Genomic DNA, 72,089 nt, shown 5'->3' with positions numbered 1-72,089 from the left:
TTCCAAAATGTTCATGGAACAAGCTGTACGCGTTGGATTTTTCCAGTAACAAATTGGGTGGGAACCTTCCAAATTGGTTACAGCCTCTAAAGAATCTGAGTTACTTAAATTTGAATGGTAACGATATCACGGGCCCTTTACCATTCTGGATAGGAGGGCTTAACAATTTGACTATATTAAATCTTGGTTCTAACCGGCTGGTTGGTGAAATAAATGAACAGCACTTGGAAGCATTGACAAATTTACAAGTACTAGAAATGTCTGATAACTCTCTTTCCATGGGGGTACACTCGAATTGGATTCCTTCATTCAAATTAAAGGTGGCCAGTTTTAGGTCATGCCAGCTTGGACCTGTGTTCCCATCATGGATTAGATGGCAAAGGAGTATCGATGTTCTTGACATTTCAAATGCAACCATATATGACAATGTACCTGATTGGTTGTGGGTCGTAGTTTCAACGGCTTTCATTTTGGACATGTCAAAAAATTTATTAAATGGCACATTACCAGCAAGTCTTGAAATGTTTGCGGCAGAAATAATTGACCTTAGCAGTAACAGATTTGCAGGTCCAGTTCCACTTTTTCCAAGAAACGTACTGTATCTTGACCTCTCCAGAAACAATTTATCAGGAACACTGCCAGACTTTGGAGCCATGAAGTATTTACATACTTTTGCTCTTTACAACAATTCAATTTCTGGCAGTATACCATTTTCGCTGTGCCTCGTGCAATCCTTGCAGAATCTAGACCTATCAGGAAACATGTTATCAGGAGAGTTGCCCACTTGCAAAGGAGATTCTGGTCCGTACAAATATTTGGTTGCACTTAACTTAAATAGCAATAATCTTTCAGGAGTTTTCCCGTCAGCTCTTCAGATGTCCCAAGATTTAGTTTTCCTTGATCTTGCATATAACCAATTCTCTGGGAATTTGCCAGCATGGTTAGGAGATAAGTTGCCATCCCTAGCATGGCTACGACTGCGGTCCAATAACTTTTCTGGCAATATTCCCATTCAACTTGCAACGATTCAAGGGCTTCAATATATTGACCTTGCATGTAACCGCATTTCTGGTCAAATACCTGAGCCCATAGTGAACTTGAGTGCAATGGCTCGCTCCAACGGAGATAGTCTCCTTAATGAAGTAGAAGGACCTGGAATTGGCATCAGCCTTATTAATGAAGTAGAAGGATTTGGAATTGGCATCGAAACTTATAGTTCTATGATTTCCTTTACAGAGACCACGTCAGTTCTAACCAAAGGGCAACAGCTTGAATTTACTAAAGGATTTCAGTACATGGTAAATATTGATTTATCATGTAACAATTTGACTGGACAAATTCCTCAAGGCATTAGTGCTCTGGTTGCTTTGAAAAGCTTGAATGTTTCTTGGAATCATTTAAGCGGGAGAATTCCCAATAACATTGGTGACCTCAAGGCATTGGAGTCCCTCGACTTGTCACATAATGAGCTATCTGGAGAGATCCCTTCAAGCATATCAGCTCTAACTTCTTTGGCCAGCTTCAACCTCTCATATAACAATCTAAGCGGAAGAATACCAACAGGGAATCAACTTCAGACGCTAGCAACTGATGACCCGCAATCAATGTATGTTGGAAATATTGGTTTATGTGGTCCTCCGCTCCCAAAGGGTTGCCCTGGAAATGCAGCAAGTAATTCTCCAGTTGATGAGCCTGAGCAGAAGGACAATGGGATGGTGAAGTCCATCTACCTGAGCATGATTATTGGGTTCATCTTTGGCCTTTGGGTGGTGTTCTGCATTATGTTGTTATATAAGGGACTGCGGTATTCGTATTTCGCCTCCATTGATTACTTGTATCACACGATGTGCGTTCATGTTGTTGTCACTCGGAACTTCTTGATGAGAAGGTAATTCTTAATGTTTTACATCGTGTGACATGTATAATTAAGCTATGTATTTGTAGTTTGTGTATGAAGCACAAGAGGATGGTTATTACTGTATTTGTTATAGTGTGCACGGCACCACCAGTGTATCATTGTATGATGGTTCCTTCTATGTATCCAAGCGCAGTGTGCGATGACCCAAAAAAGATTTAAAGTATCCCTTCATAAGCACAAAGTTAGATATATATTTTTATTCATGCAGGACTTAAAATTCTGCCGTGGACATTTTTTTATTCATGATTAACTTTTGTTTGCATTTTTATTTTTAATAATTGCATATGGATTCATGAATAAAAACGGCACCCTACATACACATAAACAAATGTTATTCTCTTGTCCGGAATCAACATCCTAGCCACATTTCAGATTCTTGCAAGGTACTTCACGGACACACTGTGAGAATTTGGTGGAACGTGGACATGAGAGTTTGCTTGGATTACTACTTGATCTTCAAGTAAACAATCTATTCTATCTCTATCTCATGCACAACAACCTACACATTGAGATCTACATGAGTAGGACTTGGTTTCAAGAAGATCTTAACTAATTCTAACATCCTCCCTCAATCTAAAATCTCCTTGGCCTTGAGATTTAGATTGTTCCTGAAGTCTTCGAGCTTCCCAACTAGTAAAGCCTTTGTAAAGCCATCAGCAATCTGTTCTTTGGTAGAAATAAGCCGAACCTTAGCTACACGCTCTCTGACAAAATGGAAATCAATTTCAATGTGTTTGGCTCTAGCATAAAAGACTGGGTTAGCTGACAAGTATGTTGCTCCCAAGTTATCATACCAGAGACACGGTGGTTTATCAAGTTTAACACCAAGCTCTTTGAGTAGTGACTCCATCCATATTGCTTCTGCAACTGCATTAGTCATAGACTTGTATTCCGCTTCTGTACTTGAACGAGAGACAGTAGCTTGCTTTCTAGCACTCCAAGAAATAAGGTTAGGTCCCAAAAATACTGCAAACCCACCTATAGATTTTTTGTCATCAATACTTCCTACCCAATCAGCATCTGAGAAAACACTTAGCAACAATGAGTTGGATCTTTGAATGTGTAACCCGAGACTAGCAGTAAGTTTGACATATCTGAGAATTCTTTTAACAGCTATCCAATGATCTGTGGTGGGTGCATGTAAAAGTTGACATAAGAATGCTATATTAGGTCTAGTGAGAGTAAGATACTGAAGAACCCCAACTATACTCCTGTAGCGGATACTATCTTCTGCACTCAGCGGCTTGCCTTCATATCTTGAGAGCTTTTCTGATGTTGATCGAGGAGTCAGTGAAGGCTTGCTTTTGGTCATACCTGCTCTCTCTAGTATTTCATTTGCATATTTTTCTTGTGACAGAAGCAAGCTTTCCTTATCTCTTTGCACTTTGATGCCCAAGAAATAATGCAAGTCTCCTAAGTCTTTCAAGGAAAAATCCTTCTTTAGACCAGTCATCAAAGCTGATACGGCTTTACTAGAAGAACTTTTAACAATTATATCATCCACATATATGAGCATATAAATTGTTATTCCAGCCTTATGATAAATAAAAAGAGAGGTGTCTGATTTCGAAGTATTAAATCCAAGATCAAGTAACTTAGAACTCAATCTAGCATACCACACCCTAGGTGCTTGTTTTAGACCATAAATAGCTTTGTCAAGTCTACATACCATATGTGGTCCTTTAGCACTTTCAAAACCAAGTGGTTGTTTCATATATACCTCTTCTTCCAGAACACCATGAAGAAACGTATTCTGAACATCTAGTTGCCTTAAGCACCATCCTCTAGAAACTGCAATTGACACAACAAGCCTAACAATTCACAACTGGGCTGAGAGTATACTCATAATCAATACCATATCGATGCTTGAATCCTATAGCTACTAACCGAGCTTTGTATTTGTGTCACACCCGATTTTAAGGACAAAACCGAGTGCTTTCAATACATGTGCGCCAGGATGAAGTTACACACATGTATGACATAAGTGAATAACAAAGACAATGCTAAAGCGAATAGAGGGAGTATTAAACATTATTACATGACCGAAAGTCTCAATAAAACACAAGCCTAAATTATTACGCAGCGAACTCTGAAGATGACGACGACACCACAGGCAGCTGACTGAAGAACCGTACGCCTAGAACTCCTCAAAGTCGTCAAAGTACTCCACCGGATTATCTTGGTCTGAACAGCAGTTTTGCAAGGGTGAGTACACTTATGGTTGGTACTCAACAAGTCGTGGGGAATAGTGTAGTGTAAGGCAAATCAAGGTATGGCTAAGGCTTAATTAGCATCAGCTTTTAATGAGGTTGGTCAAATTTTATTAGCAATTAACTAAGTATAAGTTCATACCACCCGAAATTAAACAAGAGCATAAATAAAGTAAACAACATATGCATGAAATGACAACCATTTAAGTCCATCTTTCGATAGTATTATCATGTGAGGGTCCAAGCCGCTCTTAACCGTGAGCACGGCTGATCGATCAGTTTTACACTCTGCAGAGGTGGCACATCTTTACCCACAAGTCACATAAAAGTTCAAAAGAACTTTGGACCCAACCATGCGGTGTTTGCAAGGCACCATACTACACTTCCGAGGTGTGATTGCATAGGGATGCTACGAGGCCTTTACAAAGATTCGCTAGTAAGTGGTAACCCGCTAAGGTTTCAGGCCGAAGCAGAGCATAACAATCCCCTAGTGGGTATAGTGTCTTAGCCAAGCCCACTTCCCAAGAGAGCGAGTGTTATACCCCGTCAACGCACTCCCCTCTTGCCCTTTTGGTAAGATTACCCCAGACTAGAGTTTCTAATTATTTAGCTAAGACCAGAGCCATTTAGTCTTGTGGTAGTACTATTTTCCTGGGTGGTCGCTCCATGTTCCGATTATACATTCATGATCTTGTATTAATGCAAGGTATAACAGAACTAAAGAAAGATTAATCATTGAGTTCAGTTAAACCACCATATACCAAGTAGGCACTAAGCATGAACTACCCACATAAAAGTAAACCCAGTTGATCAAGGCAAAGGTAAATTCAATCTAGGCAAACCTTAATTGGGACCCATCAATTTAATCTTAACATGTGCATAGCATAATTAGCGTAAAGGTGTATAGGACTAAAAAGTAGTGATCAAGAACACGACTTGCCTTCTTGGCCTTGCTCCTGCTGTTCGTACTCCTCGAAGGCTTGATCTTCAAATCCCTCAAACTGCTGAACGTCTACACACGTCACACGAGCACATACAAGCAAATATGGGCATAAAGTAAGAAAACAGTACACCAATCACAATTAAACAGAGAAAACAAGCTTGTAAAATTGATCTACGCTTTAAAACGAACACGTGGATATAAAGAACGCGAAAAACGGAGTTAAGATGTAAAAGATATGATTAAAACAAGATCCAGGGGCTTTTCTCCGAGAAAAACAAAACTTCTAGGGTCAAACTGCGAAAAACCAAGGACCTATACATAATTACGCGTATAAACCGAAGGTTTAACTGCAAAAATGCAACTTAGGACGGCCAGTTGATTTTAGAGAAACTCAGGGTCTAAACCGAAAGAAAACAGGACCAAAACACAAATACTTTTGAACTAGATTGGACCACGGGTTGATTTGCGGAAAAGACGAGGGCTTAAGGGCAAAAGTGACACAGCGTGGCGCGGTTGACTGGTACGCGATCTGGTTGACTTGCTGCGGGCCGTCGGATCTGGATCCGACGGTCGTGGTCATCGGCGACACCGCGGCGGCGGCGGAACAGACGGCCAGCGGCGACGAGCGGCGGCGACGGAGTTGGCCGAAACGGCGCTCCGGGGCTCGGTTTCGCGCGCGGATTGCACGGGAAGGGTGCGGGGAACACGGCGAACTCATTTGAGCCCTCGGGGAGAGGCAAGAGGCGGCAGGGCTCACCTTACGGCGGTGGCTTGCGGGGGAGAGAGAGCGGCGGCGCTGGAGCTTGCGAAGCTATGGTTTTGGGGGCGCTGCTACGGGATGTTTGAGGCCGGGGAGGGCGGCTTTTATAGGGGCGGCACGCTTGGAGATAGGGGTGGCCTCGAATTTGAACGCCCGAGGGAACCGGAGTGTAATAGCTGCGAATTTAGTCATCTAAATGACTTTGAAGAATTAAAAGCAAATTGAGAAGAAAAGAAAAAGAAATTGGCCAAAAATCAAATTCGGATCAAATTTGACCGAAATTTGAATTTTGAAATTGAAATTCAGAAAAATTCGGCAAAAATGTGGAATGCAAGTGTGAGAGTGATTAGAACTTAGAGATCAAGAATTTGGAACAAAATGGTGCAAATTATCTCAAAGGAATCAAAGAAAAGAAAAAGGAAAATGGTGTTTACTGTTCCTCGTCCGAAAATAAGAACTCAGAAAAACAGCAGCAGAGTCTGTTTTCAAAATTGAATTCTGAAGAAATTTGCAAATAAGTGCATCAGGACAACTATACTATATTGAAGTATGAACTTTGGACTACAAGATTTGGGTGTTGTTGGCCAGGAACAGGGAAGGGAACAGTTTCGAATTGTAGCTCAAAGTCAGCACATTGTCACAGTTTGACTATCACTGAAAACGCCTAAGTCTGAAAAACAGCAGTATCTGATCAACTTTGGATTTAAATTCAGAGAGATGGGGATCAAAAGGAGTAGGTGTTCTTGGGCAAAATGGAAACTTTGGAGATTGTAGAACACGTTTGAGAAGAAGTTGGACTGGAAGACGATAACACATCTTTTTCTAAGATGCAATTTTGCAAAAGCCTGCTGGAATTCGATTGGGATTTCCTATGTATCCACAAGATCGTCTGTGCATATCTTCAATCAGATCAGAAGGCAGATGAACTCCGCCTTCTTCATGGAAGTCATCATTTCATGTCTTGGAGTATTTGGACCACAAGGAATGACTGGACTTTTAATAATGTGGATCCTTCGACTTCAGGAACTCGATCTAAGTTTTTGTCTGAGCTCTCGTTAGTGGCTTCGCATAGGATGAACTCTGTTTTAAGTCAGGATTGTTTAGATTGGATCCTCTCCCTCTGAAGCTCCTCTTTGTCCCTTATTTTTTTCTTTTCTCTTGTTTGTTGTTTTGGTGTTTTTTGCTCTGTAATATTTTCAGACTTTTCTTTAATATATTTCAGTAGGGCTGGCCCCTCCTGTTTCTTTCAAAAAAAAGGATTGGGTCACTGAATTGGTTCACCAAGTGAGATCGACACCACTGTCAACTGACGAACTGAAACTCAAAATTCAGTGGAAATTCAGTTGGAGCCGGTAAAAGAATTCAAATTGCACTGTGTTGGATGTTTATCTCGGGGTAGAACCAAAATAAAAGTTGGAGGACTCGAGATTATCTGCAACTTCGGTTAAGTCACCTGTGCGTCGTCGGATTGGGAATCGGCCGCGGTGAAGCTCTGAAGATCACGGGCGTTAGAAGAAGAAAAGAGGAGCGGTGACAGAGCAGCGGGACGTGTCGCCGCCGCCGTCGTCGGTCGCTCGCCAGCGCGTCTAGCTAGGCCACCTCCTCACCACATAAGCCTACGGGTAGGCCACGGTGTCGCCCATGCGCACGGTGAACGCTTGAATATCTACCGCTCCCGCGCCGCCGTTTTCACCGTCGTTCTTTTTACCGCCGCCAACGTCTCCTCTGTCAAGCCCCGCCGCCGAGCAAAATTCCGCCGCCACACCGCAGCTCCTGTCGATTCCTTCCGTCTACACCTCCGCCTACACCCCACCAACAATCTTAGCAACTCGTTGCCCAGCTTCTTCGCCGTCACGCCTTGAGCCGCCGCCGCTTCTGTCCGCCGTCGCCGCGCCGCCCGCTCACGGTGAGCACCACCTCGCGCTGCTTCTCTTCCTTCTTGAGTAGTCTTAGGCGAGTCCTTAGGGTCCTAGAATGGTATAAAGGTAGTTGTTTGAGTCGGTTGTGCCGTCGTCGTGAGTAGCCACGACCGGCCGAGGGAGTCGCCGCCCGTCGCCGTGGAGGGGATGGCTCCGGCCATCTTTCGAGGAGCTGTTGCCGCGCACGGGTGCGTGAAGGTGTAGGGGTGCCATCCTTGTCTAGCTTCGCCGCCGGTGGGGCGCCGGCCGGCGAGTCGCGCCACCCCCTGTTGCGCGCGTGTTTTGGCGGGAGGAAGACGAAGCCTGGAGCAGCAGGCCCACGCGGCAGAGAGGCGGAGAGGTGAAGGAGGCCGGGGCGCGGGCGGTGGTTGGGCCGGCACGTCGGAGGCCCAGGGAGTTAGCGCGGTCGGCCGGAAAAAGAAAAAGGCCCAAGGCCCAGTGGGAGCCGGCCAGCCTCACGGAGAAAAAGAAAAAGGGAAGAGGGCCGTTGGGCCGGTGTCGGGCCGAAAAAGAAAAAGGAAAAAGAAAAACGGCCCACGGGGCCCGTCTGAAGGAAAAAGGGCCGGCAGGTAGGAGGAATAGGAAAAAGGTGGGTCCGCGTCGTGGGGTCCAGTGCGCGTGAGAGAGGGTAGAGTGGGGCTGGGTGAGAAAAGTTTATCCGGGTGTTTTTCGGGAAAATTAGATTTCCTTTAGTAAAATAATTAGTTTAAATCCGTTTTACACCATTTAAATCACAGAAATTTCTAGGAGTGTCCAAAATTAGTGAAACCGATTTTGTTAGGCTTGTTTTATTTTCCTTTACGCATTAAAATTCTTACACCCTAGAAAAATAATAAAAATTCGGGTATTTATTTAATGCCTTCCTTTTAAGGTAATTAAATAAATACTTAATATTTATAAAATGTATAAAACATGAATAACACTTTCTTAATCACAAATTATTCTTAACTCATAGGAAATTAGATTTTCAAGTTAGAAAATAATTATAACTTTTTCTAAAGATAAAAGAAAAAGCTATAAGGAGGGTTAAATAAGAAAAATAAAATTATGGGTTAACCTTTTTGGATTTTTGTGTGTTGGCTTGCAACTTTATCATGATAAGTTGTATAGTCCTTATTGGCTTGCAACTTTATCATGAAGGAAAGTTGTATAGTCTGTTATTCAAAATTTTGCATTTCTAACCCCTGCATGTATTATGCCATAGATCCCGAAGCAACGGAAGGAGAATATTGGGAATTTTCAGAAGGACCTTCGGAGTCCGAAGAAGTTTTTGAGTTAGTTCCCTGTGAAGTCAACCCGTCGGAGAATACTAATCTTTTTAACGAACAAGGCAAGCCCCGGTGCATTTATACCTATCTATTTTGGAGTCGTTATTTCATGTGACTTATTATAGGTTATTTGCTATATGTATGCACTAAGTCTAGGAATTGCTTGAAACCTATTCTTGTGTATGATCATGCCTTGTTTTAAGGACATCTTTGCCACTTGTTCAAACCTTAGAAGATACCCAAGTCTAGAATTGCTTACTTGCTTACATGCTTGGTTTACCAACCTTAAGGAAAACTTTTAAGTCATACATGTTGCTTATGGAAAATAACTTGGAAAGTGAAATCGGACAGAAGCTAGAGATGTAGTTCTATCTGCTAGATTAATTTGGTTAAGGCCCAATTCGTTGTCTTAACCTTTGATCAAGTGATAAGCATCTGATCACTTACTGGGTATGGGACCAGTAAAGCCCAGTAGGTTAGTAAACTCTATGATCAGGAATACTTCGTACCCACGCTTGACGTGCTGGAGATTGGTAGGGGTGTAGCCTGAAACTCACATGGTGATCGGGCCAGACGTGGGGTCCCATGTGGGGGTGCATCCCTGGGTCCGGGTAGTTGTATTCCTAGTCATTGAGTTTGCTAATCGAGAGGTTGTTAGATACGACCTGGACAGTCGTATAACGCTGGTGATCAGGGTACTCTCCTGCAGGATGTAATTAGATCCGGATCGCCGCAATTGTCGGTTATGAATGCACTTGATCACTGTTGAGCATCGTAGTATCAATTCATGCAATATGTATCTTTCTGTTATCAACTGATGTATGATTTAAACAGCTATGGTTGTTTTTACTTCTGTTATCATTTAGAATGGTTAGGTAATAACTTAACCCAAATAAAAGATAAAACTAAGGCATTACTCATAGTAAGCTTTTCGGCAAAAGCTATGTTAGCCAAACACCCCCAAAAGCTAGCATGCATTCCAAAGAAAACTATTATATTGGTTAGTCGGGTAAGACTTGCTGAGTACCCCGTACTCAGGGTTTTCCCCTTGTGGCTATCTTTCAGAAGCTCCACAGGAGTCTACAGAGGAGGAGACCCCGAAGCCCTAGGGTATTGACCTGAGTCTCACAATACCCTAGAGAAAAAGTTCTACTTGCGCATCTTCTCCTGAACTATTTATGTTTAAATCTTAGAACTCTGTCTAACACTGCATCACTAAGTTTGTTTCAACCTATGTCCTGTAATAACTCGTACCTGTCATATGTATGTAAAAATGTAATGTTTGTTGATATTATCCCATCGCGGATATTATCCTGATGTATGGTTATGAGACACGCCGTGGATCCTTCGAGGAGTCCTAGGGACACTCGACGGACTACCGGACTTATGTTGTTTTAGGTGCGTTTCGGATAATTGCTGTTCCGACAGCGATTAGGTGCACTTAAACCAGCTTAAGTTGGGCGGTTCCGCCACACGGAGTGGGGGTGAGGTTGTTGCGGAGGTGGCGGCACGCGAGTTGCAGGAAGAGTCCCGGCCGGAGGTGGGAGACGATGGTGGGGCCCACCTGTCAGTGGCCGCGGAACGGGGATGGGTCGGCACGGCTGTTGGGCCAGCGCGGCTTCACGGGCCGGAGCAAGGGAGACGGGCCGGCGAAGGAAAGGTTGCGGGGCCAGCGCTGGGCTGTGGGAGTTGGGGAAAAGGTGGAGCGGCCGGTGGAGCTGATGGTGTTGGGCCGCGAGGGAAAGTGGCGCTTGGGCCGAAAGAAAGAAGGAGGAGGGGAAGGATGCAGCCCAAGAGAAGAAAGAAAAAGAAAAGGAGAAAAGGAAAAGTTTTGAAAATTGAAATTGAATTTGAGATTTGAATTTGATTCAAACACAAGCAATCAAAACAAATGCACCAGCATGCAATGCACAAATAACTCCTATGATGAATTAATTTAATTTAGAGAAAAATGAAATTAAATGCCTAAAAATTTAAATGACATCCTAATTAAGCAACTTTTAGTGAATTTAAATTCTTTAAAAATTTGGGTGTTACAATTTGTCTATTGTACCATCAGATTTTTTTCACTTTATATACCCACTTACAATCAATCACATTTGTACCTTGTTTTCCCTTGACCAGATGCCTAAGTCTAATTTTTCAGGAGCGCATTGTATTTGTCCTCCATTGCTTTTCTCCACTAGGGATCATCAAGCGCCTCCTGTACAGACTCAGGTTCACCTGTGACACAGAAATTTCCATATTTGATAATTCCGTCAAAGAAAATTTTAGGTTTTACAATACCACTTTGCAATCTAATGCGCTTTGGAGGAGATGGCCCTGGAATCTGATCAGGTGAAACAGCTGCCTCCACACCGGATCTAGAACTAGGCGTAGAGGATCCACCGGCATCCACCAGAGCTGTCACTGTAGAAGGTGGAGATAGGGAGCCACGCGGCGACTCTGGAGCGAGTACAGGCGGCAACAGAGAGGCACGCGGCGTGCTAGGAGAGGGTGGTAGTGCACGCGACACGCCTCTGCTCCCCCCACGCGCTGAGCCAGAGCTGACGGATCCACCTGGCCAGGCCGTATCCACCTGGGATCGGGCGCCCGGATCATCTGTGGCCACTGGAGGATCTCCGTTTGGCACAGTGGCAGCATCATTTGATGTAGGAATTTCTTTAGCTGGCTCCTAAAAATTTACATGTTCTTCTGTAGTGGGGTTAGTGTTAATATTGGGATCAGTACAGCCTACACCTCCTGAATTCAAGAGATAGTCAGGTAAAAGAAGAATTTCCTTCCTAAGAAGAGCACCAACCTTTCAATGTAAGTGAGCAAAAGGAAAATATGTCTCATCAAACACCACATCCCCAGAGGAGACATCCAGATATTTGAACCCCTTGTGCATGGAGTTGTACCCAAGGAAAGCACAGCGGAGAGAACAAAAAGCAAGTTTGCGTGTGTTATTGTATGGTCGCAAATTGGGCCAACACGCACAACCAAAGGTACGCAACGAGGTATAGTTAGGTGTTTCCTTAAAGAGGCGCTCAACTAGAGTTGCATAGTCAAGAACTTTACTAGGAAGGAGATTAATGAGATATTTGGCTTTTAGAAAGGCTTGATCTGAGAACTTAAGAGGCATGATAGCGTTGGCTAGAAGGGCTAACCCAACCTCAACAATATGACGATGCTTTCTTTATGTTAGACCATTCTATTGATGAGCATAAGGGCATGACACCCTATGAGAAATGCCTGAGTTGGAAGAAGGAATTAAGCTTCTCATATTCACCCCCAATCCGTTTGCACAGATAAAATCTTTTCATTAAATTTCTGCTCAACTAAGCTTTGGAAGTCCCTAAAGACTTGGAAAACATCAGATTTTTTCTTGAGAAGGTAGATCCAAGTGTATCTACTGAAATAATTGATAAAACTTACGTAATATGAGTGATGCCCAATAGAAGTACGTGTTGGTCCCCAAACATCAGAGGCAATAAGGTCAAGCGGAGCACTGGAAATTTTATCAAATTGCAAATAGGGTAATTGATGGCTCTTGGCTATTTGACAAGAATCACAAACTGACTCGAGAGTTTGATCACCAACATAAGGAAGCTTGTTATTGCTAAGGACTCGATTAACGATGGGAAAAGCTGGATGACCCAAACGACTATGTCATCTTGAGGTAGACGGTTTATTGACACCATAAACTTGCTTCCTTGGACTTCCACTTGAGGACGGAGAACCTAAAGGATAAAGGCCACCACGACATCTACCTTGATGGAGAATTGCCTTCGTTGCCTAATCTTTAACAAGGAAGAAATTAGGATGGAATTCAAGAAAGGTGTCATTATCTCGAGCAAGTTTGTGAACAGAAACAAGATTTTTATTGGCAATAGGGACATGAAGAATATTGTTTAGATGCAGATCTTTACTAGGGGTGTGTAAGCTTGTATGACCAATATTACTAATTCTCATACCTGATCCGCTAGCCAATGGTCATACCTGATCCGCTAGCCGTGTGTACTTGATCCTGTCCATTGTACTTGTCACAAATAGTCATCTTCTCAAGCTCACTGGTGATATGGTCTGAGGCACCACTAGTTGCATACCAGTTAGTGTCATAACCATACATAGTTGTTGTGGCTCCTGCAACCTTGGTGTTATCCTATTCATCATCCTCATCATAGCGGTACCAACACCTGGAAGCTTCATGACCTATCTTCTAGCAGACGGGTCCTGAGGTCTGTCCACTTTGCTTGGGGGCGCCTGTGCTAGCATTGCTTGTACGTCCTCCACTCGCACAACCACCTCATCCTTTGCCGTGATTGTTACCGCGACCGCGAGGTGCACTGGTCCACGACCAGCCGAATTTGCAGATGACTGGAAGTGATCACAGTCATCATGGTACGCCTCCAAACGGAAGCCATAAGCCATCATTTGAGTAGAGATCTCCCAAGGAGATTGGATCTGTCCTGCTGAGGATAGCTGATACGAAGGGGTTGTAGTCATAACCAAGACCATTAAGCAAATTTGCCACAACCTCTTCATCATTGACGATGTTGCCGGCAGCAGCGAGCTCATCAGTGATGGCCTACATCGTGTCGAAGTACGTCATGGTGGACATGCCACCCTTCTTCAAATTGGCAAGTTGCATGCGTAGATTTATCACGCATGCACTTGACCGCGCCAAGAACATGCATTCCAGTGCCTTCCATGTTTCAGCCGAGGAGGTCTCTGTCGCCACCTGCCCCAGCACATCTTTGGCGATGGAGTTCATCAGTAGCTGAGTAGAGTTTGGTCTTTGACCATCCACAAGTGGTACTCGGGGTTAGGGACCTTCTGCTTCTTGTCGTATTCAATGGTCTTTGGCGGCTCAGGGTAAGACCCATCCAGGATCTCCATGAGCTGGGCGCCACGGACGACAAATAAAAATTGGGCTTTCCATAGGTGGTAGTTCTCTCTCGTGAGTTTCTCCGAAACACCAAACCCAAGCTGGATCGATTAAGGGGAGGAGGAGGATGCCATGGAAGGAAGGTAGTAGATGTGTTTAGGAAGAAGCGGCTCTGATTACCATGTGAGAAGAACGTGGATTGCTTATCTCAGCATATCCACGGCTTGTGTTATATAGAGGCAAAATGCCTACAAGATGTACATGAGAGTTTGTTTGAATTACAACTTGATCTTCAAGTAAACAATATATTCTATCTCTATCTCTATCTCATGCGCAACAACCAGCACATTGACATCTACACGAGTAGGACTCGGTTACAAGAAGACCTTAACTAATTCTAACACACACCAACTCATACTAGCCAAAAAAGCGCGCGTGTACACACGCATGTGAAATTTGATTGATCCTTGCGAACTGAAGTTAGAAGCCAGTGAGGTGTTTTTTTTAGGGTGAAGCCACTAAGGTGTTGAGCTTACGAGATTCTGGCTGGCAGTGCCTGTTCGCTTCAGCTTATTCAGCTAACTTATCAGCCACCGAACAATGTTTTTCTCTCACAGCAAATCAGCCGTTTTAACTTTTCAGCCGGCTGCCGAACAGGCCCGGTCCAAAGCAAACTGAGCCTGTGACTGGCCCAGGTGCCGTCGCTGCGTCGCATATCGATTTTACGGACTGGAGGCCGGGGAGGGTAATAGCCTGGCCCATCAGTGTGGGACTGGTAGGCCCGAGCACCAGCCCACAAAGCAATTCTGAGTCCATGTTCGTGCCGTGGTTGCTGCTGGGCCACTTAAAAACAACAGAGATTTTAGTTCTTCAATTGTTTTTTGTAAAAAAAAATGAGGTCATTTTGGTTACCATGTGACTTGTGTGTGTAGTTTTAGTGCTTAATGTTCGAGTCGTTAACTTACTAAATTTAGTATGTTAGGACACACACCTATGTCACCTACGTGGGTGTATGTGCTTGAGTGCGTCCGACCTTGCCTTACAAAACCTGATTACAAATCACAAAGCGCGATGAAAAGAAAATGGTACTCCCTCCGTTTCAAATTATAAGTCACTAGTCCATCAACCCGTGCTCCTGCACGGGCTAATATTTTTAGAAGCTATTGTATTTGAAAATTATTTAGAAATTAAACTCCTAGCTAATAATCAAAATTGTTTACCTACCACTCTCTTATTTTTCAATACTTCAACATAATACTTATATAGATATATGTATCTATCTTTGTCTAGTTGTGATTGATTTTTAATTAATAATTACTCTATGCATGTTTTCATCCATATTTGTACTTTTTCCATTTTGTATCACACATCCAATCCTCCATACATTATGTTTAGCATACAAATCAATATTTTTCATCGATTCCTCACATACATGTATAAATAGTCTAAATGGTGGCACTCATCATGTGTATATACTTTAACTTAGTATTTTTATATTAATAATGACATAAATAGGTAATTTAGAATCATATATTAGTTTACTTTTTGATATTTCTGTATGATGCACATGAAGATAATTAGATTAATATTTAGGTGTTTACTTTAGGTTATTTTTAATAACGACACACATGGGTAACATAGATAAAATTTTAGAATGACATTTTAAGTTATGCTTTATAATTATGTGTATTAGTAAATTGGATAAAGATTATAGGGTTACTTTAGATTATTTTTTATAATAGCTAAGCTCGGTAATTTAGATATAGGTTTAGAGCTCATTTTTGAATATTTTCAGGTGGGTAATTTTTTAGAAAATATAATAGATCAATGGCTATGATTATTAGAGTTTACAGGATTGGTGTTTAATGTTTTTAATTTTTATGAGAATTTGTCTCTTTTTTCTAGCTTGTCTCGTGGGAACTATTTTGGAGTCTCCAATGGAAAAAAAATAAGACTACACTGCTACAAAACTACTACCATAAGCTACCTCTCGTTTGTTAAATATTCGACCAAAATATTTATGTAGATATATACTTAATTTCTTCATCCAATTGTGATCGATTTTAGTTAGTAATTACTCTATAATATTTTCAACCACATGTATAATCTTTAACTTTTCACTTTGCATCGCAGGTATGCGCTTGAATTTATTTAATGAACCCTAAGTTTGAGATACAATTTTAGCATAGAAATCTATATTATCATCATTTTATATCCTTATAAATGGTGACACACATCATGCGTATAAACCTTAATTGTTATATCGTGTACCAATAGTGAAAGATATAGACGATTTAGAATCATATATTGATGTATATTTTTAATTAAGGTTATTTGATTCAAATGTAGGGTTACCTCATGTTATTTTTAATAATTGCATATGTGGGTAATATAGATGTAAATTTAAGGGGTTACTTTAAGTTTAAACTTAAGTAATAGTGGTAGGCAATGCAATTGCAAATTAGGGGGTTATTTTAAATATTGTTTATAATGGCATAAGTAGGTAATTTGGATGAAGATTAGGGGGTTACTTTAGTTTATTTTATATAATGGCAGAGGTGGGTAATTTATATATAGATTTAGGGGGTTACTTTAGGCTATTTTTATAATGGCATAGGTGGGTAATTTTTTTAGAAAACATAATAGATCCAATGGCTATGATGATTTGAATCTATCGATTGATGGTTGGATGTTTGCTTTTTTGTGAGAATTTCTAGGATTTCTCTCTTTTTCTAGAGTGTCCACGTAGGAATCCTAGGTGGCTTCACCTGGAAGCTTTAAAAGGAGCCTCCAATTAGTAATAGTAAGATTCTAATTTTTTTAGAGTTAAATAATTTTATGTTTGACTAAAATTATAGAGAAGATCACAAAAGTTTATGATACCGAATAGATATACTATAAAAAATATATATATAAATATATTTAATGAAAAAACTAATAGTACTATGTTAGTACTTTTTTATAAACTTGATCAAACTTGAGATGTTTTGACTCTCCAACTTATAATTTGAAACGGAGAGAGTAATTTGCATTGGTGGGTACACACTGCACAGGGAGTGGAGTGCACTGTAAGCAACACACGGATCCATGCAGTTCGCTTCCCTTGCTAAATTTGGTACTGCGTTGGCAGATACTCCTATATCAAGCAAGAAGCTGCGCCTGCGCTGCACTAGCAATGATGATGGCAGTCCTTGTATATGCACGCGCGTTCACTGAAGATATGCTAGAGAATGGTTCGGCGCGCTCATCACATCACACAAAGAAACAGATGCTTAATTGCCTACTCCAACTGGAACCTAATCATGCCATTACTCATGTAACTCCTTTCCTTAAAGACCGCCTCTTCTTCTCTATAGCATCATACTCTGTCCCTGCATACACTCGATCAGTCACCGAGCTTAACATACGTCCATGCTTGTTATTGGTCCCTTTACAGAAAGTGCTATGCATCATCTTATCTGAAAACTCTTTGTAACGTACGTACTTGATCTGTGAAGTAGTGTTGAAAATTAAAAGAGGAGTGCAACTGATGTGGATGGGCAGTCCATCATTCTTAGATTCTTTGCAAACCGACAGTGTTAGGCGATCACAACAGGTGATTGGGCACAGGATCTCATTTGCTACCTGCCGGAGCAGCTAGCAGGACCCTGCTTAGGCTTACTAGATGATCCTGTGCCAACCATATGGATATGCTTCCCTGACAGAGCTTCCCACATGCATGCTGAACCTTTTCCTAATCCAAACTTTCCCAGAGCTTATTAACACACTGTTTGTCGCTTTTCTATCTGTTGTCTTCACTGGATGTGACCGTTCCATCGTAAAGCCTTCTGAGGCTCCGGATCTAAACTCTAAAGTAGTGGCTGGACCAATAATGTGCTTGCATTATTGTGCTTGTGCATGCCAGAGTGCGATTTCACTATTTCAATGAGTTGCAGCAGAGAGCCTCCTCATCTGCCTGCTAGACTACAGTGTTTGTGTTCGCTTGCGTGGTTGCTAATCCGGGCAACACACAACTAATGCAAAATCCCAACGGGAAGCCGGATGCTACAGTGCAATCCCAACGGATTTGGCTGATGTACACCCAGCACTTGCGTGTACCGCCATTCCAGCCCACTGTAGGTGGTGAAGGGTGAGTGCACGGAGTTTGGAGTGCACGGTAAGCCTTGAGAGTGGGTGGGACTATTACTACTAATATGAGGACCTGCACTTGACAAAATACTCTCTTTACTGCAACAGCAAGAGTATTACAACAGAGCACTCTTACACTTAGGTGGCTAGCCTAACGCACACACTCTCACTCTTTCTTCTACCTAGCACTACTACCTTGCTCTCTTCTACCATACCCTCTCATTCACCATGCTTATGGATGGATGGCATGGTAAGGAAGGAGCCTCTATTTATAGGTCAAGGGATTCATAGGGTGATGACATGTGTCCCCTTCTAGAATTTTCAATAAACAAATATCTATGCTCTACATTATTCTAATTTCTTCATGCGAACAACATCTAGTGCCTTTATGAAAAATATTATGGATCATGAGTTGTGGGGAAGATTCTAGAAATTTGTACTGCTTTGCTTCAACAGTGAGCAATTTTTTGGCTACATTCCCTGCTAAACATTGTCCTGCATGCTCATCTCGGCAGATAAACTGTTGGAAGGTGCACGCTTTCGCTCTTGCAATGATGGCATGGCTGGGTTCAGATGATCCCATCACAGAGAAAGAGGGATGCAGCTAGTTTATTTGGAGAGAACAGAGTAGATGGCTGCTCTTTGTTTAATTCGGTCCTCAATCATGCAGGCAGGCATAATCATGCATGCTGCCCCTTCGTCTGTGCTGCAAGTTACACTGCATACTACATTTGTACTCCTTGATTTGCTGCCGACACTTTGTAGACTAAACCAACAGTTGATTGAGGATTTAATTTGCCACCAGCAGATTAGGAGCACCCAGCATGCAAATATCAGAACCTGATCATATCTTCTTCCAGCTAGCGTTGAGCCAGCTTGTTGACTAGACGTGTGTCACCGATCGACGATCAGGTGAGCAAAAAAGAAAAGGTGCTCTGCATTATCGTGTCACCATCTAAAAAATCATCTATGCGCGACTGATGAGCTGCTGATCGAACCGGCTGCAGGCACACGTAACGCAACAGTGGGTCGACAAGGACACCTGTGTGGTACAAGCATATCTCGTCGAGCACCAAAGCTCCGATTTTACGAGGCGAATAACTGAGAGCTGTACCGGTGGTGGTGTAGTAGGATCCATATCGTATAGCCGGCCAGGCGGCCAGCCCATGAGCCCATGCATGAATGACATACCAGCTATGTAATCTCAACCGATCCTCTCAACAGTCGATCGATCCTCTCATCAATCTGCTCGATCTGCTGACTGCATCTCTCAGATCTGAATAGTGGCAGCGCATAGTATATCCACCCACTCGCCTCACCTACCTGCACTGTTGGCACCTTGATTCCTGCAGGCCCCATGCATCTTCTGTAGCCTCTACCCTCCTGCATGCTCACTTACCAGACCAGGGTACGTCGTCGTCAGATGGGGATCTCAGATGGGGATTATTGCTAAAGATTGTAGGCTTGTCGATCGATCTGCCCGCTCTTCTTTCGCCAGCGTAGCCTTACAAACAATATGAATTCAATATCCCACAACTAGTACTCTCGACAGGCACACCTACGCCTAAGTCCCCACCAATTACAATTAACAAACCCGCTCGTCGCCCGGATCCATCCATCCATCGGCTGCAGGCAGTGCGCGACCGGTATGGATTTTTTTTAAATTCAAACCGTACGCATTTTGAAAAAGCGCCAATTGGATGGTGCAAATTGGCCGTGTTTGAAAAGCTAGTGGCTCTCGTACACACTAGGCTTTACACATTGCTTCTTCATTTCTTTTCCTTCTTTTGTGAAATATATTGCTTCTTTTTTTTGAAAGTTTCAAAAAGGAAGAAGCAATATATTTCACAAAAGAAGGAAAAGAACTCCTTTTTACTTAACTTGGTGCTTCTGTGTATACGAATATATCTAGTCATTGACCCATGGCTGGACCGGTAGACTCATGATCCCATCTCACTCTTTTTTTTTCAGTTTTTTGTAGCTGAGCAAGTGCATTATATGACGACTATGCAATTGTACCATTAAGTTGCATATTAGGAGGGATGGCAACAAGCATAGTTCACTCCTGTACATTCCTGCGGGTAAAAATCCTAATGGCTGCGGGTTTGTGTGTCGTTTTCTACCCACCCACAGGTAAAGTATGCACATATCATCTCCTAATCATCTACAAATAAAGAGAACCATGTGCATTTGCAAATCAACCTATTATTTCCTAATAGTCTACTAGTAAGAAAAGTATATGGGTTTTCAATTAAACTAGTGCATCAATCCATTATGAGTAGATGCCAATATACCGCATTATTTACTTTGTGGTTACAATATTTGCCACCAGCAGTACTTAACAATCTACATCACGACATCGTTTAGTGGATGGTCATGCCAAACATTCATATATTGGTATCAATCACATCCACTACGAAGCTCCACTCAAAAAACATAAACAAGAAAAAGAAGAGAAAAAAAAGAGAAAAAGATTCAACCTCATTTTCGATCCCAACATTTTTGCACATGGATCGATTTGATTATTTTTATGTACCTAACTGAGCCCGCCATGCCGTCCATCACCATGATGCGACCCACCGTGATGGCCCTCATCGCCGCCCGGCCCGGCCCAGGCCCGCTCGGCCAGGCCCCGGACGGACCACCGCCACCGGCCGGCGCACCACGAACGCGCCCTCCGCGACGCCCATGGCGCTCTTGCACCCGTACATGTCGAGGAGCCCGGCGACCCCGCCGGCGGACGCGATGGACCACCGCCGGCTGACGGGCCCGCACGACGCCGACGCCTGCGTTGCCGCCGCCGGGGACGGGAAGAGGCTGTCCATGAGGCGGCGATCGCTGTCGGCGCCCGCCGCCGCGGCGCGCTCCCTGGTGCACTCGGCGAGCGCGGCGGCGAAGGGGTCCGTGTAGGCGGCCGTCGGGTGGCTGCTGGCGCGGCGCCGGCGGGTCTGATGGTGGTGGTGGTTCCGGGGCCGGGACGGCGGCGCGCGGAGGGGCGGCGGGAGTGGGAGCGGCGGAGCAGAGGAGGCCACCTTGGCGCCGGCGACGGCGATGGCGGGGAGGCGCGTCTTGGGGATTCCCGGGTGGTGCTCCCAGGAGAAGGGCACGGAGGTGGTGCCTCGGCCGCGCGGGGACGGCGACGGCGAGGAGGCGGCGGAGGAGACCGTGGAGAGCGACGAGGAGGAGGACGACGACGACGACGAAGAGAAGGTCCGGTGGCGGCGGTGGGTCGGCGCCGGGGAGGCTGGATATTTTGCCGGCGCTGGCGGCAGCGGTGGTTGCGGCGTCCGAGCTTGGCCGGTCGGCATGGGTGGGGAAGCGGCGCGCGCGTGATGATGGCCGGGCGGATGCCGCTGGCGAGTTTGGTTGAGGTGTGGGGAAGGCGGGGACAGAGGAGGGGAGATAAATACGGTGGACGGATTTGCGTTTGGGTCCCTGTATTTTGTTAAAATGTGGTGGCTTAGCTGAATTTCCCTTTGTTTTCCCCTTGATATTTTCTTATGTTTTTGGAGGACAATGCAAGTTACAATTTTTTTCTTTTGGAATTGTTAGTTTTTCAGCATAGTAGAGATTGTTCTAATGTGCTAAGAATAAGTTAGTTGTTGTTCTTCTATGATATTCTCATTTTCCACTCCAACTTCAAATTTAGTAACTACGTACTACATAAAGTCGTTTGGAATGTAGGGTGCTCAAGATTTTGTAGAACCCCACCCTCGTCCTGGTTTGTTTATTTCGTACAAAGCTTAATTCAAATTCTTGTGTTCCAACTTGACCATAAGGTCTATAAACCCAAGGATATTAGCATAGATGGCAAATTGCCAGTGTACGAGGGATGAACCCCCCTTGCACTTCCAAGAAAAAATGTTTTCAAAACTGCAAAAGGTTTTGAAGTCATAAAGGTTATTCTATTGTTGTGTGGAGTCTTCTATGAAACTTTTGTGTTTTAACTGAGTATTTTGCGTTAAGGTTTTTTTTGTCAGGAAGCTGCGTAACCATTTATTAATCGGTATGAAAATCAGAAATTTAAACTTATCAATGGCCTATATGAATTCGTGTGAGCAAAGGCATTACTTTATATTCCTTTTATATACAATTTACTCTTTCTTGGAAAAATGTGCATCAATCTACCCAGTTCCCCACTCTACATGAAATTGATTTTGATGCAGCACGACACCCATTCAGTTGAGAGATCTTGTTACGAATCCGAAACCATACAGAGAAACATATTGTACACAACTAGCTAGGACTTATTAGTTACTGGCATATTCAACTAGCGTTTGGTTTGGTGATAACTGCCTGAAATTGATGCTGATTTTGTGTTACAATAGTCGTCGACAATCAGATAGGGACAAGCGTCATCATTTAACATTCGGGGATGATCCACCAGTTGCAGTCACCTAGATACGCATTGTCACTTGTCAGGCTGCGGTGGTTGTTCATTTTAACTGGTAAAAGCAAACAACGGTTAGACGCCAATCCATAGACTGATGCCGCCGTCCTTGATGTTTATTTTGCAAATTCTGTTGTGCAGATCGATCGGTTGCGTGGCTTTGGTCATTCAATTATTATTCTCCTGTATATTGCTGCAGATCGATCAGCTGGTAGCTGCTACAGGTGTTTTCTGTTGCTCTCACTGGAGCAAATGATCTGTAATACCTGTACAGTGTATGTATAGCTGCTACTGGTAGGTACCAAAGGTGACTTGGCTTTTGTTTCCAGCAGGTACAAGGATGGATGAGGATGAGCAGTGTTAATGTACAGTGTGGCACGATGCTACTTCAGTTGCAATGCCCTGGACCGGATTGTTTCTTTTCTGAAAAATCACTGCACTGGATGGGCTCGACCACCATCACTAATTGTAGTAACGCACAGGTATACGGTTTCTGGCAGTGGTACAAGGTACATGCACATATAAGTATATAACTGACTGAAATTGATGCATTGTTCTGCTTTTTATTTTTTGTAACATATGGTGCAGATAATGAGATAAGGACAGTTTGGCGTGCTCATTAAAAATTTGTGATTGAGTTGCACGTAGATTAGAGGGGTTATTGTAAATTGGCTTGGCTTTGGTTTCCAGCTACAGGGATGATTAGAGTTAGAGGGGTGTTAACAATCTAAGCATGCCACACGTAACCTCGTTGCTATTGTAAGGTCTCACTTTAATTGCACTGCACTGCAGTGTTTGGCACTGATTGTATTGTACAGAGATAAGAGATGAACCATTCGACCTACGTACGGTTTCTGGCGACGGTACATAGTACGCAACGGTACGTGTATTTTTGTCCGTAGAAGGCAGGACGAGTGGGACGCTAGGCCAGCTTAGCTTGCTTCTTCCTGCATTCCCGTGCTCTCCGTCATGGGCATGGCTCGTGGTGGTGTGCATGTGTACTAGGTATAGCTTACTTGCAGCCATGGCGTAGAAGTAGTAGAAGCGACTTTTTTTCATTCTTCTGGAGAACAAAGAGTAGAAGCAAGTTTTTTTAGATAATGGATATAACTCCGGGTTCAGAGTCTTGAAAAATCCGCTTTCGAGCAGCAGCCGAGCAGCGTCGTCGTCGTTTGCCGGCTGCTGCGGCCGCGTCGGGGCCGTGCATGCGAGCATGTGGTGGTAGCCTGGTAGGTGTAGTGGTGGGGGCCGGAAGAACGAAGGACTACGACCCTCCATGCGAAGTTGCTTCATTGCTTGCTTTGCGGACGGACGGACGGACGGACGCTTCCTTCTTCTCTTCCTTTTTTCTCTCCCGGCCTTTTCATTCGCTTCCTAGGTTGCAGCTGCAGCCCAACTTTTCATCCCATTATTTGCGCGTGTTTGCTGCTTGGTCTCGCTTTTAAGCTTCTTCTTTTCTTATCCGCGCTCTTTTTTTACTCTCCTCGTGTTCCTCAATCATCTGCTCGTGCAGTCGTGTTCCAGCCTTCCAGGTGCAGAGGTGCTGCTGCATCTGCCATCGCATCCCGTGGATCGGAGGCCACGGTAGAATGCAGCGCCATCAACCATCTCGCCGATCGCTCCACCGTCGCAGTTTTCCGGTCAGCAGAATAGAAAGAGGAGGGGTCGCCGTCGTCAGGCGTCAGCCGATCGAGTTGGAGGAGCAGGTGCTCGGGTTCAGGACTCTTTGCACTGTCCTGGCCTCCTGGCCCAGCTCCTGCAGACAACGGAAGCATTGACAAATCTTCAGCCTTCAGGGCACGACGACAAGCGGTTTCCTGATCTGGCACTGTTAGTGTTAGTGTTAGGCGAACAACCCTGCTTCATTGCACGGCCAAACAGGGACACGAAGTGTTATTCGTAGCATCATCACCTAAGCTGAACACAGCAACTCCTGACCAACTGCTGCAGCTGCTACGGGTACTCTTGATTTCGAAGCATGCACGCTGACTTGGCACCTTGATTGATGCTACAACCTACAGTACGGTGTCTGATTGGCCCGATACTCACCTCATCAGTTGACTTTTACTGTTGCCTCGCCTCCAACCATTGTTTCGATCAGCTCGATCGTCAGCTCCGAGTAGAGTTTGGTGACCGATCCTTTTCAGACACACAGCGCCGCGGCCGAGCATGACTGAATCATATCGGCCGCAGACAGTGCGAGACCGATCAGTCCACTTCACCCCTGTCCTCGTCTGCCGCGGCGCCTTCTCTCTGGGCGACGTGGTGATCCAGGTCGATGTCGGGTTTTGACTGTATTTCCATTGCTAGCTATACTGCTGATGATCTCGACCCCTAACCTGAACTTCACTAGCATCCGGTCATTGGATACTCTCTGCTTTGGACAAATGCTGCTGCCTTTAGTTAGGCGAACTGGATCCCTTGGGCCGCCTGAAATTCAACTACGCAAAGCTTCTCGCCACTTTTAAATAACTCGCAAAAGAAATAAACAAATTGAAAGGATTCCTGTCACCACGAAACGATGGTCCTACTGGTTCTGCTAGCTCTTGCGTCGGGCTGAAGAGACCGTCGTTTCCACGAGCATCACACTAGCGCACAAGGGGAACGGAAATTGACGCGGTAGATCCTGTGTTGCTGTCAGGGGAACAAGCTAGTGCTGGGATTAGTGACCGCCATTGCTGCTATACTGCTTTCATGCAGAACTATGCATGTAAAGCCCAATCACTCAACTCTACGAATTCGAAAGCCCAATCCACCCTAGACTCAGCGTCGCATGGATCGCCATCTCACTGCCCAGAGGAAATCTTTTTTTTTCATGTATTGGGATCAGTGAATTGAGGAGGGTTAGTATTTTTCAAAGTAACAGATGTGGGTGATTTAGACGAAATTCGATCCAATGGTTACTATGATCTCTACTAAATCGAGATGGACGAATGTTTCTGATTTTGGTATCAGTTAGTATAACATTAACAGTTCTATGATGCATGATACTCCTCTCCGTACAGGCTGAAATGGGCAATGCGGTTGTACATGTAAGGTATTTAAGTGACTTGACTTTGTTTGTCTCCCGTTAGGAGCAGTTCATACAATTGCACACTGATTACACTGTACAGACTGACAAGTGAGCAATACGCCCATTTAGAAATTGAGGGGCATCAACTACGCCACACTGTTGCACACTGATTATACTGTACAGAGATACGGTTCCTGGCAGCAGAACAGACGCAATGGGTACAGTTGGTTTGCATACTGACATGCTGTCCGACCTGCCTATCCTCTCCTCATCGAGAGAGCAGAGTGTCTCAGGCGTCAGGCCTCAGTTCTATCTGCATCGTGTACTTGGCACAAGCACGAGAGCTTTGAAGCCACGCTTGTCTCCAGCCGCTAGCTGCTACGGTCAGGAGCTACAAGATTGCACTTACAAACAGGAACGGAAATGTTCTGACTGGAGCTGCGCTGTGTTGGCAAGGCATACTCTTCAGCTATTGCCTATTCGTGTTGCAGCCCTGCCGTGTCATCTTTGACAGATCTGCCACGGTGGCCACGAGGTTAATCTCAAACGACTGTTTCACCTCTAGGCTCTAGCTAGTTTGGTAATTAAGTTGTCGTTTCATGAGGCAACAGCCACACGATCCAAGCAACTCTTTACATGTGATTGTTTAGTTTTTTTTTTCCCGAGAACACGTATTAGAGTTAGAGCTGCGTATTTTTGCATTATGAAGAAGAAGATGATGTGCGAAGTTAATTTCAACAGCGTGTGATTCAGATGGCTGATGAGAGTAATTCTGAGATCTCGACGCAAAGCCTGAAATTGACCGACCACGTACCCTCTCTAGCTGCTACAATGGTTCGTTTCAGTCTAGGTGAATCGCTATGGCCACAACTCAATCTATTCAGATCCAGAAACAGAAAAAAACAGGTTCTTAGTGTGGTTTGATAGCATTCAGGACAACTAACCGTTGTACAAAATAATCTTCTCGCCACTTACACGCAAAAAAAAAACATATTTTTCTCATCTCACCAGTCGCCACTTAACCAGTTTTAGGTTTTTCTAGTTCACCACCAAAATTACCGAAATTCACGAAATTCCGCCGAAAATTTTAGAGTCTTCACCAAATTATATGAATTTCTAAAATTTTAAGATCTAAACAAATGATTAATATGATTTATGGCTGTACAACTATTGAGTTGAAGAATATGCAACACAAACAATAGAAAAATATGGGTAGAGTACTGGATCTACAATAAAGTATATGCACAAGTGTAATAGTAAATTTCGGAATTTTTTGTTTCTGTCACCATCGAAATTACCGAGATTTGCAACCACCGGACACAAGAACCAAAGCCCGCTCACGTAGGGCCGGGTGGACTCCAAAATGACGTCAGCAGCGAGGGCGAGAGAGACATCGAGGACGATGTCGCCGTCTTCCGTTCCACCTGGATAGTCCCACAGACAGGAGTGTTAGAGCCTAGCCTAGGATCACTAGACCACATCTAGTCGGGTTCGAGAGAGACATGAGGGGGCAAGGAGTTCCTGGTGAGTGCTTAGTGTGAGAGTGAGAGAATTGGGGTACCTTCACCCCTAGAGGTGGGAGCAGCAGAGCTGCTGGCCATCGCGGGTTCTGTTGACGGAGTCTGCGCGAGGCAGCGACGCGCAGTGCCGACTCCGGTCGGCGGTGAGGTAGCGGTGGTGCTTCCCGCCGCTACTGCGCAACCTAGATCGGTAGGTGTGTGTCGGTGGGGCGGCAGGCTACGGCGAACCTCGTGAGCCGAGCCGGGTCCCCCACCCTGTTTATATAGCGCAGCGCGACAGGGGCCCACCACCCATTGATAGGGTGAGCGCCCCCGATCAGGGCGCAGATCAAGGTCCTGATTGGCCTTTGGGCCAATCGGGAAAGAGATCAATCTAACATTCTCCCCCTTGATCTCATCATTTACTTTTAGCTTTACACTTTTCACTTTTATTCGTTTCATCGTAGATTAATATGTAGAGCATGTTTCATCGTCACAGCTTGATTGCCGATAGAATCAACAGCTACAACACACCTCTCTATTTTGAAACAATTCTGTTTCTTTTGGGCCTTATCCAATCCAGGAATCATAGGCTTTCCCTTAAACCCATGCCGGCTAAGTGTTCTCTGAACACATTGGGAGGTAAGCCTTTCGTTAGCGGATCCGCAAGCATATCTTTTGTTCTTATATGCTCGAGACTTATAGTGTGATCCTGGATTCTGTCTTTCACAACATAAAACTTTATCTCAATGGCTTTGGAAGCATTGCTTGATTTGTTGTTGTGAGCATAGAATACTGCTGGTTCATTGTCGCAGTACATCTTTAGTGGTTATGTGAATACAGTCAACCACTCTCAATCCGGGTATAAATTTCTTTAGCCACATTGCCTGCCCCGTGGCCTCATGACATGCTATGAATTCTGCATGCATCGTTGATGACGCAGTTACTTTCTGTTTCGAGCTTCTCCATGAGATAGCTCCTCCTGCGAGAGTGAATACGTATCCAGACGTGGATTTTCTATCATCTTTGTCTCCCGCAAAGTCTGCATCTGAATACCCTTTTATCTCTAGGGAATCAGATCTCTTATATGTAAGCATGAGTTCTTTTGTGCCTTGCGCGTAGCGCAACGCCTTCTTTACCATTTTCCAGTGTTCTATACCTGGATTACTTTGATATCTACCGAGAACCCCGGTGACAAAAGCTTAGTCAGGGCGAGTGCACACTTGGGCATACTGTAAGCTTCCGACAGCTGAAGCATATGGAACCGCTTTCATTTGATCGATCTCGTACTGGTTCCTGGGACATTGAAAATTCCCAAAACTGTCGCCCTTGACTATAGGAGCAGGTGTGGCCTTACTTGCATGCATATTGTACTTCTTTAGAACCTTTTCTAAATATGCCTTTTGCGATAACCCTAGAACCCCATTCAATCTATCTCGGTGAATTTCTATGCCCAAAACATATGTTGCTTCACCAAGATCCTTCATATCGAAGTTTGAGGACAAGAACTTCTTTGTCTCTTGCAGTAGACTGATATCACTGCTTGCAAGCAAAATATCATCCACATACAGGATTAGGAAAATGTATTTCCCATTCTTGAACTTTGCATAGACACAATTGTCCTCTATATTCTCTTGAAACCCAAATTTCTTTATTATATCATTAAACTTTAGATACCACTGTCTAGAGGCTTGCTTTAATCCGTAAATGGATTTCTTTAGACGACATCCCATATTCTCTTTGTCTTCCATGACAAAACCCTTTGGTTGTTTCATGTAAACATTTTCTTCCAAATCCCCATTTAGAAAAGCCGTCTTTACATCCATCTGATGTAACTCTAAATCAAAATGTGCAACTAGTGCCATTATGATTCTGAAGGAATCTTTACATGAGACAGGAGAAAAAGTCTCATTATAATCTATTCCTTCTCTTTGTGTAAAACCTTTTGCCACAAGTCTCGTCTTATACCTTTCTATATTCCCTTTGGAGTCATGTTTAGTCTTGTAGACCCATTTACAGCCTACTGTTTTGGCTCCTTTAGTAATTTCCTCAAGTTCCCAAACATTGTTGGAACTCATCGATTTCATCTCATCTTCCATGGCCTCTAGCCACTTCGATGAGTGAACACTTTTCATGGCTTCTTCATATGAAGTGGGATCACCTTCTATATGAACTTCTTCTGTATTATAAACTTTATAACAATCAGGGATGGCTGATTTTCTGACCCTTTGAGACCTTCTAGGCCCCTCACTTTCAGGCACATTCTGTGCCTCTGCTTGTGGCACACTGTTCAGAGGTGGCTGCTGCAACTCTTCCTCGTGTGTAATGATGGGTTCAGCTGGCTCCTGAAGGACAGGTTCCAAAACTTCACTCATCGTTTCCACGGGTGGAATCACAGCAGGTGCCTGCACCACAATATCAGGGACTGTAGTGGGTGCTTGCACCACGACCTCAGGAACTATTGGTGCGGGAATAATAGGTAGTGAGAAGTATGGTTCCTGAATCATCGGATTAGGTGCACACACCCGCTTCTCCTCAAGATCAATTTCTCGAGCTACCATGCTCCCCCTCACCATCTCATCCTCTAAGAAAATCGCATGTCTCGTTTCTACAAACTTTGTGAATCTGTCTGGACAGTAGAAACGAAAACCCTTTGATTTTTCCGGATAGCCAATGAAGTGGCAACTTACTGTTTTGGGATCTAGTTTCCCGATGTTTGGGTTAAACACTTTGGCCTCAGCTGGGCTCCCCCACACACGTAAATGGTTTAGTGAGGGTACTCTTCCTGTCCATAGTTCGTACGGTGTTTTGGGCACCGACTTACTTGGTACTCTATTAAGAATGTGAATGGCGGTCTTCAGCGCCTCCATCCACAGTCCCAATGGTAAGGTGGAATAGCTCATCATGCTGCGCACCATATCCATCAGTGTACGGTTACGCCTTTCAGCTACTCCATTTTGCTGAGGTTCGCCCGGCATTGAATACTGGGCTACTATGCCATTTTTCTGCAAAAACCTAGCAAAAGGTCCAGGAACTTGGCCGAATGGGGTATGTCGACCATAGTACTCCCCCCCACGGTCGGATCTTACTATTTTGATTCTTTTGTTATGCTGATTTTCAACTTCAGCTTTAAATATCTTAAATTTATCCAACGCTTCTGATCTTTCTTTGATTGGATAAATATAACCGTAACGGGAGTAATCATCTGTGAATGTTATGAACAAGTCATAGCCATCCACACTTTTCACAGGAAAAGGTCCACAAATATCAGTGTGGATTATCTCTAAAATTCCTGTGCTACGTTTAGCGCCTTTTTTAATTTGCTTTACAAATTTTCCTTTAATGCAATCAACGCATTGTTCTAAGTCTGAGAACTCTAATTAAGGAAGAATTTCATTCTTAACTAGTCTTTCTATTCTCCCCCTCGAAATATGGCCTAAACGACAGTGCCATAATTTCGACGATATTTCATGAGTTCTCTTTCTTTTCTTTGTTTCTTTCTCTGACGAGGATACATTCATATTCACATCACACACAGAATTAACTTTTTCACGCAATGATAATAAATACAACTCATTGTGAAGGATGGCAACACCAACACATGCATTATCGAACCAAATGGCACACTTTCCATTACCAAAATGACATTCATAACCATCATGGTCCAAACGTGAAATACTTATTAAGTTTCTGTGTAATGAGGGAACATAAAGCACATCTTTAAGTACAAGCATGAAACCATCAACTAGCTCTAAAGAGATATCGCCAACAGCTTCAACTTCTGCTTGGACTCCATTTGCGACTTCAACGCATCTTTCGCTTCTTTGCGTAGTCCTCGTCGAACGGAATCCCTGTAAAGAATTTGCAACATGAACAGTTGCACCTGAGTCAATCCACCAAGTAGATTTCGAATACTGTGTATACAAGGATTCATTTACAAAAGAAATAATATTCTCACCTCTTTTTGCCATTATTGACTTTAACCAGTCGGGGCAGTCTTTCTTGAAGTGCCCCTTTTTCTTGCAGTGTAGACATTGATCTTTGTCTACTGTGAGAGGCTTTTGGTGATTCTGTTGCATAGGAGCTTTTCCACGTGCCTTGAAAGAGGGGTTAGCAATCTTTTTTCTGTTATCCTTCACATAGTGTAATGAGCCACCATGTGAGGATCTAAGTCTGTCCTCTTCCTGCACGCACATGGCTATCATTTTCTCCATGTCCCACTGTTCTGGCTGCATGTTATAATTGACAACAAAAGTGTCAAACTCTTTAGGCAGAGAAGCAAAAACCAAATGCATAATGTGCCCAGGCTTGAGCTCAAGATCCATAGGATTCAGCTGTGCTACCAAGTTCTACATCCTCATGATGTGGTCTCTTATGCCAGTCCCTCCGCCATTGTACCTCTCTGTGGCCAGCTGCTTGAACAGCTGGGTAGCATATATCTTTGAGGAACCAGTGAACTGATTCCTTATCTTGTCGAGGTACTCTGAAACGGAGTCACACTCTGCGATCGAGCCCAAAATGGCAGGCTCAATCGTATTCTTTACCAAAGCCATACATTTCTTGTTGGCAGTGGTCCACTGTTTGTTTTCAAGGGTGTATGCCAACTCCAGTGGAGCATAGACCCTTTCCTTTTGCTGCCATGCAGCATCATCATCACCATCAGCCCTCACTGGCTTCTGCGGAGCTTGTGGCTGCGGTGTGGTCAGCACCCAGTCAACTTCTCCACAAACGAAGGAGAACTCAATCTTCTTCCTCCATTCTGTATAGTTGTTGCCTTTGAGAATGGGTATCTCTTTGAGACACGTCATTAAGTTGAATGATCCTGAAATTTACAATCCATAAGTGAGATCATAACGACAATTGCATGATTTATTTCCAACGTTGGTCAAAAAATAAAACATACAACTGTTGATGCAATTTAAAACTATATCATCTTTGGGCAGAAATAGAAATAAAAGCATCAACATAACTTTTTAAATCATGATACAGTTATTAACAACGTTGGTCAGAAAATAACAGCACCATGATCTAATTAACTTTATCATGCTCTCACAAAATTTAATTATCTCGTTGGTTCAAATTAAATTTAAATAGAGCAATAAATATGACTTTTGCAGCGGAAACTGTGAAATAAATCTATTTTCAGAAGCAAAACACTGTACAAACTTTATTAATCTCTAATACAAATTATCCCGTTGGTTCAAATTAGATTAGAGACTAAAACTATGCAAAAAACATCAATTAAATGCTTCTGGAAATAGAAAAAACAAAATATCAGAAGTTACTGTGCAAAACGCGAAATACGGCCCACGCGCGAAAACGGCCCACAGCCCGTTCCCGCGCTCGGCCCACTCGCCCGACGCCGGCGGCCTGCCAAACGCAGCCCACGAAGGCGGCCCGCTAAACCAGCTCGGCACCGGCCTCTCGCGCGGCACGCGCCCGCAGGCCGCAACCTGGGCCTGGGCCGCGAAAGCGGCCTGCCGCCGCATCCCGCCTGGGCCGAAAGTGGCCCGGACGATCATGACCGTCCGTCCAGATCCGACGGCCAGGCGCCATTTACGGTGGAACAAAAACCGGCCGTCGGCCGGCTCCCTGAAACCCTAGGCCATTTCCTTCTTTCCCCCGCGCGCTCTCGCCGCGGCAGCCGCGGCGGCGGGGCTGTCTCTCCCGCGCCCGGCGATGGCCGGCGGCGGCGGTGGAGGGATGGCCCCGCCGGCGCACGGCCGCGGCAGCCCCCTCCTCCCCCTTTTGCTAGCCTCCCCCCTTTCTCCCTCCAAACCTCCAAGAACTCGAGATCCAGAGGGCCATGGCGACCATGGAGAGGGGCCGGCGCCACCGCGGATCCCCTCGCCGGCGCGCGCGTCCACCCGAGGGTTGGGCGCGCCGCCGTCGAGCGGTCCTGTGGTGGTGCTTTTGCGCCCCCCCCCCCCCCCCCCCCCCGAGCCCCGAGCGGATGCGCTGGTGGTTCGGGTGGAGTTGTTCCCCGGCGAGCCCGAGGCTCGGCCGGCCTTTGCCACTCGCCGGCGATGGCCGGCGGCGGTGAAAGCGACAGCAGGTAAGTGTTCCCGCGTCCCCCTTTCTTTAGATCTAGGGTTAGGGTTAGGGTTTCCAATTTCTAGTTCTTTTCTATCTTCTTCTTTTTCTCGATCTGATTCTTTTCCCGATCTAGAGTAGCTTCTAGGAGGTGTCTGATACCATTGTTAGAGCCTAGCCTAGGATCACTAGAGCACATCTAGTCGGGTTCGAGAGAGACATGAGGGGGCAAGGAGTTCCTGGTGAGTGCCTAGTGTGAGAGTGAGAGAATTGGGGTACCTTCACCCCTAGAGGTGGGAGCAGCAGAGCTGCTGGCCATCGCGGGTTCTGTTGACGGAGTCTGCGCGAGGCAGCGACGCGCAGTGCCGACTCCGGTCGGCGGTGAGGTGGCGGTGGTGCTTCCCGCCGCTACTGCGCAACCTAGATCGGTAGGTGTGTGTCGGTGGGGCGGCAGGCTACGGCGAACCTCGTGAGCCGAGCCGGGTCCCCCACCCTGTTTATATAGCGCAGCGCGACAGGGGCCCACCACCCATTGATAGGGTGAGCGCCCCCGATCAGGGCGCAGATCAAGGTCCTGATTGGCCTTTGGGCCAATCGGGAAAGAGATCAATCTAACAAGGAGGAAGGAAAGCCGAATCTGCATGCTGTACTGATAGGACTGGGGCACGTCGTCAGCTTCTTCAACCCCTGGGAACGAAAGTTGCGCCAGCTGATTGGCTGCCCCTGCTCCGCAGTTGCGCTCGCGTAGTGGGGCGAGGTGAGGCGTTGCCATCGTGTAGCTTTTGCCCCCGCATCGATCAGTCGGTGCGCGTGTGGTGCCGCAGCAGCAGGCCGGCCTAGCAGCGTCGTCGATCGTTCGCCGGCTGCTGCGGCCGCCGGCCGGCCGGCCGGCCGTGCGCGTGCGAGCATGTGGTGGTAGTAGGTGTGGTGGTGGACGCCCCGCCATGCGAGTTGCTTCATTGCTTGCTTTGCGGATTGATTGACTGCCGCGAGCAGCGTGAACGGACGGACGGACGCTTCCTTATTCTACCTTTTTCTCTCTCCCTTTTCATTCGCTTCCTATAATCCTAGGTGGCCGCAGGTCATCTTTTCCTCCCATCATTTGTGCGTGTGTTCGCTGGTTGACCTCGCTTTTATTCTTCTTCTTCTTCTTCTTCTTTTATTTATCCGCGCTAGCTCTTTATTTACTCTCCTCGTGTTGAATCTGCTCGTGCAGTCGTGTTTCAGGTGGTGGTGCTGATCGGAGGTCACGGTAGAACGCGGCTAGAGCCAACACATCCATCAACCACCTCGTCCATCGGCTGCCTCATCGTCGTAGCTTTCTACCAGTCGCCAACACATCCAACAAGAGAAGGGGTCGCCGTCGTCAGGCGTCAGCCGATCGAGCTAGAAGGAGGAGCAGGTGCTCGGGTACAGGACTCTTGCACTGTCCTGGCCCGGCTCCTGCAGACAACGGATCGGAAGCATTGACGTACAAATCTTCAGGCCACGACGAAACGGTTTCCCTGATCTGGCACTGTTAGTGTTAGGCGAACAACCCCTGCTTCAGTGCACATTTGCCGGCCGAATAGAGACACAAAAATGTCGCTCGTAGCATCATCAGCTAAGCTGACCAGTGACCACAGCAACCTCCTGACCAACTGCTGCAGCTGCTACGGGTACCTGAAGATGCGGATTTGAGCTATACTACTCTGGGCCTTGCTGCAATTGGGGTGCCTGCTGCTTGCCATGATCTTCATCCTGCATCAGTTGACTTGCACTCAATGTTTTAAATAGGGAGCTAAGCCCTTTAGCGGGTGGGTTTTTCAGAGGCTAAAAAGGCTATATATAGCAAGCTATAGCCTCAGATAGTCCCATTTAGCGGTTTAACAAAAAATACATGTTAAAACTCAGTGTCTCGGTTCTAAACTATCACACATCACTAACTGCAATACGAACCAAACAAGTAAGAACAATGCAATGGTAGAAGGAAAAACACTAGATACTTCCGGTTATGAAATATTATTCAAACTTGCTCGTCTTCCTCAGGAGTCAGGAGCTGCTATCAGCAGGCTAGAAGCTAATTGAGAGGTCATTTAGCTTTTTTAGCAGGCTAATAGCGGCTATTAGCGAATAATATAGTTAGCGCTAAACGGTGATTATCCTAGCAGCTTCGAAGCTTCTCCTGAGGCTAAATCCGGCTATAGCAGCAGCAATAGCCGGCTACTTAAAACATTGCTTGCACTACTTGCACTGTTGTCTCGCCTCCGATCATTGTTTCAGCTCGTCAGCTCCGAGCAAGTTTGGTGAGTGGTGACCGATCCTTTTCGGATACACAGCGCCGCGCGCATGGCTGAATCGGCCGCGGACGGTGTCGTCGTCGTCTGCCGCGGGCGCCTTTCCATGGGCGACGTGTGACGCGGTGTGATCCAGATCGATGTCGGGCTTGACTTCTAACCTGGACTGATCTCGACTTCTAACCTGAACTTCACCACGATTCGGTCACTGAATACTCTGCACTTTTGGAAATGCTGCACTACTGGTTCTGCTCTTGCGTCGGGCTGAAGAGACCGCCGTTTCCACGAGCATCACACTAGCGCGTAAGGGGAACGGAAGTTGCCCGCGGTAGATCCTCTGTTTCTGTCAGGGGAACAAGATAGTGGTGGGATTAGTGGCCGCCAGCGCTGCTACTGATTTCATGCAGAACTATATAAAGCCCAATCACTGAACTCTTCGAAAGCCCAATCCACCCTAGACTCAGCGTTGCATGGATTGGGATCCTTTTTCAGAGGAATTTTTTTTACATGTATTGGGATCAGTGAATTGAGGGTACACAGAGTTTTTTTTAAAGGACGGCAAGTGAAAATTTATTAAAAGAAAAGCATGGAAACAAAATACAAATAGTGATGGAAATCACCCGATTCGCTCAGGCCGGAGCACAACCATCAAAACCAAAACACTAAGGTGTACGCTCGATAGCATCACCAAAACCCAAAAAGGCTAAGCGAAAACGACTAATAATACAAGATAAAAAAAATAAAAGATAAGAACTAGATCACATTCCCAGCACCGCACGATCCCGGAAGAGCTGGGCACTTCTGTTGTAGTTTTTTTCCTCATGTTGGAAGGTTCTCTGATTACTTTGCTTCCAAATATTCCACCAAGAGTAAGCCATCATACCGTCAAAATCTCTCCTCCGATAGTCCGATCTTTGGGTATTTTCGATCTGCGCTTGCGCCACCATTTGTGGATAGAGAGGATACAGAGGGTATTGAGTTAATATTTTCAAAGTAACAGACGTGGGTAATTTAGATGAAATTTGAAATGGTTACTATGATTTCTACTTAAATCGAGTGGATGAATGTTTCTGATTTTTTTAAAAAAAATATACATTTTTTTTATCAAATAGCTATCATGAGAATTATTGTGTATGGTCTAAAAAAGGACCCTCAGTATCTAGTTAGTATAACATTAAGATTTCTATGACGCATGATACTCCTCTCTGTACAGACTGAAATGGGCACTGCGGGCCTGTTCGCTTCAGCTTATTCAGCCGGCTTATCAGCCACCAAACAGTGTTTTTCTCTCACAATAAATCAGCCGTTTCGACTTTTCAGCCGGCTTATAAGCTGAAGCGAACAGGCCCGCATGCGGTTGTATAGTGTAAGGTACTAAAATGACTTGACTTTTTGTTTCATGTTATGAGGATTAGATATTGTTGTACACTGGTTATACTGTTCAGACTGACAAGTGAGCAATACGCCATTTAGAAATTGGGGATATCAACTACGCTTCACTGTTGCACACTGATGATACTGTACAGAGATACGGTTCCTGGCAGTAGAACAGACGCAATGGGTACGGTTGGTTCTACCTCAGTTCTACCTGCATCATGTACTTGACACAAGCACGAGCGCTTTGAAGCCAACAGCGTGTGATTCAGATCGCTGATGTGAGTGCGTATTTCTGAGATCTCGACGCAAAGCCTGAAATTGACCGACCACATACCCTATCTAGCTGCTAGCCTGCTACAATGTTTTCTTTCTCAGTCTAGGTTGTACGTGTAGTACTGAATCTCTATGGTTACAACTCAATCGATCTATTCGGATCCAGAAACAAACAAAAAAAAAAGAACAGGTTCTTAGTGTGGTTTGATAGCATTCGGGACAACTAACCGTTGTACAAAATAACCTTTCTCGCCACTTTCACGCAAAAAAAAAAGAACGCATTTTTCTCATCTCGCCACTTAAAACTGATACTACTGACCGATTCTGCTCAGCATGCGTAACACTGAAGAAACCGTCATCTCCTCGAGCACCAGGGTAGCTTCTCTGTCGCTGTTAGAAAAAACAAGTTCAGTGTAGTGACGCCCAGGCCATTGCTGCTGGAGCTGACAAGCTAAGGAGCGATGGAGAGCTAGGCAGAGCTCAATCACTTGTACAGTTGACATGTGACTTTTGTTTATTTTATCATATGGTGTACATGTAGCCTTAGGGCGCCACCAGATGACATCACAGATATTTTTTATGTGCCTAGTATTCTATTTGAGAAAACCGAATAGAATTTAGAACATGCACACCTCCATAAACCAAGCACAGCAATTCTTAAGCATTTGCCTATAATAATTTTACAGTAAACTTTCACCACATAAAGATAATCTTCCCCTGCGTTAGCTAGTTTGTATAGTTTTCAGTAGAAAACATAGCCATATGATTAACCCACTCGTAGAATCCAGTTCTCGTTTTGAACTCCATGCTAGGAAATGATCCAGCGCTACAGTTACAAGATCCATATAGGAGGAAGATGAGAAATGCTAAGCGGTCAGCCAAGGGTGTCGAAAGCTCAATCCCATAGGGAGTAAGATGAGCAACGCTAAGCTCGCTTCCCAAGTTTGGAGCTCATTTCCTTCAGCAGATGACTTCCAAATAGGCATAGCAACCACGGCAGCAGCAGAAGCATGAGCCACACCAGCATTGGGCCTACCCCATCGGCTCCGGTCACCACAATGTAAAATACAAGGACGAACAAAATGATCAGCGCCATTATGTAGGTGCTCTGCGAAACAGCAATGTGCCAACAAGAGGGTTAGCAATGGCCTTAGAAGTCTGAGGCAATCATGGTAGAAAACATTACACGAAAATATATAAAACTACACACATATGTATGCACGTATATATGTGCACACATATATGTGAATCATACAGATATACAGTCATCTTGGGCAGCAGGATAGAGTGCTTCTGCATTGTGGAGTGGCCGGAGAAGACGATGACTGTAGGCTGCAGTGAACCGAGATATATGTGTCTGCTGGCCACCTGCTCAGCCCAATACCCCAGGCCCATACATGTTTTACAATCTCAAAGGCCCAAACCTCTATGTGGATCCAGGCTGTGACCCTGAGTGTTCTAACAAGACAGTCTGAAATTATTTGGAGTTGACCGATTGAAAATCATGTCAGATTCTATTGCATTAGTTATTATTTGGCACCTCTAAGCGTGCAGCGCAATTTTTTTTCGATACGACTCATTTCCATTCATAAAACGAAAATTCCATAAGTCTGTTACATAAAGATGCATGGGAGTCTAAGAGGGGCTACTCTATCTAACCCGATTCAGGGGAGATGCATGGGAGCCTAAGGGAACTACTCTATCTAACCTGATTCAGGGAAGATAAACTAGTGAAGATTTTCAACCCCAGGATTCCCAGGGCACCTCTAAGCGTGCAGTGCAATTGTATGACATGAGTTTATTGGCTTTAGATGTTGAGGGTCATTTATCTATGAAAGGACGTTGTCCAGAGTGCTGAGTGCGCCACAACTCGCCACGCATATGATTAGCTTCTATTTGGTTGCCAATTGAAGTCATGCAATGTTTGGCAGCTGTGGCGTTTCTTTGGTGCATCACGTAGTCTTTGCTTGCCAAAATATAGTTCGGCACACAACAAACTCATCGCAATTTGCCACAGGTTAGCGTAGCCGCAGCTTTAGGCTTCCTTGGCTGGTTGCAGATTGCAACCAAACAAGGGCACGAGTGCATAGCTGCGTCTCAGTTAACCATAGGCTTACTAAATGCAGGTAAAGTACTGGAAGTGTCCATGGCAAAACCTTTGGCAGATAAGAGATGGGGCTGTTTGGCATGAAGCCACAGCCTGCCACGCCGAGCTGTGGCGCCGCCTAAACTATGGTGCCACAGCTGCGGCGTGATTTTGTGCTGCGGAGGCCGCTGGCTGCCGTGGTTAAAGTCTGAACCAAGCAGTCACTGGTAGAGAAGTGAGCTTTAATCCCGGTTGGTAGGGTGCAAATATCCCGAAAATGCATCCGGGATAAACCAACCGGGACAAAAGGGGGGGTCTTTTATCCCGGGTCACTCAACCGGGACAAAAGACCCCCTTTTATCCCGGTTGGTAACACCAACCACAAGTCACGCGATTTTTCACGCGAAATATGCGCGTGCGCGGTTCGTGGGATTCGAACCCACAACCTCCAGCCTCGCGCGTAGCTTCCTTGCCATCGTACCTACACACCACATCTGACTATGTAGGGGATACTATCCTTTTGTATTAACTCGTGGGGGACCCTTTTATCCCGGTTGGAAACACCAACCGGGATAAAAGACCCCCTTTTATCCCGGTTGGTGTTTCCAACCGGGATAAAAGGGTCCCCCACGATTTAATCCCCTTCCAGTCACCTTCCAGTCACCTCGTTGGGGGCCCTTTTATCCCGGTTTGAAACACCAACCGGGATAAAAGGGGGTCTTTTATCCCGGTTGGTGTTTCCAACCGGGATAAAAGGCTCTTGACCCTTTTATCTCGGTTGGTGTTACCAACCGGGATAAAAGGGGGGGTCTTTTATCCCGGTTGGTGTTTCAAACCGGGATAAAAGGCCTCTCAGAGTCTTTTTTTCCCATTAGCCTTTGCAACCGGGATAAAAGGTTCCGGTTGGTGAGCCTCCCACCAGTGACTGAGTTTTAGTCCCGGTTGGTGAACCTTTTATCCCGGGCCAACTTTAAACCGGGACAAAAGGGGGCGTATGGAAAGTCAGTTCTCTACTAGTGAGTAGCCAATGTTCGGTGGCGTACCGCACATTAAATGGTGGCGAAGCGTGGCGGGGAACAAGCAGCCCCATGATCATTCACACAGGCCCCGAGGAGGTCCTAATTATTCTCTTCCTCTCTGCACAGTGGCGGTTAGATGGGAGATCCTTATGGTGGTTATGGTAGCGTCCGTCCTCTGCATACAACAAGCCAGGTGATCCGACCTTAGCCATTTGGAGAATCACATATTACATATATATTGATTCTCTTGTCATTATTCAAGTCTAATGTGACTGTGTCTGCAGATCACAAATTACTTGAAGGAAAGGTGTTGTTGGTTTAGAGCGAGCTTCTCAATGAACACTTAAAAGAAAGCACATAAATGAAAAACAAAACTCTTAAGGCTTGTATTTCTCAAAAAATGTGAACCCTTATACAGTGCGGGTGCCTCCTCTTTTATAGGGAGGCCAACCGACTTTTACATACCGAATTTACCCTCATTCAACCACTACATTCCAAGAATATGTTGTACATTTTGGTAAAAAAAGAGTTCTAATCTGATTTGTACACCCTAACCGAGTCACGCTATTCATGCCACTAGGGTCACGTTGTGAACGTGACCCTGATCGTCCACACCTTCGTCCAAGTGATTCTGATTGGGCCTTGGATTTCGGACATCGAATGTGCTCACGACCTTTGCCTCGCTCTGCCAAGCTTGCTGAATACCTTCACTTCATGCCCTCCAGCACAAGGATCTGCAGACATGATGCGCGTGTGCGGGAGCCTCCCGACGATCAGCGGATTTTTTTTTCTTTATTTTTTGGGGAAAAATGGATTAGTACCAGTTGGTCTCCCTAACCAGTACTAATATATACCCTTTAGTACCAGTTATTTGATCCGATACTAAAAGACCTCTAGTACCGATATAGCAGTACCGGTTGCATAACTGGAACTAGGGGGGTTTAGGATCGGTATTGAAGGCCAATTTGGTTTGAGATCAGACCGGTACTAGGGGGTTTAGGACCGGTACTCAAGGCCAACCGGTACTAAAGGGGGCTTTAGGACTGGACCTAGCAGTGACCAGATCTTGAGATCGACACTAAATTTGGTTTGAAGTGTATGAGGAATTCCAGATGAGCTCTAAACCATGCTGGGCTACTTTTATTATCTCTTGTCAATCAAATTTGTGTTATCTAACCTGCTCGAAGATTTATACTATCTTAGACTAATTTGTTTTTATGGGTCGAATGGTTTTGTTTTACACTATGACAAGAAAAAAAAACTCGTCCATATTGGCATATATATCCATGTCTAGCCGAAATAGAGCCGGCACGGATACTTTAGGATTAGTCGTGCCGATTCTATTTAAATCCGGTACGGGTAGTTTTCCCATCATTATTATAATATTTGGATTCGTAAGAGATAAATTTTATAAAAATAATTGTACACTTAGATGAAATTTGCAACTTTGCGGTTGAATTTTTTTTATTAAAGTCTTTTAGATGCTCAAATAATGGATCAAAGCTTTAAACAACACGAGTCAAAATGAATAGAATCCCTTCCTGCATTTAGCTATGTGTGTAAATAGGATGGTAAGGAAAGATCGTGCGAGAAGTAAGGTTACGTTGTGAGTTCTAATGCTGAAACTTGTGACTTACAAGTGTAAATAGGATGCTCTTATTTGACATGAAAAACGTGTAACTTGCGACTTTGCGACTACGAGGGTAGCTTGCAGGGGTAGCACCGGAGGGCTACAAATATTGTTTTGCTTTTTTCTCCATAAATATTCAGTGCCGGATCATATACCCATGTGCATAGGTATTTATTGTTTCTACCGGCTGGCACGGCCGGCAGAAATATAGAGTATTCGCATCGGCTTCGTTATGCCAACCTAATAACCGGTACGGATGAGGTTTTAGACGCTACACAAGATAAGTTACTCTCCAGTAGTAGTGTTTATGTGCTTGATTCATAATCTTTCTTTATCTATTTTTTGGGGCTCCTTGCTTTGCTCTGAAAAGCTTCTGGTCTGACTGTTTCTTTCCTTTTTGAAATGTTTTCTGCTTCCTGGGCCTAATTTGTGTTCCATGGGCCGGGCTAAGTTGCAATGCCTACATTCATAATTATTGTGGTGAGGGCTCAAATATCTTTCCCCTTTCTGCTCATCGAAACCTCCTTGGATTTGAAGCATACCTCAAGAAACAATTGTGGTACGAGATCCAAAAGGTAAGAAGAGATTCAATTTTGTGCAAAGCAATTTCCTTGGACTACTCTTGTTAGGTCTTTAGTTCTAGCATTTCTCTTAAACTTTCTTTTTTTTAAGAAGTCGGGATAAACTTCACTGAATTAATAAAGGGCTGTACATGATGTATTGATGCCAAAAGGCAACGAAGAAATGCAAGCACCAAAGCGCCGACATCGTCGTTACTAAGCCAGCGCCGGCGAGACAAGCTTGGTCATCATGTCTGCCGTCGAACTCGATCTATGCTTGGGTCATGGTCCCCGTGTTCGTCCTCGTCCTGTTCGGCGAGGCCGCCGTGATGGCAATCATCTCTGGGTCGGCGGCGGCATGGGCATGCATGGCTTGGTTCTTGGGCGACGGCCTCGTCGTGCACGCAAGCTACGAGCAGCTCGTCTCATGGCCATCAAAAGCTAATCGCGTGTCATTAGTACGGGATATATATATCTGAATCCGATTAAAGCAAATTAGAGTCAGGAAATGCCTTTGGTCTGACTGTGATGTCTACTCCCTCCGTCTCATAATAATAAGTGTATTTTTAGAATTCAAAATTTATCCCAAAATAAGCGCACGTCTAGGAACAGGGCCACCTAAATCTAGTTGTCTTTTTCTACTTTCTCTCCTGACAAAATGCAATGATTGCATTTTTACAGGGGTATATAAAAAAGATTTCTCATTAACATTGATTTTTTACCTAAATTCTAAAAGTGCATTTATTTTGGGGTGGATGGAGTAGTTTTGGTCTGCTTTGGTGTGGTTGCTAACTAAATGGCCACAGCCCACAAGTTGTGGTGGACGTGCAGGCAGGAGCCTGCCTTGAATATTCGACCCATCTATTTGGGCCGGAGATTTGGCCCATCAAAACAGAAGGCCTTGTCTGCCTGCTTTCGTCGTGCCGGCTAGTTTAAAGTCAAGAGAAAAAAAGGAGTTCTTCTATTTAGGAAGGGTGAGCAAAAGCAATTGAAATAAGTAATCGAGTCAGACCGAGCTTAGCCCTACGGGCTCAGGCCGGGTTGGGCCAGGCTTCATTTGCTCAGGTCTACCACAACTTTATGATAATAATTTTTTTTCATGATAATAATTTTTTTTCTTTATGATAATAATTTTTTTCTTTTTGTCTCTAAGGAATACCCGAGTGTCAAATTTTAGCTTCACCAATATTTGGAATGCAGCTGAGACTCGGGTCATGCCATTTCAGGACCGCCCAAGACACGAGCTTACGTACGTGATCCATCTTTCTGTCGTAATCCTCACAATATGATAAATAAATAAATAAATATGTGGCACGAGACCGGAGAGGGTCGGGGTGTACACCCAAGTCCCACCTCTAGTACAACAGGTAGGTAGAAGGTGCCATCCATGGTGGTGTAAATCCAAGACTGTCGGAAGGCCGAACATGCGGCAAACCAAAGGTTTACCTACTGTAAAAAAATCTACCTGTTTAAGAAATCAGATCTCGCAACAGATATCAAAATTTATTCTTAAGCTGCTCGTCAATCTAGAGTTTCTGGAAACCACCTGCTATCTGCGAAGTGCGAACTAAAGGGGTGTTTGAGAGACAGGGGCTAAACCCTATCACATTGGATGTTTGACACTAATTAGAAGTATTCAATATAGACTAATTACAAAACTAATTGCACAACCTTTAGGCTAAATCGTGAGACGAATCTATTAAGCCTAATTAGTCCATGATTTGACAATGTGGTGCTACAGTAACCATTCGTTAATAATGGATTAATTAGGCTTAATAGATTCATCTCGCGATTTAGTCTAGGGGTTCTGCTATTAGTTTTGTAATTAGCTCATATTTAGTCCTTCTAATTAGCATCCGAACATCTAATGTGACAGGGCTAAAGTTTAGCTCCTCCCTCCCAAACAAGGCGTAAGCTCTCACTATGTAACCGCCGTCATGGCATCGCAATCTTGATGCATTCAGACATTATGGTACAAAAATTGGCAAGTAATCGTGACGAGCAGAAAACTCTTTGATGAAGAGAATGCTAATGCTATGACATGTACGACGCGTGAGCAAGAAAACAGAGGAAAGATCGAGCAGTTCTTGCATTCAGTGAGTCAGGTAACTGCTGAATCACAGAACAGTTACCTGCCTTTCACCGAACAGTTACTGTACGGATTACTTAAGGTGAAATTCTTTTGTCAGAGCAGACCATCTTGAATGCTTGATTACGAAAAGCCGCCGTGATGAACTGCTAAGTTTTTTCTTAATGACAAAGGTGCTCCAGCTACATGATTAGTATGTTGCCGTGCCTGAATAATGGCGAATGAGCAAGAAAGCAGAGAAAGATGGTAAGGTATAACAGCTCACAGAAAAATCCAATCATTCATCTGCCTGAAACATCTATCTGATCCATCAGTATTCAGCAAACCATGAGATGATCTCACCTCACGTCAATACAACTCTCATGTCAATACAACTCTCACACTCACAGAAGCAAAAATCCCCTCCGCATCTGCAGCTACACAAATGGAGAATCAAGAAACAAAACAAAAAAAATCCTCTAATGAGCCTTCATCTCCAAGATTGGCGTGCTCTGTTCCTTGCGCCCAATCACAATCAGCAGCTACCTCTCTTACGCCACGATACTACTGCGGATGGCTTTGTCCGGAGCTCTGCCTCCGGTCGCCGCCGCCGCCGTCGTCCCCGGCCCCGGCGTCGGCGCCGACGAGCTCCATCTGGTCCTGGAGGTACTTGCGCAGCAGCTCCGCGCGGTGCCCCTCGCCATCCTCCGGCGCGCGGCGCCCCCCACCGCTGGCGACGCGGCAGCCGCTCCTCCCCGCCGTCAACAGCTTCCTCCGGCGGCGGCGGAAGCGGGCGGCGGCGACGGCGACGCAGAGCAGCGGCAGGCAGAGGAGCAGCAGCGGCAGCGCGACGGGGAGCAGGCACAGCGCGAGCAGCAGCGACCGCCACGACGGCGCCGCGCGGCCGCCGGCGGCCCCCATGGGTGTAGCACTCTAGCGCGTCGGCGGCTCTTGGGACGCCGGCGGCGGCGCTGCCATGGACAGACAGGGTCGGACTCGGAGGTAGCTGGTTAGGCCTGGTGGTTGCCGTGCGGACAATGGGAGAGGGAGGAGACCGTCTCTTTCTCGGCTGCTCCCTGCCTCCCTTCAATTTTAATAAGGAAGCTCATTCTTTAACATTAAAAAAAATACAAAGGGAAAATTATTTGCAATTTACTTTGATGGAAAGCGTCTCCGGCCTCTTGTTTTATAATCCCCCCCTGATATTTTCCTCAATTCCTTTACACGTCGCTTTCTACTGTTTGCTGATTTTTTTTTCCGCCCCTCCTCCACGCGATGAATACTGGAGCTCGCCATTTTGTTGGACCCGTTAGATCTTTTTACAAAAAGTCACCGTGGAGATATCGGATTAGAGCGCAGCAATTAAGACACCTGTACAAGGAAAGCTCTATGGAATTGTCTCTTTCGGATCAAAGTGCCCCATTGATTGGCTTGGACCGGATTGGATCAAAGTGCCCCATCGGATACCGGATTGGATCAAATGCAAGTGCCCAAGGTTGATGGTGGTCGCATGTTTTACACGTTCACCCAACTCGCTTGTTTTCTCGCTCTATTTTGTTCTTTCGTGAACAAATAATTCCTCACGGACACGTAATTGCACGTACTGATTGATGGCGACGGATTGGGATTAAAATATCCACGAGGAACATGGAGGAGTACTTGATTGGAAGATTTTTTTTTTCCTCGTCTCCTTTGTTTTTGCCTAAAAGATTCACGAATCATGATGCTGCTCCATGTGTTTGACTTTTGTTTACCCTGCTGATTGTCATTTGCCTTCACTCCTTTTTAACCGCCCGGCGGAGCATGTCGAAAGGGATGGGCCACAGTTGATGGGCCTTCCGAGAGCTGAGAGGACTGAGCGCGGGGCCCGCGCCACGTCGGACCTGGAAAGCGCCAGGGATAAACAAAAGGCCTGCCGCGTCAAGTCCACGTGGGACTGGCCAATGGTCTGTGAGACTGTGACACTGTGATGCGAGATACTGTGTCCGGCAAAATAAACGCAGCAAAATGTCTGTTTTTATTCTTCGTTTTGTTCTTTTCCAATTTACGAATGAATGGTTATTTCGCGATGGGAGATTGGTTGAGAGTATAAGAGTAAGAGAGAAGTACATTGGATCTAGGTTCATCTGTGGTCCAATTTGAAAAATTTGAAAGTATACACAACATTTAGTCCCATATTACTAATTTAAGGAGAGGTTGCCTTGCTTAAATATGGGAGTCTCCTCTCTATGCAAAATAGGTGCGCATGAGATAGAATAAGACTGTTGCTACACGCACGCGCAACTCGCGATTTGCGCGACGTGTACGTGTATACCAGGCTATTATTTGTGCGGTTTCTATTTTTTTATGCTGAGCCTAATGATGCTTCAATGTAATTGAAACTGCCATTTTAAACAGCAATAAGGTGCATTACTTTCTGCTATTTGATTGCAGTAGTTTCTGTCATTCAAATGGCAGTTTCTACTGCTTGATGAGGGGAATTTGATGTGCTATGAGGCCTATAACACCAGGAGACGTCCTGATTGTAAGCCACACTATCACACACTCATCTCCCCACTCGCGCACTCCGTTTTCGCTATGTTGAACCTCTTGCTGCCGCGCCTCATCGACCTTTGAATTCGGCGTGCACTGGACTTGAATGAAAGCGGGATCTCCGAAACAACTACTCCGAGACTCCTGCACGGGGCGGCAATCAGGTTTTTGGGCAGCGTCTACGCGCGACCGCTTGGTGATTCTGCAACATCTACTTCAACACGATCAACTTCGCTCTGTGCGGGATCACCTTGCGCGATCCTGTTCTAGTTAGTATGTTGCCTGTTTACATGTGTTATATGCTTGCATCATGTTTTATCTATATGTTTTTCCTCCAAATAAAATATGGATTGTATTTTAGGCACATATTTCTAAGAATCCAAAAATCTGATTGTGACTATTTCTGTGATCTAGCAATGGCAAATGCATCTGATGCCATGAAACCTGAGAGGTTTGGAGGTGAGAACTTCCGCAGATGGTAGACAAGGGCCAAGTTTTGGCTCATGTCATTGGGGCTGTGGTGAGTGATATACCCTGTGTTTCCCTTCACAGAAGAGCAGACTATGCAGTTTGAGAATGCGAATAACACCGCATTGAGCTGCATCCTCACCATTTGGGTGGACCAACTCTATGATGTGTATATGAATTACTCATCGGCCACCATGCTGTGGGAGACTTTGGAGCAAAAATATGCAGAAGCCGAAGCCAGTCGCTGGTTGTATGTGTGCGAAAAGTTCTTTGATTTCAACATGGACAGTGCTAAATCAATTGTAACTCAAGCACACGACCTCCAGCTTCTGGTTGGTAAAATTGCAAATTTGGGATGTGCTCTACCTCCAAAGTTTTTGCTACAATGCTCCTAGGGTTTTCTTGGTTTTGTGGTAGTGGAGAGTGAGGGGAGGGCGATGAAGCCGAAGGGTCAGCGTCCTTTCGTATACCAAGAACTGCCCGTCCCAACTCCTTTAGTGAAGAGAAAACTTGTGGCCTTTGGCAATTCAGCCCATCTTGCGTTGCCCGGCCCATTTGGAACCAATTGTGCCCAGCATCCTCCGACCAAGCAACAGTTGCAGGATTTGAGGAGAAGTTACTGGTTGGCGCAGTAGTAACAGACCGGGTGAAGTTTTGGAGACTGTGAAACAGAGGGCACGCCTTGAAATGGTGTCCTCATAGTTTACAGTGCCAGCACTTTAGACGGCGGTTGCAGGCGTGCGTCGGGTGGTTAGTAGTTAAGTAGCGGCCACAGTAAATACCAGAGCGTGCAACAGTATCGAGCTGTGTAACGGGTGGGCCTGAGGGTCCAGACGCCAAAGTAGCCCATTGACGAAATTCAAATTGGCTAGGCTTGTTGGTGTTCAGTCATTGAAACACTGATGTTCGAGGTAATGATAATCTTGCGAAGACTGATCTGCGAGAGTTGGGGAGGCTTTGCAAATTATAGGATGAGCGATGCTGGTAGGTGCCACTAATCTTTCCCTTGCCGATGCCCAACAGAGTTCTATTTGCCCCTATTAGAGGTGTGGGGGTAGATTTAACCACACCAGCATAGGAGAGTTTATTCCTTTCTAAATTGTCAGCATGCCAATTTTGCCACCCAACAGGAGCATCTGGAACCTTTCTGAAGAAGGATTGCATCCCCGAAGGCTCATTGATTTGTTTGGTACTCTGAGAGGTCCAATATGAATTTTTTGGTTTGAGCAAAGAGACCTGCTTTGTTCTTCTTTGGATGGACCTTTTCCCATACAAATGATGGTCCTGAATCTTCCTTGGCGAATAGAAGAGCCCTTGAGAACCCCTTATCATTATATAGAAAGAAAGATAATGTGAAGAGCTCACAGGCCACAGGATTGAGATTAGTTACCAGAAATCTCACTTGTTTAGAAGAAATTGAGAATTTAAATATCTGATCTTCAAGCTGTTCGGCCAAGAAGAAATGGGCTTTGCCTCCTAACACTGATTGCAAGCATGTATTGACTGATTCTTCTGAAAGCCTGAACCTATTTCTACTGATTGATACCAACAGGTGAAAAACCTTGCCTGCTGGTTTCCCGTCAGCATTGACTTGGGTTCCCAATTGATCATAAACTTTCTGACTGAAGTCTTTGGATAGTTGAAAGTTAAACTTCGAGAAGTCCATTGGAACATGATGGAAATTTGAAGAGAGGTGGGAGGCACTTATGCAAGCAAAAGCAAGGACAGCACAACCATTTCCATGAATAAAGGGGGGTATCAGTTAGAAGGGGATCACCTGGTCTCAATGTCTGATAATTAAGTACAACTTCATATTCCGAGATCTTTTCCCCATAAGTAGGGAGCTTCCATTGGGGATCCTTTCATTGCTATTGCGGGGTGGTGATTCCTTCTTTCTTATGATGCCTGAACTTCTTCTCTCCCAAGGGAAGATGAAGACTAGAACTTTCTAATTGAGAGATCACCGCCAACAGACATGGATTCCAACGCCGGGGAGACTGCCGGGGAGAGGGAGGTTGTCTGGACGCTGGGACTAGAGTGGTCACCACTGGGACTAGAGTGGTCACTGGTGGTAGGGGGTGTGGGTGGACGTCGGGACCGGAGTGGTCACCGGCGGTGGGGGGTGGGGGGCTCTCTCCGCTCGGGCTGCGCTGAGGGTTGACCGCGCAGTTGTACACCTCGGCCACCTCGTCGTCCGTCAGATCCCTGAAGACGTTGATGGCGACGTAGTCGGATGACGAGTTGAGGGCGCACCAAGCGTTGTTTCTGAAGATCGTGACTATAGTTTCTACTCACCCTAATTTTGTAGTGGATGTATCTTTGAAATAAAAAAAAAAGGTTTAAGACAACTAGAAGCAAGAATATGAGTGGGAGCATATGTCCCCAGTGACCCTATTTTAGTTTTCCCGTGACCGCTTATTGATAAGTACGGTTGTTGGAAACTTCTTTTGAATTTAAGGGATTGTACCCTTCCACCAATCCATTAGTATAAACCATCAAGACAAAATGATCATGATCAACGTTAATGACATCTAGCTATAGTCTTGTACTGTGAACATCAATTTCATAGACACCGTGAACATCAATTTGTTGGAGCCTTTGTGCCTCCATACTAATTTCATGCCACAAAACTCAATTGGATGGAGCCATGACGAGTCCAAACCAGAATGCAACCAATGCACAACAACCTGTTGGCCTTGTAAATTAGTTTGTTCGTAGTACAAAAATATATATCATTAGTATCATATGATATTAATCAATGTAGTATGAATTTGGCAACCACATTCAGATCTGAGTAATAAATCAAAGGATCTAACAAAAAAAATAGTCCAGACAAGCCAAACTTAACGTTTCACGTATTCATGGCACACCAGTCATATAATAGTCATCTTACGCAACCATATATGCCAATATGGAACGATTTTGCTATTTCGGACATCTACAGGGTGTGGGTGAAATTCTACACCCGCCCCCAACCTATCTTAATATGGGTAGAATCTGGATCTTTGGGTGGGACACCCATACCCACATCCATTGAGTACGAGTACGGGACGAATTAGGTACATGCAGGCAAACAAATTTGTCATTCATTTTCATTTTCATTGATCACCACGTCAATGAGTCACATTATGCCACCAAACTGACTAGTTATTTGATCAGCCAAGAAAGTATTTCTTTTTTCATAGTATATTATCCGTATTTACAGAGTGGTTTACTGGCAGGCTGTGCGTTAACAAGATCATGCCCTGTTTGTAGATAGGCACTACTATATATAGATGCACCTTTCAATGGCCATGCATATTCATGAGTTATGAACAATTAAATTATTGCTCCCCATTTAATTTAGATAGAGTTAATATCCGTGGCAGCATGTTTATAGTGGATTGCCATTTTAGATATTACATCATCCTTTTCCATGTCAAATGAAGAGATTCTAAAGGAAACGAATATCATCACACAGTGGCATCGAATTATCTAGTCAATTGTTCATGTTAAGGTGGAGGTGCATTTCTAAGTAAAAGTGTAGCGTACAAATAGAGCTCCCCTACGCAACATCACAAGGTCACATACATGAACAACCCCAAAAGTCGTCTGCAAGTCTGAAGTCTGAAGTGAGGTCAATAATTTCACTAAATCAGCACTAGTATACAGTACAACGATGTAGCCCTGCGACTCCATCAACACATCTACCAATCTACGCCCTAGTACAGTGGCAGGCTCGTGCTTCGATCTCATACGGCAGCATGGCGTGTATACCTGCATCTGGTGACCCAACAATGACAACAACAAGAGGAGGCTAGGAAGAGGAGGAGAGACCGTGCATGTGCTGGCAATGCAAAACGGCCGCCGCTACCCACTCACATTCACAGCACGTCGTCGGTGTGCAAGGAGAAGTCCGGCTCGTCGGGCTTGGCGAGCTTGGGGAACTTGATGCCGGCCACGTCGTCGATCCGCTTCTGGTGCGCCGCGGCGCCGCGCTTGGTGTTCTTGGCGAACTTGGACGCCAGGAACGTCGCCCCGAGGTGCGCGGCCCCGGCGCCGCCGTCCGCGCCGTCCCCCGTCGCTCCGGCGACAGCACCACCTCCAGCCCCCGCCCCGGCCTTGCCGAACTCGCCCAGCAGCGGCGCGCCGTCGGTATCCACACCGTCTCCGCCGCCGAGGCCCGCCCCATCTCCCTCCCCTACGCCGCCGGCGCCGCCGCCGTCGTCGGCGTCCTGGTAGTAGATCCCCTCCTGCTTCATGAGCTCCCTGGCCAGCTTCCTCTTCTTGTACCTCCTCCAGGCGCCCTGCACGAAGCAGGCGCCCCAGCTCCGCCACTGGTGCGAGTAGTACCGGAACGCGTGCTGCAGCCGCTTGCTGTGCAGCCTCTTGAACTGGTTGGCCACGTACTTGAGGTCGTCGGCGCGGAGCGCGAAGGCCTCGACCTCCGTGACCGACCTCACCGTCCTCGTCGACTGGGGGAAGTTGAGGCTGGGGTTGGGCATGAGCGCCCACGTGAGGAGCTCCTCGCCGCAGAAGTCCCCGGGGCGGAGCGTGATGGAGCTGAAGAAGTTGGTCCGGCCGCCGTCCGTCGTGGAGCTCTCGAGCTCGCCGCGGATGATGAAGAGCATCTCGCTGACGGGGTCCCCCTCCCGCACGATGTACGCGTCCTTTGTGCTCAGGGAGGAGACGAGGCGCTCGCAGATGGCGTCGAGGAGCTGCTCGTCCATCTGGGAGAAGAAAGGCACGCGCCGGACCAGGGCCAGGCAGAGGTGGCGCTGGATCTCGCGCCGGAGGTCGAGGGGCAGGGACTGCAGGATGGACTCCTCGTCGACGCCCCGCGTGGCGAGCCACTTGTACTGGAAGAAGCGGCGCACCCGCTCCTGGAGCTCCGGCGGGAGCTGCCGGTGCCGCATCCACTCCTCGATGTCGCGACGCTTCACGCGCCACTCCTCCAGACGCACCGTCATCGACTGCAAGTACGTCTGCAACAAGAAAGATCAAGATTTGTGAGTAGCTAGGGATGAAAACCTGATCGATCCAGGTAACAATCCCATGCATGGAAATCAATCATCGTCTGGTTTCAGCTGTCTGCGTGTAATGCGATTCAGGGAAACTATGCAATTCACATACCTGCATGTTTCCGATGAGATGTGAAAAGAAGACGAGGCCCATGATGCAGATGAGAATGCAGAACACCGTCTCGCCCTTGTAGGTGCTGTTCTGCAAGTTCTGCCCATAGGAACTAATTTTGATAGAAAAAAAAAGAACAGAAAACATTTATTCTGGATCACGCACACGCATAATCTGAAGCCATAATCTGTCAGATAGCAAAAGCTTCATCTTTACCATCATCATCTATCGTACCTCAAGTTCCGGAACCCCCACCAGAGGCAGTAGAGGTACTTGTCGATGAATGCGACCCCGTTGCGATCCAGGTTGAGGGCGTCGGCGAACAGCCCGTAGTCGTACTCGGCGTCCGGGAGCATGCACTGTTTCTGGATGGCGCTGTGGTTGTGCCAGGTCTGCCGCATGGGGTTCTCCCTGCTCTTGCAGTCCAGGAAGCCCATGACGCAGCTAGGGCTGTCCGCTGAACTGCCCTCGTTGTTGCACACTTCCATCCAGCACGAGTACTGACGCTCCACTGACAGCAGGTACCACAGGGCGCCAAGAACCTGCAGAGAGACACACAAACACACACATGGTGAAGAAACTGTAAAGCTGATGAAAGGTCAGGTGTTGTTCCTTTCATGGTTGAAATGTTCAGACTGGTCGAAATGTTTACTTACATGGCTGGCCAGTGTGTAGAGGAGGAGGTTGTAGGCGGCTCCTGCCCAGGCCGTTCTTGTGACGACTCCGCTCGCCTTGACAATCTTGGAGTTGAGTGATATGATGAGGTACACTCTTGGGATGTACTGGATCAACACAATCATCGAGAGCGTGTTGTTGGTGTGGTTGGCGGAGGACGTGCTCACGGCTGGTATCACAAACCAGATTATCATCTGCAAGGACACGATGATCCCGGTGTTGTTGATCAGAGAAGCTGCTGTACTAATAGGTAATGTGGCATCTGAAAGATGAGACCTCGGGTAGCAATTCAAATGCATTATGCATACATATTGAAAATTCTTGAAGCAGAGCTCATCAGACTGTTTGGTTTCAATGATTCAGTAAAATTTCAAGGAATCAACTATAAGGGCGATGCGTCATGTGTCGCGAACCATGAACACGGAATTGCGTCAGATGTCTCAGATTAACAATATGAACAGGGTCTCATATACGTGTATGCATTGGCATACGTCGGTACGTGTACAAGGCATTGGAAAAGATTACCTGCGGGATGGGGAGCATGGCGGCGAGGTCGATGATGAAGTCGTTCTTGAGGTAGCGTTTGGCGATCTGATCGGGGTCCCTGACGAGCTCACCGCGGCCGAAGATGCGTGAGCTCGGGGCGACGAAGGCGATGCGGAACTTGAGGATCATGTGGGCGAGGTAGAAGAGGTCGGCGAAGGTGCGGACGGCGGTGACGAGGACGCCGATGCCCATGTCCATGGAGACGCAGGCGGCGAGGCCGTCGGTGTGGAGGAGGTAGAAGTAGAGCGGGTCCACGAAGAGGCCGACGAGGCAGGTGACGAGGAAGAGGCGGTACCACCGGAGCACGGCGTCGTCGCCGGGGTCCAGGATGCGGCGGGGCGTCCAGGGCCGGCGCCCAGCGGCCCCCGCGGCGCCGCCGGGGAGCGAGGATGCCGGAGCGCCGGCGCCCGGGTGGAAGAAGGGCAGCGGCGGGCGGCGGAACGGCGGGAGGATGCGGCGGTGGATGAAGCCGGCCATGGGCGTCGGGGAGGGGCGCGCGGGCGGGCCGGGGAAGGTGGCGCGCGCGAGGGGTGGGAGGCAGCCAGAGGAGGAGGGAGCTCGCTTGCGTGCGCGCACGCGCGCGCGTCTGCTGCATGCGTGTCTGTGCGCGCGGCCGCGCGTTGCGGGAGACGGGGAAGCCATGGCTATGGCTTTGCCTCGCATGCAGCGCACGGAGAGGGATGCTCATGTCATGCAGGCGTGCCCAGAGGGAGAGAAGTTGGTGGGTCCACTTGGAGCAGAACTGTGACGTCAGCGGTGGTGGGTTGTTTTTTTTACTGGGCCTGCGGAATGCTCGTACAGGCCCATCGTCACATGGTAGCTGGGCCTAATCCAGCCAGATTGGCCTGGCTGGATGTCACCGAGTAACCCGTTATCGGCCCACATCAGCCGCTAACAACGCCCTAGGCTGCTCGTCACCACCGTCGCCACCTTCCTCCGCCCGTCTCTGTGGCCGTGTGCCGCCCACACAGCTAGCCTTCCAAGCATAGAAATCGATACTGAGATTGAGGCCCACCGGAGCTAGCAAGGGCACGGCGGGCGGTGGAAGCGGCGACCGAAGCAGGAACGAGGTGGAACGAGGAAAAGAGCTGCCATCGATGGAAAATACGGTATTAGTCCTGGTTGAATAGAGTTATAGATTCTGAAAATTCAACTAGGACTAAATTTTCGAGACAAGGAGGGTTCTTTAATCCCGGGTGAAAGACCCCCTTCAGTTCCTGTTGGAACTAAAAAATTTCAAAAAAAATTAAAAAAGTAGGTTGGGACTAAAGAAATGTGAATGCACTTGAGGCAGAGAATCAAGTAAAGAAGGTTATCAAAGAGCCCAAACGAGACAGAGAGAAAGTAAACATCGAGAAAAATTGTGACACAAAAAGGGTGTTATTGGATGACATGGTCTTTGGCCAGGAAGTAATCATTTGGACTGATCTTGACCCTGAGGCAGAAAAGAAATTGATTGAATTTCTTCGCAAGAACAAATATGTATTTGCATGGTCCACAAATGACCTAACAGGGGTCAACAGAAATATTATTGAACACAAGCTAAGCATCGACAAGGAAATAAGACCGAAGAGGCAGAAGCTGAGAAAGATGTAGGATGACAAGATAGTAGTAGTCTGAGGTTCAGAGATTGCTCAATGCGAAGGTCATCAGAGAGGTTGAGTATCCCCAATGGCTAGCCAATACAGTCCCTATCAAGAAAAAGAATGGAAAATAGAGAATGTGCATAGATTTCACTGATCTGAATAAGGCTTTCCAAAAGATAATTTTCCTCTATCTAGAGTTGACAAAGTGACTAATGTGGCAGCAAGAGCAGCAACTATGTCACTCGATTGTTTCTCAGGTTATCACCAGATGTGGATGAGAAAGCACGACGAAGAGAAAACCAGTTTCATCACCTCATTCGGAACATATTATTTTGTCCGAATGCCAGAGGGCTCAAGAATGCTGAGCCAATGTTCACGCGCATGGCCGGTGAAGTGTTGAAAATCTCATATTGATAGAAACGTACTAACATACATTGATGACATCATCATGAAAAGTGATGAAAGAGAGGATCACATCCAAGATCTCATAGAGACCTTCGATAGGCTCTGTGAAGCGAACTTAAAACTAAATCCAGAAAAGTGTGTTTTCGAAGTCTAGAAAGGGAAAGTATTGGGTTGTCTTGTGTCCACCAAGGGGTAAAGACAAACCTAGATAAGATAAAAACAATTTGGGTTATGGAAGAACCCAAGTACAGAAAGGATGTCCAAAATCTCATAGGAAGAATTGCGGTGCTAAACGGATTCATATCAAAGTCCGCTAAAAGAAGTTTGCCCTTTTTCAAGGTGCTAAGAAGGTATGGAAAGCTAGAATGGGGTCCTCAGCAAAGCAAAACATTCATGGAATTGAAAGATTACCTTGAGAAAATGGCTATATTGTCACCTCCGCAGTCGGGGAACCTCTTTTGATGTATATTACCGCATCCAATTAGCAGGGAGCGCCGCCCTAGTGCGAGAAGTTGAAAGCAAAGGTGCAAAGAAACAAATGCCCGTATATTATGTGTCAGAGGCACTGTTAGGTTCCAAGTTATTGTATTCTAAACTGGAAAAGATTGCTTATGCAGTGATCATGGCATCCAGAAAGTTAAGGCATTACTTTGAGGCTCACAAAGTTACCGTGCTATCAGATCAACCGCTCAATGAATTGTTTACAAACAGAGAAGATTCAAGCAGAATTGCAAAATGGGCAACTGAATTGTCTGAGCATGAAATAGACTTTGAGAAGAGGAGAGCCATAAAATCACAAGTGTTGGCAGATTTTGTCATAGATTGGACCGCTCCAAATCATAGTTGTGAAAGTGAAGAGGTCATTCCAGTCTGGGAGATCACCTGCAATGGTGCCTGGGGACTCAAATGAGATGGAATTGCTGCAATCATAACATCACCGTCAGGAGTGAAAATCAGATATGCTGCAAGATTGCAATACTCAGATCCAGCAGATAAGTGGACAAACAATACCACAGACTATGAGGCACTATTGCTTGGGCTACACAAAGTTAAAGCATTGGGGGCAAGGAATTTCTTAGTAAAATCGAATGCAAAAGTAATCAAAGAGCAAATAAAAAAAGAATGCGAGGCCAGAGAGCCGGAATTGATAAAATATTTAGCGGAGGTTAGGAGAATGGAAAAGCATTTTAGGGATTTTACTATTGAACATTTACCAAGAAAAGGGAATGGTGAGGCTGATGATTTAGCGAAGAAAGCCTCCAGAAATGAGCAATTACCACTGGATGTATTCTTTGAAGTAATTACAACTCCATCGATAAAACGAGACAATTAACCAATGAGTTTAGTAAATGCAATCAGCAGCATGGATTGGAGAACCCGAGTCATTGCTTACCTTCGCAACAATTATGAACTAGTAGAGGAGCACGAACTCAAGCACATGAAGCAAAGAGCGAGAGGCTACATCATGAAAGGGGAATATTTGTACAAGTTAGGAGTGAGTGCACCTTTACTAAAGTGCATCTCACAAGAAGAGGGAATTGAATTGCTGAAAGAAATCCACAGTGGATATTACATATCTCAGGGTTAGAGCATTAGTTGGAAAGGCTTTCAAGCAGGGATTGTATTGGCCAATGGCAATTAGAGACGCTGAGCAGATTGTCAGAACGTGTAAGGTGTGCCAATTCACAGCCAAACATCAACGAGTACCGGGATTACCTTCACAGTTAATTGCTCCCACCTGGTTGTTATAGAGATAGAGAATGGATATAGTGGGTCCATTGCCAACAGCTCAAGGAAATTACAAATATGCAGCCGTAGTAGTCGAATATTTTACCAAATGGATTGAGTCAAGGCTTTTGACAACAATCACCTCTGGAACCATGAGAAAATTTTTCTAGCAGCAAATCATATGCAGGTTCGGAGTCCCATGGGAATTAACCGTCGATAATGACAAATAGTTTGGTTGCTATGAGTTTAGGTAGTATTGTAGAATGATTGGAACCAAGCTGAACTTCGCATCAGCATACCACCCACAATCAAGAAATGCCTTTTCAATCAGAAAAAGGGAAAGTGGGCAAAAGAGTTGCCGAGGGTAGTATGGTCTCACAATACAACCGAGTCCAGAACAACTAAGTTTACTCCATTCATATTGCTTTACTGGGCTGAGGCAATGTGCCCGGAGGAAATAGCACACCAGAGTGCGAGGGTAATAGCTGAGCAAACCGAGGAAAATGAGGCAATAGACAAAGATATCATTGAGATTGATAGGCTTGAGGTAGCCGAGAACTTAGCAAAATATCAAGAACAAATGAGAAAGTGGAGAGACAAAAAGGTTGTCAAAAAAGACATCAAAGTGCGAGATTTCGTCCTAAAGAAAAAAAGAATGCAGAAACCATAGGGAAACTGCAAGTAACTTGGGAAGGACCGTATCTAGTTGTGAGCAGTGTCAGGCCAGGGGCTTATCGTTTGGCCGATGAAGAGGGGGAGGAGCTGCCGAATTCATGGAATGTGGACAACCTCTGCAAGTTCTATCCTTGAGTAAAAAAGAGGTGCGGGGTCGATTGCATGGAGTTATAAGCACAATCAGATCCTAAAAGCAGCATAATTTTACTTTCTTCAATTTACTTTACCTCAAAATGTAAGCGCAAGGTCGGTAATGTGGAGTTATAAATGCAATCGGATCCCTGGGCAGTGCAATTTTACATTCTTGCAAATTTACATTTCTGCAAAATGGGTCGTACTCTTTCCCTCACTAGGGGGGCTCCACATCAGAGGTGAGGTTTTTAATGAAGCGATCCCAATGTAATCATTCACATTATGAAGAAAAGAAATCCCCCCTGAAACCGTGCTTGAGAACGTGCTAGTGACACAATAACTTTACTTTTATGTCTGAGAACACCTTCGCATGGGGTGTCAAAAAAATAGGCGCGATAACTTTACTTTTATGTTTGAAAACATCTATGCACAAGGTGCTAAAAGAATGCACCTGTGACGCAGCTTATCGTCATTCTATAAGAGAAAGAGATAAGAAAATACCTTCGCACAAGGTGTTCAAAAAATGCGCCTGTGATGCACCTTAGCATCTTTGTATAGGAGAAAGAGATAAGAAAACACCTTCGCACAAGGTGTTAAAATAATGCGCTTGCGATGCACCTTATCATCTTTTTATAAGAGAAAAAGATAAGAAAATATCTTCGCACAAAGTGTTAAAAGAATGCGCCTTTGACGCACCCAATCATATTTCTATTAAAGAAAGACATAAGAAAATACTTTCGCACAAGGTGTTAAAAGAATGCGCCTGTGACACAACTTATTGTCTTTCTATAAGAGAAAGAGATAAGAAAACACCTTTGCACAAGGTGTTAAACGAATGCACCTATGACGCACCCAATCATCTTTCTATGAGAGAGAGAGAGAGAGATAAGAAAACACTTTCGCACAAGATGTTAAAAGAATGCACCTATGATGCACCTTATTGTCTTTCTATAAGAAAGAGATAAGAAAATACCTTCGCACAAGGTGTTATAAGAATGCGCCTGTGATGAACCCAATCATCTTTCTATAAGAGAAAGAGATAAGGAAACACTTTCGCACAAGGTTATAAAAGGATGCGCCTGTGACGCACCTTATCATCTTTCTATAAGAGAAAGAGATAAGGAAATACCTTCGCACAAGGTGTTAAAAGAATGCACTTGTGACGCGTGTTATCATCTTTCTATAAGAGAAAAAGTTAAGAAAGAAATTTTGCATGCGAAGATGCCAGAGAAAGATATCATGATCATGAAAAACCAACTACGAAGTAAAAGAGAAGAAATTAATGTCGAAAGCAACCTAAACGTTGTTACTTCTTAGGCTCTTAAATTAGGTGCATGGCATTTTTTTTTCATCTTTCAAGTTCATTTATGCTTCTTTTGTGAATAACAGTTGCTTTATATGATTATATCCAATAATATACAGTGGATGTCTTTAAGCTTTGCATTCTACTTCTATCCTGCCTAGCGCTTAAATTAACATAGTTTTTGTAAGATGCTTTGTTTACCGGAGTTTATGGATACACATATGACTATTTACAGGATACCTTTATTTCTCGTTGCATTGTGTTCTAAAATTTAAGTAAAACATTTTAGTTTTTCAGCTAAAAATGAAGCTTTCATTTGAGGAATTCAAGAGGAAAAGTTCCTTTCTTGGTACAGTAATGTGGTGTTTCTTAGTCTGAAAAACTCCAATGTTTGTTTTACCTATTTGTTCACCTTACATGCCATGATGTTCGTCTACATGCAGCCACAGTTCATACAAATGTTTACCCTTTGTGTCTGATGGTGGCTTTTCTTTCATTTAAGTATTATAACTGGCAATGGTGCCAAGTGGTACAAGGTCCACAAAACCAAATAAAGAGGGTAAGTACTATGAAGGATAAAATATGAACCATACATTGTTGTTTTACTTTTATTGCCTTTTTACTTGCAAAACACAGTATAGACGAGGCCAACATACCTTGAGATTGACAAAGTCACCACAGACGTCTTGTAGCCAATATACACACCACCTACCAATGAAAGAACAATTGGTTATATACCAGTCATGCAAAATTGGAGACTCGAACCAGATTGAAGGCTCGCGGTGCACCAAAGCTGCATGCATGCCCTCTCAAATAGTAAGGTAAGAAATAGTAACACATACCTTCTAACCGATGCCTCTTTGAATTATTGGCATTGACACCCCTCTGTTCATCACCACAATGAAAGACACACATGAGAAGTAGTGTCTGGTAAGTATAACAATGAGCGTGATGATGAATTTATAGGGATTAGGTAGGGAAAAGTAACACGCAAGAACCCATTGTTAGCATAACATACGGTTTTTACGTTACTAAAGCAGTAGTGATCAATGGTGTGAATGAGGATCTAAAGTAGGGAAAAGTAACACGCAAGAACCCATTCTTACCAAAGCATACGGCTTTTGTGTTACTAAAGGCAGTAGTGATCGATGGTGTGAATAAGGCTCTAAAGTAGGGAAAAGTAACACGCAAGAACCTATTCTTAGTATAATATACGGATTTTACGTTACTAAAGGCAGTAGTGATCGATGGTGTGAATGAGGCTCTAAAGGAACAATTGCAGGAAATGGATCAATGGCACATTTTATTTCAGGGTGCATTTCATTGACACAGCCGCTTTTATGTTATTTGCTTTCTATACCATGTCAAATATGAAAGTTAGCATTGCTATACACTAAAGTAGACTATCACTGTCGATCCTAAAACCTCCATCATTGCCGGTTTTGGTTATCGTTGGTGAAAGGCCGGCTGTAATAATATAGCACATCAATGCCGGTTTTGAACCAGAAGTAAAAATGACTATCACCGCCAGCCGGCTCGTGTTTCAAACTGGTGGTGCTAGTCATTATCACTGCTGGTTAATTTTTTAAAACAATTATGTAAAAATAGATAACGGAAGAAAAAAAATCTTTCTTACCCAAGCAACACCCTAGCACACGTCCACACCTATCAGCCATCCCAAGGGTGCAATGCACACTAAATCTCACGCAAAATGAGTAATTGTGCTTCACCAGTTCGAACTCGTGACCTCAAGCTTCACACGAAGCTTTCCTTACCACGACACCACACAAAACAATTTTGAATGAAAACGTTGTCAACTACAAAGTAGGGATGATATCCTTTTATATTGACTTTTCTGAATCTTATATGTAATATTTAGAAATCAAAACAACTTCGAATGGAAACGTTATCAACTACAAAGTTGTAGATCTTGTTCAGTGATATGTGAGATCACTTTTCTCTTATATATAGCACAAGACGCTTCTTGTAGAGGCATGCAGCAACTCAATAACCACAGAGATCATAAGAGAAAATAGTTGAGTGTTCACTCGGTGTAGGCTAAATTTTCTAAAAGGTTGTTTATATACCTATTTGAGCAACCAGAACAAACGTGGTTAGTTTTTTTTCTACTAGAAATAAAAAAGAACCAAGCAACATTTTTGTTACCTCTTATGTGCCTCCCACTGGAAAAAAAAGGTTCCGCATCATCATTACACCCCTAGCCCGACCTTGTCAGTCTTCCTTCTTCATGTTACAATGTAAATCAAAACAAGAAGTTACATCTAAAATGTTTATATATAAAAGCAACAACCATTTTTTAAAGACATAAAGCCTTTTTTGCTTCCCTAGTATGCATAAATCAAAATATTTAGGAAAATATATTGACCATATTCAATGGTATAACCAAATGGAAATGTAGAATCAGTTTTAGTGGAAATATATCAGATACGGTGCGGCATGGAAAACCATATTGTCAAAGCAAAGTTCCAACTATAGAGATATACAATCAGTGAGGAAGTGGTGGAAGGTGATGGAAATCAAGTGTGCCATAGGTATAGTGGGTAGAAGGTCACACATAGTTATTATTTCACTTTCTCACATGTATGTGATAATTTCCTCTTGTCCTTGTTTTTCACAGTTGTCTCATTACAAAAAGATTGGAAAACGATGGAAACCTTGTATCAGCAAGAAGTCAGCACAGGCAGGTAACAGAACCTTTAGAGTATAGTTTGGATACCAAACATGCAAGTTAAAAGCTAATTCTTATTCTTTGTTTGCCTCTATGACAATATAATCTGGGAAAGACAACATAACTTGGTAGCTGACATTGATGGCACACAATCCACTTTTCAGAGTTACCATCTTCAAATGGATTCCTTATAGTTGAAGCAAATGGTGGCCTGAATCAACAACGCATTTCAGTAAGTTGTACGATCATTTCCTTGCACTGTTAAAATTATTGGTGCAAAATGTTTCTTTTTTTAACAGTCCATCCTCAAAATTAGCATGCGTTTTCGTGGTGACACATTAGCTTCTTTATCAGGCTAAAAGAATTTTTCCCAAAACTTAGCAGTTACTGGAAAACTCAGAAACGACCTGCATTTGCCCTATTGTCTGCCTTTTCTAGTGGGATCCAATCTCAGCAGAGAATTTTCTAGTTATTACTGGTTCTTTGTGATGAGCAAGGTGTCAACTGTCAAGTTTTGCCAAGATTTGTTTCTTTGGGCTGCATCATTAATTGGCAGTTCCCCATGTACATGTGGTGAACCTCAGTTCTTTCATAAACACGATAGTAGGTGCTTTTGTGCATGTCTGTACCTTATCTTCTCTGGAAGACTCAATAACAAATGGAGATTTACATGCCATATATCTTCATCCTTGGAATTGTTTGTTTTGTTTTTTTATATAGCACCTCAAGTTCAACTTAGGTTTCCCCATTTCAGCATTTTTTGTGGTTATCTGACACAGATTTCTTAATACAGATTTGTGATGCTATTGCTGTGGCCAGAATTCTCAATGCAACTCTTGTGACACCAGCATTTCATTTGAATTCTAGGTAATAATTTACTTACTATAGAATATTCTTGCAAACAGCTTCATAACAAATTTAATGCCTTTAAGAGGCAGTACAAGGATTGGAGAAAATTGAAGGACAAGAGTGGTACCGGGTGGAACAACAGTACCCGCACCATTGATTGTGATGATGAATGGTGGACAGCCCGAGTTGAGGTAACTACTTTTTGTTCTCATAATTATTCCTGTCATTTACCTACTGCTTTGAATGAGGTTACCTTAGATTTCCCTCATGCTTACATATTTCCTATTTCTTACTTACAGGAGAATGAGGCAAACAAACATTTCCGTGGCATGATGTTTCCATTCTATGATGAGTTAACCACTCTTTTAGACTCAACAGACACCGAAGGCCGTCCAATGTTGTGTGTCGGTGTGTGGAATTGGAGATAGAACACCAAGTTGTGGAAGTGAAGGCAACCTTGATCCAATGGCGGAGGAGAATGATGCCTGGTTGGAGGACAATGTTGGATGGTCTAGTGTGGGTCGTGTGTCGCAAAGGTCAGGAAAGGAGCATGTTGTTGATAGTCCACCACCCAAGTAGAGTAAGAGTATGGAGTACTATGTCAAGCGCATATCTAAGAGCATGATTTAAAGGACTATGAATGAAAGAAATCTAATCAGCAATGAGGAAGAGGAGGTTATGAAAATGCTGCACCTTGTAGAACAAGATGGTGTCCCGAATGGGTACGAGTTGTACTTCATAGGTACTGAGCTGTTTAGATCGCCAGCACGATGTGCATCTTATAGGAGCATTACCGCTGTAGAGAACCGAATTGCATTTCTCCTATGGACTTGGGATAATGTCAAGAGGAAGTAATACCGGTCCATGCTTAGAATGTCTTTTGCCTCTACCTGGGAATGTATGTCTTTGAACTGTGACCATGGCATGGTGTGGCATCATGTCTGTAATGTGTTAGACCTTGATTATTCATGTTACTTATCCATATAACTTTGTGCCGTTGCACTTGAGTCTGCTGCTCTTGTTCTTTCTAACATTCTGCAAAATATTGTTTATAACCTTCCAGTTCATTTATACAATAACAACATGTACTTGAATAGCTTAATAATTTGGTATGGGCATGCATTTTGTGTTTGGCAGGATGATTTATTTTTCAACCTGAAGGTCTCCATGATGAATCAGGTGGCTGTCAACAACTCAAGGTACCATCCAGTGTTGTAATTTCGTATCCTAAAGTATGTAAAACTGCCCATTCGAACTCCATATGGTTCTGTAATACTGACTAAATAGAATTAGTATACAAATAGAATAGCACGACCTGACATAATTATCCTTATCTGTGTGCAACCCAGGAGGGAGTTAGGAAACTTTGAGAAGCACAAATGGATCCTAAAGGTATGCAACTAATATGATATTCTATCAATTGGGTGTTATGTTGACTGAAAGTCTGATGAACTAATCATGTAGCTAGGATCATTGCTCGTTAATTTTCTGAACTAATCTGTATAGTCTGATGAACTAATCATGTAGCTAGGATCAGCTTCTGCAGGTAAAAAAGTGCCTGTTAAGCCCCCATTAGCAGGCCTATATGCTTGTAAAGTTTCTCAGTTGTGGTCATGTCTATTATTTTTGGATGTCGATGGCATTTGTTTTTGTTTCTGGAAAAGATGTGCACAGGACTACCAATCTACAACGCTGTCGCTTGGCATTTGTTTTTGTTTACGGAAAAGGAGGATTTGGCTGTCTAAAGAAATATTTGTCTTGTCTTACTTGAACTGCTACTAGGATGCTGTCCAGAAATACAAGTGCAGTGATCTTGGCTAATAGTTTCAGTTCCATCTCTTAATCTTTTTGCAACATTTCAGTCATCTCTGAATATTTACTGCAGTAGTACACTGACGTGGTACACATGTTATACATCTCCAGTAATCCAAAAGAGTTGACAATATTTTCTGCATCTTGCAAATATCTGTCTGCATGTCATTGTTGTTAGTTTTTCTAAACAATATGCTGGATTTTTCTGTGTTTGCCTTTGCATCTGCAGCCACCTGACATAATTATGTTTCTGTCATTGTTTGTGTGCATTCTAGGAGGGGGAGTTCAAAGAAGCTCAAATGGCTCTTAAAGGTACACAAACAACGTCCTGTGTGGAGTTACTTAGTTAGCAGTCTGCTATTGTATTTTGTTTCACAAATAATCCAATATGAAACTATCATACAACACATTTTGTTCCATACTGATTCTACCGATTCTTTTCCTTACATTTTTCAGATTGCTGATTGAAGAAGCTGGGACCATTGACCGCTGTTATGGTCTGAACATGGGTGATCAATGTGCTTCATTTTGCAGAATGTCAAGCTCTGAAAATTCGAGCAACACCAGCACCTCACCAGCAAGGTTGGGCGATCAGTGGTCGACCTGGTGGGACATGGGTGCAACCATTGATGTGTTAGTTGCGTATGCATCGTCTACCTCAAGCGGTTGTGGAGTGCAAGATGGTCCCTTGCACTTGCAGGAGTTGACTGGCCGTCAATGGGTTGCTATTAACCTTGTTGACAGTAAGAAGTACTACAAATTTTTTTTTGTCTCCATCCATCTGCACTCCAGTTGTTGCATTCAATCTTAGTGCCCAACCATAGGCTAAAATCCACACGACAATGTGATTCAGTTGAGGCCTTAGGGATGTTTCTATGGGCATGTGGCACAAGACAATGCTAGAGACAGATGTCAGATAGATTCCGTAGGTCACTAGACACCGTGAGTTAGAAGTTGGGTGAAGTGTTAGATGCCGTGATCTCTTTTGCACGTACTATTATTATACCAACGGATCCATTGTTCAGACATCAATTCTCACCATATTTTGATGGGTGCATAGAAGTTAGATGGAACCCACATTCCGGTGTCAATCCCTGAGCACACACATGATGATTTTATCGATAGAAAGGGGTTCACCAGCCAGAATGTCTTGGCCGTTTGTGGCATGGGCATGAGGTTCACATTTGTCAACTATTGTAGCACTGAAATGTTCTAATTGTGTGCCTTGTGATCTCTTGAGTGCAATGTGCATGTCATTTATTTTGTGCATCTTTGCATAAGCTATGATATATGCTTAAAAGTCCATTTCAATTTTTGATTCCCACTATTTTTTTAAATGATTGAATGTGAATAAGTCTGGCTTCTCTTGCTGCAGCTGCTGGCCGGCTGCTTCAACTGCGGCTGCTGAACAACCACAGCGATCTTTACCGAACACTGCCTTTGTCACCTTCTGTCCTTTTTTTTTAGTCGTAGAGAAGAGAAAGTAGATAGACTTGCCGGCATGGGCTACTAGATAGCAGTTGAACCTGAGCTGCACGTGCACCAGGCTTGCACGCCGCAGCAGCCCAGGCCGAGCGGGCCGCAACGGAGCAACTGGCCAGGCGGGCCGCGTAGCAGGCCGGCTCAGGCCTTGCGGTGCTGCACACTAGGAGCCAGCTGGTTGCGGTGCAAGGAGGCCCAGCAAGCGAACAGGCGGCCAAGCAGGAGCTGCTTGGCACACGGGCCGGAGCAGCACCTGGAAACCAGGCCAGCGGGCCAGCACAGAACCAGAGGCCCACACAAGCAGATTTCCTACGCAAGCATAGTGAGCTTGATCTTTTTAGTACTCTATTAATTCTTGCACTTTGCTAGTTAATCATTATCATCTTGCTTAGCTACTTAAATAGTACTTTCACTTGCTAATCATTCTAAGATTTTTATATTAATTGTTAATCCTTCCATGCCTAGGTAAGTAAGTTATTAGTAGTGTCTCTGCTTTATCACGTTTGTGCAAACTCGATGGACTCGATTTATGCTTTGCTTCCACTGTGATTTGAGCATCTCTAATTGTTCCTAGGGTGAGCTTGTCACGAATTAACTTGTGTCATCTTGGCAATTACACGTGAGGTGTGCTTTGGGTAGCAATTGGGACATAGACCTTGTTCTCGTTGAGAATTTTTAAAGGCTCCCATTCACCCTCCCCTGGTCAGTGTTCCCGGTCCTTCAGAAACCCTTGTATAGGGTTGAAGAAGTGTCTTTTTGTTATACAACAATCAAGAGTATTCTTCCTTACCGAGAAAGGTTGAAACCAGCCCTTGTTTTTTTACCAGAGATGACAAGATTTTACGGCTTAGTCAAGGGTTTGAGGTTCGTAGATAGGTCTTGGTTCACCATACATCTCTCGGGCTTAGAGGGAAACCGGGCAATGGGGGCACTTTTAGAGCTGCAGGTTCGGCAGGAGCGCCATGGATGCTGTCGACGCTGAAGATCAGATGCGAACACCCAGTTTAGTTTAGCATTCAATCCAGTTCCAGCGCTAAAGAACCAAGTGAAATGTAATTGTGTTGTCCTCCCACTCTGTTAAATGTTAATTGGTATCTGCTTTAATCGTTGGGCCCTTGCCCGTCACGTTATGCTCCTTTCAACTTTGTTTCGCTTTTGCTCTCTTTTCTGCTTTGGTGCCATGTTCTTTTTTTCTTCGTTTTACCTGTTCGTTCAGTCTCGGTACATCGCCTTTGCTTGAACGTTTCTTTACCTTTTGCTTTAGAATGAATGGAAGCCAGCGTGTTCCGATCCTTTGCTTGTGATATGCATCATTGCATCATACAATGGCATGTCGAGCTTTCCGAAAAGAGATGCATTCCTTGTCCATGCATATATCCAGCTTTTGAAAAGAAAAAAATCCAACAAGCTAGCTACTTCTTGGTTCTACATAGTTCCTGAGCGCGGTCGTTATTTTTGTTGCATCACATCGTCCTCCTGTTCGTTTTATTTCTTCACCCGGTTCAAGGCTATCTCATCTCTCACACTGTCACTCCACTCAACTGTAAGACACAATGCGGGTTCGTCAGAAACCAGGAACCGTTACAATAAAACGTCGTTCAGCTATTATATCATGTACAATATTATAGCACTAGAGTTGTTGTTTTTTGGAATAACTGGCAAAGTGACCGCGCAAATAACATGGCTAGTCTTGTTACACTGTGTTATATTGGTACTTCTAATCACAAATACTAATTTTATACCAGTCAATGCAAACTAATTTTCTTCCCATGTCTTTGGGTTAAGGAGTCGCCTTCCTTGGCTTTGCAGCATTCTCCAACTGTAATACTCTTTTCACCATGCACAATACCGGCTCTTTCTTTTTCCTGGCCGACCTCACCCTGTTCCCAACTCCGTGAAACAACACAGTCCCTCTCCAATCTAGTGCCAAAACCACAGCTTATGTTGCTCCTGGCCACTTCAAATCGGACCCCCCCTAATAACGCTAAAAGAAAAGAAGTGCGACTACAAAATAGAATGTGGATCCTTATCTTCTACAGCTTCAATATGTCATGAGTTGTTTTGGAGCACATAATCCAATAGTCTAACTATTTTCGTACATGCATGGCTCATCGGTTCTTGTGGGCCTAATTTTTCAATGCTTGCATCTTGCGCTTCGTCTAGAGTCCACAACCGTGCATGTATGTTCTCTCCTTTGTTGTCTCAATTATATTTTTTGTATTTCTATAGGGAGATTCTGTCTAAATCGATGTTTCAGAATAGAATAACTATGGCAAATAGCTTCATATAAAGACCCTCTTTTGATTTCTATCTTAGCCAACTGCTTTGAACATATCGATACGAACTAATGTCGTGTCAAAACTTAAGCTATATATGTAAAGCTATATATCTTCAGTTATGTTGACTGTTGCACTCCTGTGAGCTAGCCTTTTTTTTCATGCATGCAAGATCATGGTCGTTGGCAGACCAATATAATCAGATAAGCATGTTCAACCGGCAATAATACATGCACAGTGCAATTCGTCGTCACTTAGAACGACATTGCCATCGAAGCGGCTGTCGTCGTCATGCATAGTTGTGGCCCTTCCTCTTGTTCCATGGAACATCGCCATCGCGGCCAGGTGCTCAGCACAGGCGTTCAGGTCCGCGACGGCGTAACCAAGCTGCGCTTCAACGCCGCCTCTGTCCCGTGCAGGAGTCGCAAGTGACGATTGGCACTGCAACGCCGACGCGAGGACCCGATCGACCCCGAGCTAGCATGATTCCTGGAAGCAAAACGCTGACTACTTCGTCAATCGTATCACCATTGAATCTTTGCCTTTGAGCACCTCTCTGCCCCCATTGTGTTTAACATATCAGCTGTTTGGTTCAATCCCTGATTCCTGTCCTCCTTCCTCACCAAGCTAGCTGCCCACCACGGCCACTTCTCTCGACTATTGATTTCCTTACGTCATCTCTGTCATTGAGCTTCTCTCTTCACTATTGATTTCCTCGCGTCAAATTAAGCTCGCCCAAATCGAATGCATGGCTGAAGTAAATTACCACCGACCTCTAAAATAACAGAGAGGGAGTATTTTTTTATTTTCTCTAATTAAGGGTATAATGGAATTTTTTGTTAATTTTTGCATAATGGTAGTGGTTGGTAATTTATTTGACTAAATTTATTTGTTTATTTTCTTTCAGATTAGGATCATAATGTGGCAGGCTCTTTTAAGAAATTGTGGGGAGCTTTAATTTGTGGCTTGCAGTATGCCTGGCCTGGCGTGTTTAGCTACGGATTTTATCATCTGGTATGGTGTTGTTTGATTTTTATACAGGGTATGGATAGCTTGCAATTTCACAAAATATTGAAGCTAAATTAAATAATTTCACAGCTTCGAGAAATGCAAATTTATAATTATATACAAAATCTGAACTAAGAAAAATATCTTAAATCAGTACATTGGCAATTATATCTTGGCAACTTAAGGTAGGCTATAAGTTTGCTCTAAATGAAAAATAAAGCAAATCATGTAAATTCTAGTTTTCTCCCCCTCTTCATTGAATGCTTTTCTTGCAGGATATGATAAGGATTTTGGGTTTATGTTCAGGATTGGATCATTTTTTCCGCAATTTTGTTGTGTCATCTTTCCCTTGGCGGATTAGAGTTAGGGCCCTCTAGTGAAATCTTTAGGTATATATGTTTTGTAACTCGCTTGGTGGTTCAATTTGATAACATACTCCAAACAACCTGATCTAGATGTTGTTTTAGTAAGGTGTTTTTGATTTGTAAATACTTTCTCTGTTCTCCTTGTAATGATGTTTAGATTTGTGTTTGTCACGACATATTAATAAATCAGCATATCACATTGTTGCTTGTGTGTAACATCATCATGGTAATAGACTAACATAAACATCTTTAGTTCAAATAATATTTGACTAGTTGTGCAATCCCACTGGGGTTTTGTTCCATTTTGTAGCGCCTATAAAGGGACAAAATATGTAGTGGAAACTGGGGAAAATATGTATTTGAAACCACAACTTGGATGGAAACATGGAATCAATGTAGAGAATGTATTTTGATTGCCTGAAAAAATTTGAAATGATGCATATCCATAGTGCGCCCATACTTTGTCACCTAGGTTGGGATGCAAACTCATTTTAAAAAATTAATACGAAAATGATAAATTTCAAGTGCAAAAGAAGAAATTATTCACGTGAATAAAATACATATTAGGAATTATTCATGTTAGTGTAAAAGAAGGAATTATTCATATTCGACTATTTGGATATCACATCAACTATGTATTTTACTACTATGAAGATGTTAATTATTACTTTTCTTCCTTACCGATTGATTATTGATGATTTTGTGAGGGTTTCTGGAATACAGTCTATACTAATGTAATAAGATCTCGATGCAGAAAAAGTCACCTCGAAAGGTACCAACTACAACAAATTCCACATCAGTTTAACAACCTTTGATGGCTGGGGGTTTGTCTAGGGTATGCAAAATATCTTAAAAAAATCTAGCTAGGAACAACAATGGCAAAAACAAAACATAGGTAACTTAATTTTCGAAATGGAATGCAGATTTCTCTGAAAGCCTAGATTTACTATCATGGATTGGCACATCTAGAGGCATCGCCATTTTCCCTCGACATTTGAAGGTATGTTCCATAACTTGACAATTGCTATAATACATCTGTAGTGACTTTTTGTTTTCAAACCTGTATATATAAGTTCCCAGGTTTGTACTGCTGGGGAATTCATGTCAATATATATTAGTGTGTAGTTGGTCACTATGGTTAGGCAACATGGTGATATCACTGTTGAGAATGTAGACACGTAGCCTTGGCCATGAAGCTATCATTGAGGGAAAAGAAACCTAGGAACAATGTGAATGTTGTCATCGATACCAAATTGACTAAACAATCAGCCTGAATGTTCCCAAACTTAGATTCATGTGTCAAATTAAGATTAGTTACCATTTGGCCTAGATTTGATTGTTTAGTGGATTTGGTATAGAGTGTCTATGATAAGCAGTTCCAATTGGTAGTAATTGCTATATTAATTCAGTATAGTTATACCTGCTAGAGTATCAAAATAGAGACAACAAGTCTTTACTAGGTCGCATCAACAATAGAAAGAAGAAAATACGAATGAAATACACTCCAATGGGTAAATAATAAATTTGTTAGCCAATCAATGAGTTACTATCAAGGGCCAATGCTTTACCACTCAATCTCTCTCTCAAGATACCATCCAATAGGAGCCCAGTATTCAAGGCAGCCCAAAAATAAGCTAGAAAAGTCTATTTTACAACCCTCCAATGTGGGTTGAATATAATTATCAACCCTCAGCATTGAAATCGCTCACTTATCAACCACCAACTATTAAACCGTTAACTTTTCAACCTTGGTTCAAACTTAGAATTGTTTAGTGTGGCATGGCACTTATATGCTGATGTGACCAAAGCTATAGTTTTCACATTCTAAAAATTGCTAAAAATCTTAAATTTTTTTTTGAAAATTTCCACTCATGCTATGGAGTTTATTTTGTACATTTGAATAAGTTTTAAAAGGTTTTAGTTGTGCATAGGATTATCAGTACCTAAATCATTTTGGTATGGGGTGAACTAAAATTTAATCAACACGACGGAGAAGGCTGCAAGTGCTATGTTTAAAGGAACTAGGTGGTCTTGTCCTAAGAGGGGGATGGAGGTCAATCAAGGAGAAGATTGGATCAATTGAAATAGTTTGAGAAAGTAAATTGAGTGAAAATTTTATTCAGGGCGTCAAGCAGGCAAAACAAATTATTTGAGATAGTAAAATAGACTTTTCTAGAATATCAAATCGACCAAATTGATCACGTCC

At 44.3% G+C, this 72,089-nt stretch overlaps 4 protein-coding genes across 6 annotated transcripts in view; 1 reads left to right on the top strand and 3 right to left on the bottom strand.

Moving 5' to 3' along the window:
* LOC117866532 (receptor-like protein EIX2) overlaps positions 1-1,981 on the top strand; it is a 3,599-nt gene extending 1,618 nt beyond the window's left edge. The window contains exon 1 of the mRNA XM_034750763.2: positions 1-1,981. This exon is cut by the window's left edge and continues 1,618 nt beyond it. Coding sequence (XP_034606654.1) covers positions 1-1,892 — 1,892 coding nt within the window. The 3' untranslated portion in view covers positions 1,893-1,981.
* An 18,262-nt stretch (positions 1,982-20,243) lies between these two features.
* LOC117866785 (uncharacterized) lies at positions 20,244-21,407 on the bottom strand. The gene has a single exon (XM_034751068.2). The coding sequence runs from the start codon at positions 21,322-21,324 to the stop codon at positions 20,608-20,610; it is 717 nt and encodes a 238-aa protein (XP_034606959.1). The 5' UTR covers positions 21,325-21,407; the 3' UTR covers positions 20,244-20,607.
* Positions 21,408-44,547: 23,140 nt separating this feature from the next.
* LOC117866599 (uncharacterized) lies at positions 44,548-45,394 on the bottom strand. Its single transcript, XM_034750847.2, has one exon. It carries the CDS (start codon positions 45,159-45,161, stop codon positions 44,805-44,807), a length of 357 nt encoding a protein of 118 aa, XP_034606738.1. The 5' UTR covers positions 45,162-45,394; the 3' UTR covers positions 44,548-44,804.
* Positions 45,395-50,833: 5,439 nt separating this feature from the next.
* Positions 50,834-54,073, bottom strand: LOC117833835 (cyclic nucleotide-gated ion channel 18). Of its 3 annotated transcripts, none has more exons than XM_072295605.1 (6): positions 53,553-54,073; positions 53,009-53,221; positions 52,587-52,894; positions 52,353-52,464; positions 51,430-52,204; positions 50,834-51,303 (listed from the first exon to the last, which is right to left on the bottom strand). In XM_072295605.1, exons 1-6 carry the CDS (start codon positions 54,048-54,050, stop codon positions 51,104-51,106), a joined length of 2,106 nt encoding a protein of 701 aa, XP_072151706.1. In that variant the 5' UTR covers positions 54,051-54,073; the 3' UTR covers positions 50,834-51,103. The 3 variants fall into 3 exon arrangements, with proteins under 3 accessions (XP_072151706.1, XP_072151707.1, XP_034569324.1); XM_072295606.1 differs by having other exon boundaries at positions 51,436-52,204; XM_034713433.2 differs by having other exon boundaries at positions 50,834-52,204.
* Between the last annotated feature and the right edge of the window lie 18,016 nt (positions 54,074-72,089).

This window comes from Setaria viridis, chromosome 8 (assembly GCF_005286985.2).
Source record: "Setaria viridis chromosome 8, Setaria_viridis_v4.0, whole genome shotgun sequence".
NCBI lineage: Eukaryota > Viridiplantae > Streptophyta > Magnoliopsida > Poales > Poaceae > Setaria > Setaria viridis.
Note: the sequence above shows the minus strand (reverse complement) of the source record. Positions and strands in the feature narration are given on the sequence as shown.

Excerpts from the sequence above, each read along its gene's own strand:
- LOC117866785 (XM_034751068.2), bottom strand. The coding sequence starts at position 21,324 with ATGCCGACCGGCCAAGCTCGGACGCCGCAACCACCGCTGCCGCCAGCG.
- LOC117833835 (XM_034713433.2), bottom strand. The coding sequence starts at position 54,050 with ATGGCCGGCTTCATCCACCGCCGCATCCTCCCGCCGTTCCGCCGCCCG. Across the intron at positions 52,465-52,586 it reads TGGGGGTTCCGGAACTTGAG|TTCCTATGGGCAGAACTTGC; the intron begins GTACGATAGATG and ends TATCAAAATTAG. Across the intron at positions 52,205-52,352 it reads ATCTCATCGGAAACATGCAG|ACGTACTTGCAGTCGATGAC; the intron begins GTATGTGAATTG and ends TTCTTGTTGCAG.
- LOC117866599 (XM_034750847.2), bottom strand. The coding sequence starts at position 45,161 with ATGGGGGCCGCCGGCGGCCGCGCGGCGCCGTCGTGGCGGTCGCTGCTG.